We start from the raw sequence: 72089 nt of genomic DNA on the forward strand, positions 1-72089 counted from the left end.
ATATGTTGGGGGAGTGACATCCTGCATGGAGCATTATATGGGGGCCAGTTTCCTGTGTGGAGCGTTATAAGGGGATCAGTATCCTGTACGGAGCGTTATATGGGGGCCAGTATCCTGTATGGAGCGTTATAAGGGGGCCAGTATCCTCTATGGAGCGTTATAAGGGGACCAGTATCCTGTACGGAGTGTTATATGGGGGCCAGTATCCTGTACGGAGCGTTATATGGGGGACAGTATCCTGTACGGAGCGTTTTATGGGGGCCAGTATTCTGTTTGGAGCGTTATATGGGGGCCAGTATTCTATATGGAGCGTTATATGGGGGCCAGTATTCTGTATGGAGGGTTATATGGGGATCAGTATTCCGTATGGAGCATTTTATGGGGGCCAGTATACCGTGTGGAGCGATTCGCCGGTTTCTCAGCTATTGTGGAATTTACAATAGATATCGCTCATGTAATGTAAGAAGTGAAATCTTTGCATTGTACTATATATATATTTCTCTGCGGTAGCTGTGCATCATGAATCGTGGTATGTGTTAAAGGGGCCACTGAGACTCTTTCGCCCGGGGCCCAGAAAAACCTGGAGCCGGCCCTGATCAGTGAGAACGTCACTGGTGAGTATCCGTACAGTATAACCATATAGTATGTGCTGCAGATCACTAGTGTAAAACTGATATTACTGTATCTTTATGTGGTCACTGTATGGTGGTAATTTCTGTCCAAGTACAGTGGTTTTAGTTAATGATCAGTATGGCGGTATGATCACTACTGTATATGCTGGTGGTATCTGATTGATATTTGATTATGGACTGGTCTCGGCATAGTCATATTTGTTAAAAGGCTTGTACACCCCTAGGTAAAAAATTTTCAAGCACTGCAGCTTACCGAATCCGAACAGTGTGTGGTGTAGAAACCATTAGGATTTGGCTTCTGCTTGCCGGTTTCACCAGTTGTTATGTGATCACAGGTATGCAATTTGCACACTTGCAGTCAAGGGCCGCCTAGAACAGAACATAGAACAAAGCGGCTGAGACTCTAGTCGGCATGTAACTAAAGTATGCAAATCGCATGCGCCTCTGTGACAGAGTGGTGAAAGTGCACACCCGCCCCCCAAAAGAAAATTCTCTAGAAACACACAGTTGAACTACAAGCAGAGATTTCACATGTTGCATTACAAAAGTAACAAATGTGAATATCTCTGTAATGGAGCGACGTAGCGCAAAATGGAAAAAAGCGGCAGAAACAGGGGAGCTCAGAGATTTTTACAAGGTATTTAACACAATTTTTGTGAGCAAATGACAAGTCCCCTTAAGCGGTGTCCATTTAGGTAATTAGGAATGCTGTCTAAAATAAAAATGAGCTCCAATAAAGATATAGATAAATAAGTAAATAAATTCAGCAGTGGATTTTTAACCAGAAAATGGCATGGTGCTAAAATGTAGACAATCATGTGGAGGTTGCATTGGAAGTGGCTACTGGATTGGGATAATGATTAAAAAACATTAATAATGACGACATATACAAATGCTCAGCAGTGTAGAACTATAATTAATACTGCCATTAGTTTGTCATGAGGAATTGTATAGAATTTTTTTACTTATTGGGTTTCCATGTGTTAAATTTGATTTTATATAGGGATAAAGATAATGTATACCATTTTCATTCTCTGCTATGAATAGATCAAAGAGTTAAACAGAGAACGTATGCCTCCACATCTGTACATGTCTATACTGTATGAATTTTATTCCCTCTTCCCCTTTAAAATCCAGCCTCTTTTTTTTTTTCCTGCATGGGAAAATGTCACACACTTCAGTAAGCAGATCCAATGCGTCTCCTGCAAACGTCAGGCGGCTTTTGCTATAATCAGATGCATAATTTGCATTGTAAATGAGTTTAATATCTTCATACATCTTATAATAAATTCCTCGGCGTTAAAATATGTTGCAGAAATAAATATTAAATACAAACAATTTTATATTTAGATAAATGGACAAAAATGAGGAATAATTTGAAATCAATTAAAACTGTAATTTAAAAAAAAAAGAAAAAAGAAAACCGTGTCATTTAAATTCGCTTCATTTATTATAGATTAGAATTATTCTGTTTTCAGACAAACAGTGCATCAGTTATTAATGCAAAATACTCCGAAAGGGAATTATCTGTTATAAGACCAGAAAGTAAAATCATATGGGAAGAAAACAATATATTCTGAATTATACAGACAGATACAATTGTTATTTAATATAACAGACTGCAGATGATGAAATTACAAGGAGCAGGGTGTTATATGTATTAACATAGTGTTATCTTTTGCTGCCCTCTAGTGGTCTTTAAATAAAATGTAACATGCAGATCACAAATTCTCCAGTTTTTAGCAAATAAATAGGATTTTTCTAGAATAATGAAAAGGTATAACATTTTCCTACATACTTTCTGCATCAGTTCTTTACAGTTTTTAAGATCTCTGATTGTACTCGATGTATAACTTACCTTCAGAGGGTAAAATTTCATTGGATCATGTGATGATTATTACAAGAAGCTTAGTTCACCTGTGTGTCCATTTCATGACCAGGACACAACATATTTTTATTGACTGGGAACTAAAGAATTTTCCTATTGCATGACAGCAAACAGAGATATCTGTGACAAACTTGTACAGAAAGTTGTAGAACTTTTCATTATATATTTAAAAAAAAAATCATTTTTCTTTTCTGAAACCAGAATTCTGCTGAAAGTGACTCAACTAATCCTAACCCTCTAACCCTAACACACAAAGCTTTCTGGCAAGGGAGGCAGCCATCAGCTGAGGTTGGCAATCTTGATTATCCAAGAGTGCTTGAGCTTGCTGCCCACTTCCAAATGCATTCCCCGAAGATCAGATCTATGCTTTGGGTCCTTGCTTGTGCCGGACATTCAAAAGAACTATCAAATGTCTATGCAAGCAGGGAAAGGGAAAGGGGAACAGGAGTGTCAGCTCACCGGATCCGTATTGCAGAGAAGCCGTGTGTGTCCTCGCCCAGAGCCGCCTAGGACCAGATGCAGCAAGCAAAAGCGAGTAAAATAAATCTCCAGAGAAGAGTCCAGGTAAGTATACAACTTCAGTGTTTATTCAACATCTTTAAAAAGAACATGCGGTTTCTCCAGTGGGCTCAAACCAACACATTTCGGCTACGCCTTATCCATGAGTAATGTGTAGCCGAAACGCGTTGGTTTGGGGCCACTGGAGAAATCGCATGTTCTTTTTAAAGATGTTGAATAAACACTGAAGTTTTATACTTACCTGGACTCTTTGCTGGAGATTTATTTTTCTTGTGATCAAATGTCTATAGCGTCATGAGGCCAGAAATTGGGGTTAAGAAAAAACAGAAGGCAAAAGAATGGTCAGGAATCAGGCAACAGTCAGAGAACAGAAAATTAAACAAGCAAAGCAGGAGCTAAGAGGACCGGACTGAACCATAAATGTTTAACTGGCAGTGTTAATCAGAGGCTCAGGAGTTTAAATAGAAACAGTTCTGACCAAGGCTCACGGAAGTCTAAATAGCCAGGAATTAACCCACTGCTCCCCACTGTGTAGCACCAAACAGCACTAAACAGGACTGTTGTGTTACTGCTATATCTCACCCGCAACAAAGGTGCAGCGCTGTCCAGCGACCGAAGTGGGCTTTAAGACTAGTTTGCAAGGACTGAGTAGTATAAGCGTATAACAGTGCTACACTTGTCTTCAGGTTGTTTCTGGCATTGCAACTCACTTGATTGGGGTGTGGAACAGTGGCATAGCCATAATTAGAGTGTTTTCTGTTGCCCCTGTGATTTGTTGACAGTGGAGGGCCGAACTGGTAGAGCCCTGGTACCAATTATGTGAGCTACGGAGCGGCACGCAGGCACAGTGTAGTATGCGACCTGACAGGGGTTATCAGTAGATTATGGGTGGTTTTATAGGGTGTTAGAAAAATAATTAACAAAGGAAAATTGATATGAGGGTTATTCCTTTAAGCATTATGAAGGGAAAAAGATGAGAACATGTGTGTAGACTCACGTAGGTGAAAAGGGGTAGACTTGGAAGTTTATTTAAATGGGTTGTCCAATACTCGGACATCCCCTTCTCAATCACTGTATTCCGCCATGTAAAGTAATAAAAGCATATGCTCACCTCTGGTGAGGACAATGTTACCACAATGTCGGTGCCAGGTTCTCCGGGGCTCGCATGACGTTATTATGTCACATGTGTTCTGCAGCCAATCTGTGGCCGCTTCACTCTCATTGTGGACGTAACTGACACTTGGAGGACGTCAGAGGGAAGCAGCTCCCACTTCCTCCAAGTATCAGTTTTGTCCAAAAGAAGTGAGAGTGAAGCGGCCGCTGAGAGGCTGCAGGGATCACAGGACATGACAAGTCCTGGAGACCCGGCGCAAAAATTGCGGGAAGAACGTCATCGCTGGAGGTGAGTAGAGACTGGTATGATTTTACATGGTGGAAAATAGCAATTGAGAAAGGGTTGTGCGAGTAGCAGACAACCACTTTAAAGAGAGAAAGAGGAGAGAAGGGCAGCAGTTAGCAGAAGCATCAGAAAGTGCCAGTCCCACACTCTGACAGGAAAATCCCATTGATTGTTCGTTTGGGTCCTCTTTTGCAGTTTACTGTTTATTAGAATTTTCAGCCTGATTTGAGATAATACTTTTTTCTTTAATTTACAGGTCGTTGCCTAGGTAACTTACCACTGCTGCAGCATAACAGAAGTGGGTGAACCATAGAATCATAGAATCATAGAATCATAGAATGGTAGAGTTGGAAGGGACCTCCTGGGTCATCTGGTCCAACCCCCTGCTCAAAGCAGGATTCACTAAATCATCTCAGACAGATGTCTGTCCAGCCTCTGTTTGAAAACGTCCATTGAAGGGGAACTCACCACCTCTCGTGGCAGCCTGTTCCACTCATTAATCACCCTAACTGTCAAAAAGTTTTTTCTAATATCTAATCTGTGTCTCCTTCCATTTAGTTTCATCCCGTTGCTTCTAGTCTTTCCCTGTGCAAATGAGAATAAAGATGATCCTTCTACAATGTGACAGCCCTTGACATATTTGTAGACAGCTATTAAGTCTCCTCTCAGTCTTCTTTTTTGCAAGCTAAACATTCCCAAATCCTGCAACAGTTCCTCATAGGACATGGTTTGCAGACCAGTCACCATTCTGGTCGCTCTTCTCTGAACTTGTTCCAGTTTGTCTATGTCTTTTTTAAAATGTGGTGCCCAAAACTGTACACAGTATTCCAGATGAGGTCTGACCAAAGAGGAGTAAAGACCGATAATGACTTCACGTGATCTAGACTGTATGCTTCTGTTAATACATCCCAGAATTGTATTTGCCTTTTTTGCTGCTGCATCACACTGTTGACTCATGTTTAGTCTATGATCTATTAGTATACCTAAGTCTTTTTCACATGTACTGTTGCTTAGCTCTATTCCTCCCATTCTGTATATGCTTTTTTCATTTTTATTGCCCAGATGTAGTACTTTGCATTTTTCCCTGTTAAAAACCATTCTGTTGGTTGCTGCCCACTGCTCCAGTTTATTTAGGTCTTTTTGAATCCTCTCTCTCTCTTCTCTAGTATTAGCTATCCCTCCTAGCTTTGTGTCATCAGCAAATTTAATCAGTTTACCCTCAATTCCTTCATCTAAATCATTGATGAAGATGTTGAACAATACAGGTCCCAGGACAGAGCCCTGTGGTATCCCACTTGAGACATTCATCCAGCTGGATGTGAAGCCATTTACAACCACCCTTTGAGTCCGATCACTAAGCCAGTTATGAATCCACCTAACAGTTGCCTGGTCCATTGCATACTTGGTCATTTTTTCAATAAGGATGGTGTGAGATACTTTGTCAAATGCTTTGCTGAAGTCAAGATATACTATATCTACAGCATTTCCCTGATCCACCCAGTCAGTGATTCTGTCATAGAAGGAAATTAAGTTAGTCTGACATGACTTGTTAGTTACAAACCCATGCTGACTCTGGTTAATCACTTCATTCTTATCCAGGTACTTACATACATGATGTTTAATAATTTGTTCAAAGATCTTTCCTGGTATAGAAGTCAGACTCACCGGCCTATAGTTCCCTGGGTCCACCTTCTTCCCCTTTTTGAAGATAGGAACAACATTTGCTCTTCTCCAGTCTTCTGGGACTTCTCCTGTTCTCCAAGAATTTTCAAAGATTATGGAGAGTGGTTCTAAAATTTCTTCTACGATCTCCTTCAGTACTCTGGGGTGTAATTCATCTGGACCTGGAGACTTGAACTCATTTATGTTAGCTAAATATTCCCTCACAATCTTTCTGTTTACAGATAACTTGGATTCTTCTATTCCTTTAAAAGGACAGTGAAAATCAGTTGATGTTACATTTTCTTTCTGAGAGAAAACAGATGCAAAATAGGAATTAAAAAGTTCGGCCTTCTCAACATCCTCTCTTACCATTTCTCCATTTTCATCCTGTAAAAATCCTATAGCATCTTTGACTTTTCTTTTACTTTTGACATACCCCCAAAATCCTTTTCTATTGCTTTTGACATCTCTTGCAAGCCTTAATTCATTTTCAGCTTTAGCTAACCTGATACGTGCCCTGCAGGATCTGCAGACTGCATTATAATCTTCTTTAGATATGCCTCCCTCTTTCCATTTAATAAACATTTCTTTCTTTCTTTTTAGCATGTGTTTAAGTTCTGTGTTCATCCATCCTGGTTTCCTTAAATGCTTCCCATTCTTCCTACTTTTCGGGATTGTTAACGATTGTGCTTTGAGAATCTCATTTTTAAAAATTTCCCATCCTTCCTGGACATTTTTGTCCTTAAGGACATCCAGCCATTGGATCCCTCCTATTCTCTTTCTGAGTCTCTTAAAATCTGCCTTTCTAAAATCTAACCTTGAAGTTTGAGTCTTCACATGTCTTCCTCCTCTAGTTATCCAAAATTCTATAATAGCATGATCGCTGCCTCCTAGGGTCCCAGCCACCTTTACCTCCTCAACCATTTCCTCCCTGTTTATAAGGATTAGATCCAAAGTAGCAGATCCCCTTGTTTTCTCCCCTACCTTTTGGAAGATAAAGTTGTCAGCAAGAGAGGATAAGAATTTACTTGACCTGTTAGTTTTACTTGAGAGAGATTCCCAACAAATGTCTGGATAGTTGAAATCTCCCATGACCACTACGTCATATTTTTTGGAGAACTTGGTCATTTGATACATAAAGAGTTCATCCATGTCTTCAGCTTGCCCAGGTGGCCTGTAGTAAATGCCTACAATGGTGTCCTTTCCGTTGTTCTCTCCTTGTATTCTTACCCAAACAGTTTCCACAGAACTCCCAGTCTCTGAAGCTTCAATCTCTGTGCAGATATACGCTTTTCTAACATACAATGCGACACCTCTGTCACGGGTGTGTCGCCACGAAGATCGTCACGATTACACAGCCTGACTTCTCACAGCTGACTTTTTGGTGCTTTGTGTTTTTCGGCAGTGAGGGAGTTAATTCTCTCTCTCTCTGTGCTAGACGAGGTCCAGCCTCGCCCAGCTGCAATCAATGCTGCTGTAGTGAGACTCCTTCAAATGCCTGCTGGTCTGTTAGGGAAGTGTCGGTGAAAGCATTTCATGCAGACTAACAGAGCGGATCGTGGTATTTGGAGTTTCAGAGATAAGTGTATTTGGAGCATTTTTTCCCTTCCTCGCTTTATCATTTATCTCCTTTCCCGTTGGTGTTCCCTCTGTTGTAGTTGTGTAGTTTTTGTATGCAAGGTGGTTTTGGTTTTTCCCTTGTACTGTCTCGTTCGTCTAAGTACTGTGTGTGGGCATATTATTACTTGTCCCCTTTTGTTGTGATCGGGGTCCTTCTCAGGACTAGATTACTTAGGTGCAGGGATCCTCAGGAGGTAGGGGTTACGCTGGCGGCCTGGACCTCTGTACCTTTAACAGTACCTCCAGGTTGAGGGATTAGTCAGGGCCCCAGCTTAGGGTCAGCTTAGGCCCCCTACCTCCAGTATACAGAGACAGCGTGACATTTTCACCGACCACTTAGTTTTTCTCCAGCTACCATGGATCCAGTAGCCGGTCTAGCTCGGCAGTTGCAGAGTTTGTCCATGGAGCTGGCGGACGTTAGGTCCAAGGTTTTGTATCCTCAGGAGCAAGCCGGACCAGAACCTAAAGTAGCTCTCCCTGACAGGTTCACTGGGGGGCGGGACAAGTTTTTTGTTTTCCGGGAGGCATGCAAGTTGTACTTTCGGCTGCGGCCTCGCTCATCGGGGAGTGAAGAACAAAGGGTGGGAATTGTCATCTCGCTCCTACAAGGGGACCCACAATCTTGGGCGTTCTCTCTTCCCCCGGGCTCCCCGGCTCTCCAGTCAGTGGATAGGTTTTTCGCTGCTCTGGGACTCGTATATGATGACCCAGATCGGATCTCCCTTGCTGAGTCTAAGTTACGTAGGATTCAGCAGGGAGATCGTCCGGCGGAGGAATTCTGTTCGGAGTTCCGTAGGTGGGCCACGGACACCCAGTGGAATGACCGGGCTCTTAGGAGCCAGTTTTGTCAAGGTTTATCCGACAAATTACAGGATGTGTTGGCACAGTATGACTCTCCCGCGTCACTGGAAGCCGCTATGGCCCTTGCTATTCGCGTTGACAGACGGCTTCGGGAGAGGTGCGGGATAACTCTACCCCCTGTGATGACTCCACCTCCTACAAGGTCCCCTCATATGGTGGTTTCCCTGGTCAGTCCAGAGGAGCCTATGCAATTAGGAGGGACATCATTTCGGGGGAGGGGACCGGTGGTGCGCCATAAGACAGGAAGGTGTTTCTTCTGCGGGAGAAAGGGACATTTTATTGGGGGGTGTCCATCCCGTCCCTTGCAGAGTGAAGAGTCGTCGGAAAACTGTTGATCCCAGGTTGTGTGGTGGACGGCAATCTGGGAGTAGGTATTTCGTCCCTAGGTTCGTCTCAGTTTCTCGTACCGGCGGAGGTGGTGGAGAGGGGTACTGAATAATCTGAGTACTATGGGGAACCGTTACAAACGTATGGCTGACAGGAGGAGAGTGTCTGGTCCGGACCTAAGTGTGAACGATCGGGTATGGTTGTCTACCAGGAATATAAAACTTAAGGTTCCCTCCTGGAAACTGGGTCCCAGGTTCATCGGGCCGTACAGAATCAGTTCTATAATTAATCCGGTAGCATTCCGTCTTGACCTCCCCCCTACGTTTAAAATTCACAACGTGTTCCACAGATCGTTGCTTAAGAGGTATGTGGCGCCGGTGGTACCGTCACCTTTACCTCCCCCTCCAGTGGTGGTCAATGGTAACTTGGAGTTCCAGGTATCGAGGGTCATCGATTCACGCTTTAATCGCCGGTCCCTTCAGTACCTGGTTCATTGGAAAGGGTATGGTCCTGAGGAGAGGATGTGGGTTCCTGCGTCGGATATTAACGCAGACCGATTAGTTCGGGCCTTCCACACGACTCACCCGGATAAACCTGGCCCTGAGGGTCCGGAGGCCCCTCGTAGAAGGGGGGGTACTGTCACGGGTGTGTCGCCACGAAGATCGTCACGATTACACAGCCTGACTTCTCACAGCTGACTTTTTGGTGCTTTGTGTTTTTCGGCAGTGAGGGAGTTAATTCTCTCTCTCTCTGTGCTAGACGAGGTCCAGCCTCGCCCAGCTGCAATCAATGCTGCTGTAGTGAGACTCCTTCAAATGCCTGCTGGTCTGTTAGGGAAGTGTCGGTGAAAGCATTTCATGCAGACTAACAGAGCGGATCGTGGTATTTGGAGTTTCAGAGATAAGTGTATTTGGAGCGTTTTTTCCCTTCCTCGCTTTATCATTTATCTCCTTTCCCGTTGGTGTTCCCTCTGTTGTAGTTGTGTAGTTTTTGTATGCAAGGTGGTTTTGGTTTTTCCCTTGTACCCTTGTACTGTCTCGTTCGTCTAAGTACTGTGTGTGGGCATATTATTACTTGTCCCCTTTTGTTGTGATCGGGGTCCTTCTCAGGACTAGATTACTTAGGTGCAGGGATCCTCAGGAGATAGGGGTTACGCTGGCGGCCTGGACCTCTGTACCTTTAACAGTACCTCCAGGTTGAGGGATTGGTCAGGGCCCCAGCTTAGGGTCAGCTTAGGCCCCCTACCTCCAGTATACAGAGACAGCGTGACAACCTCCTCCTCGTTTATCAATTCTGTTTCTTGCAAATAAGTTGTATCCTTTTAGCCTTTTATTCCAATCATGTGTATCGTCCCACCAAGTTTCAGTGATTCCAATGACATATTTCTTTTCCTGCATTAGTAGTTCCAATTCTCCTTGTTTGTTGCCCATGCTTTGTGCATTTGTATAAAAACATTTTAGTTTGTGATTGGTTTCTCTTCCTCCCATATTTTTATTTAGATTTTTTTGTCTTTGTTCTTTCTTTCCACTTCCAGTAGCAGAGATCTCAATAGTATTGCTTCCCTTCCCACATTGTTCTAGTTTAAAGCTCTCCTGATGAGTGTAGCAAGGCGACTTCCAAATACATGGTTTCCAGTCTTCGTAAGGTGCACCCCATCTCTAGCAAGTAGTCCATCGTATAGGTAATTCATCCCGTGATCCAGAAATCCAAATCCTTGTTGACGGCACCATCGACGTAGCCAGTTGTTCACCTGTAGAATCTTATTCCACCTCATTGTTCCATGGTCATCCACTGGGAGGATGGATGAGAAGACCACCTGCGCTCCCAATTCTTTCACTTTCTTGCCTAAGTCTTCAAAGTCACTGCAGATGGTTTCCAGGTCCTTTCTTGCGGTGTCATTTGTCCCCACATGTATTAGCAGGAATGGGTAGTGATCTGTAGGTCTGAAGAGTCTTGATATCCTGTCAGACACATCTTTAATTTTTGCTCCAGGAAGACAGCACATTTCTCTTGAGGTTATGTCTGGTCTGCAGATAGCGGCCTCTGTTCCTCTTAACAGGGAATCCCCCATGACCACCACTCTTCGTTTTTTCTTCACAACATTCTTCTTTCTCCATCCAGGAGGATTCTGAGGGCTTACAAGGTTATTCATTGCTGGCAAAGTCTTATCTTGCTGTATTTCTTCATGGTTCTCCTGCGTGAGAGCCTGGTACTGGTTCCTGAGCAGTATGGGTGCTGACTGCCTCTAGATCCTCCTGCTTCTGTGGGTCACATGCTTCCATTCCTCTGTTTCGTCAGGTGCAGTTCGAATTTCTTCTCTTTCTGAATCATGAAGAGATAATTCTGCTCTGTCTAAGAACTCTTCACCTTCCTTAATGATTTTCAAGGTAGTTAACCTCTCTTCTAGATTTCGCAACTTTTCCTCCAACAGGGACACAAGCTTGCATTTCTGGCATGTGAAGTTTGGCTTTTCCACTGGCAAGTCTGTGAACATGTAGCAGGATATGCAGCTCACCAAATGGCTCCTGGACTCTTCCATGTTCTTACTGTTAATGTTCTGAAAACAGTGAAAAATGCTTCAAAATGCGCGCGCCGTTAGGGAATATGCAAATTATCTCCTCAGGACTCCTCCCCTGGTTTACCGATGTCCTCTTTTCAGCTCCAACAGCCAAAATCCAGTGTTCTTTGAGCTCACGGAGACTCTTCACTTACCCCAAAATGCAGTGGGAATATGCAAATTATCTCCTCAGGACTCCTCCCCTGGTTAGTGCTTACAAACTCTTTTCTTCTGAGCTTGTGAGCACTACACCAAAGCTGGCCAAGATCGCTGGAGTGTGCCGTTAGCTCCACAACTTGGCCAGATTTAGTGTAGTGCTTAAAAGCTAGACAGCTGCGGTGGTCGGTCTCCTAGGCAACAAGCTGTAAATAAGAGAAAAGTTACCTGTCTCTCAAGAATGGCTACAAATTTTAATAAACAGTAAATTGCAAAAGTTTTTGTTTTTTTATGAGCACTATCCCACAATATCCATCTGAATGGGATGGGAATAAGATGGGAATAACCCTTTAAAAGTGAAGAGTGCTAAATATAGCAGTTGCTGGAACTCCAGGATTTTAGGCTTCCTGCTATTGGTTATGGGTGTCAGGAATGTTTGTGAACCTGGTTCTGTATCTATGTCCTTGGATCGGGTGGTAGTTGGTGCACTACAGTGTATAAGAGAGCAATGTTAAGAAGATGGTGTGAATGCCTCCATGGACTCTTATTGAAATAATGGCAATTTCTTGTGCAATTTCTTAACATTTTAATTCAGATTGTTATTTGGAAAAAAAAACATTACCGGAAATATTTACAAAAAATACCTTTATTTTGATGGATTAATACAATGTGATTATGTTATTTCATGGACCATGAAAGTAATAATTGTGAATTATAATAAAAGTAGCCACTGTTTTTTGGTATTTTACTTGGAGCAAGCAGTGAGTATGGGACTAGAGTACACAGTTTGGATACCATAATTCAATTTACAATCCTACCAGTCACGTATAGCCGCATTCTTATGCTCAAATTGTTGTACACAATTCTAATGATTTCCATTGTATATTGTTATATTATAGGAGGTTTCCAGTCCCCTTCATACACAGTTGTGATATTCCCATCTTGGCCATTTTGACATGTCATATACTCTACACGTATGGCTTGTTCTCTGGATATGCCATAAATGCACTGTAGATGTCCCAATAATGGGAGCTGCATCTATCTTAAAAAAAAAGACCCTAACATGTGACACTGTAAATGGAGAGGTGGGAATTGTATGGGAATTCAGCCTCCTAATCTATAGACAGCAAAATGCTACAGGACCCCAGTCTTCCATTATTGGGAGCCAAATCTACTGTAAAATATGGGTTATTCTGTGAATATGCCAGAAATTTAGGAGATATGAATACCCCTTTAAATCATTTACCAATTGATACTTGTTAAAAAAATAAGTTCTAGTACCATGTACAGCACCATGTAGAGCCCCATGTAGAGCTACATGTAGAGCCCCATGTAGAGCATCATGTAGAGCCCCATGTAGAGCACCATGTAGAGCCCCATGTACAGCACCATGTAGAGTCCCATGTAGAGCCCCATCTAGAGCAACATGTACAGCCCCAAGTAGTGCATCATGTAGCCCCCCATGTACAGCACCATGTAGAGCCCAAAGTAGAGCATCATGTAGGGCTCCATGTACATCACCATGTAGAGCCCCATGCAGAGCATCATGTAGAGCCCCAAGTAGAGCACCATGTAGAGCCCCATATACAGCACCATGTACAGCCCCATGTAGAGCCCCATGTACAGCCCCATGTAGAGCCCCGTGTACATCACTATGTAGAGCCCCATGTACAGCCCCATGTACACCCCTATGTAGAGCCCCGTGTACATCACCATGTAGAGCCCCATGTACAGCACCATGTAGAGCCCCATGTAGAGCCTCATGTAGAGCCCCATGTAGAGCCTCATGTAGAGCCCTATGTACAGCACCATGTACAGCACCATGTAGAGCCCCATGTACAGAACCATTTAGAGCCCCATGTAGAGCCCCACGTACAGCACCATGTAGAGCACCATGTAGAGCCTCATGTAGAGCCCCATGTACAGCACCATGTAAAGCGCCATGTAGAGCCTCATGTAGAGCCCCATGTACAGCACCATGTACCGCACCATGTAGACCCCATGTAGAGCCCCATGTAGCGCACCATGTAGAGCCTCATGTAGAGCCCCATGTACAGCACCATGTACAGCACCATGTAGAGCCTCATGTAGAGCCCTATGTACAGCACCATGTACAGCACCATGTACAGCCCCATGTACAGCACCATGTAGAGCCCCATGTAGAGCCCCACGTACAGCACCATGTAGAGCACCATGTAGAGCCTCATGTAGAGCCCCATGTACAGCACCATGTAGAGCGCCATGTAGAGCCTCATGTAGAGCCCCATGTACAGCACCATGAAGAGCACCATGTAGAGCCTCATGTAGAGCCCATGTACAGCACCATGTAGAGCACCATGTAGAGCCTCATGTAGAGCCCCATGTACAGCACCATGTAGAGCACCATGTAGAGCCCCATGTAGAGCCCCGTGTAGAACCCCATGTACAGCACCATGTAGAGCACCATGTAGAGCCTCATGTAGAGCCCCATGTACAGCACCATGTAGAGCCCCATGTAGAGCCCCATGTACAGCACCATGTAGAGCACCATGTAGAGCCCCATGTAGAGCCCCATGTACAGCACCATGTAGAGCACCATGTAGACCCTCATGTACAGCACCATGTAGAGCCCCATGTAGAGCATCATGTAGAGCCCCAAGTAGAGCACCATGTAGAGCCCCATGTACAGCACCATGTACAGCCCCATGTAGAGCCCCATGTAGAGCACCATGTAGAGCCCCATGTACAGCCCCATGTAGAGCCCCGTGTACATCACCATGTAGAGCCCCATGTACAGCCCCATGTAGAGCCCCATGTACATCACCATGTAGAGCCCCTTGTAGAGCCCCATGTACAGCATCATGTACAGCACCATGTAGAGCCCCATGTATAGCACCATGTAGAGCCCCATGTAGAGCCCCATGTAGAGCCCCATGTAGAGCCCCATGTACAGCACCATGTAGAGCCTCATGTAGAGCCCCATGTACAGCACCATGTACAGCACCATGCAGAGCCTCATGTAGAGCCCCATGTAGAGCACCATGTACAGCACCATGTAGAGCCCCATGTATAGCACCATGTACAGCACCATGTAGAGCCCTATGTATAGCACCATGTACAGCACCATGTACAGCCTCATGTAGAGCCCCATGTACAGCACCATGTAGAGCCCCATGTAGAGCCCCATGTATAGCACCATGTACAGCACCATGTAGAGCCCCATGTAGAGCCCCACGTAGAGCACCACGTAGAGCCTCATGTAGAGCCCCATGTACAGCACCATGTAGAGCACCATGTAGAGCCTCATGTAGAGCCCCGTGTACAGCACCATGTACAGCACCATGTAGAGCCCCATATATAGCACCATGTACAGCACCATGAAGAGCCCCATGTACAGCCCCATGTAGAGCACCATGTAGAGCCTCATGTAGAGCCCCATGTACAGCACCATGTAGAGCACCATGTGGAGCTCCATGTAGAGCCCCATGTACAGCACCATGTAGAGCACCATGTAGAGCCTCATGTAGAGCCCCATGTAGAGCACAATGTAGAGCACCATGTAGAGCCCCATGTAGAGCCCCATGTAGAGCACCATGTACAGCACCATGTACAGCACCATGTAGAGCACCATGTAGAGCCCCATGTAGAGCCCCATGTAATGTACAGCACCATGTAGAGCACCATGTAGAGCCTCATGTAGAGCCCCATGTACAGCACCATGTAGAGCACCATGTAGAGCCCCATGTAGAGCCCCATGTACAGCACCATGTACAGCCCCATGTACAGCACCATGTAGAGCCTCATGTAGCGCCCCATGTACAGCACCATGTAGAGCACCATGTAGAGCCCCATGCAGAGCCCCATGTAGAACACCATGTAGAGCACCATGTAGAGCCTCATGTAGAGCCCCATGTACAGCACCATGTAGAGCACCTTGTAGAGCCCCATGTAGAGCCCCATGTAGAACACCATGTAGAACACCATGTTGCAGCCATCACGGTGGTCACTGCAGTACTTCATGTCAGAAAATGGAACCTTTTATAAAAACCAAATGAGTCTGAGTAGCCAAAAAAGTCTTCAGTTGGCCCCCTTTGTTAGCAAGAAGGGGTGAGATGGCTTATCTGCCCACATTGATATATATTCGGTATTATTTGGTTAATAGGTCCAGGAGCATGCACTTTACTGGAAGATTACAGTTTATATATGCCCTAAAATAGAGAATCCTGTCTGATGACAGATGCTCATTACCATAAATGTATCATATAATTACTTCGCCAAATGAAGTGGAACAATGAAATAACTTGTCTATGTTCTGCTAATGTGAATATATGTTCTAGAAGATTAAGGATCTTGAATTAAAGGGGTTTTCCAACCGTCTTAAAATAGGGACCAAATGTAAGATCATTATTTTCCTACAAAATGCATCTCAGGGAACTTCTTTTATAGATACTTCACTTATTGAAATTGCAGATGGTCACAGTTTTCTGTTGATAGATACATAAAGCAGCAATGTAATATTTGATTCACACCCATCTGGTTTATTGAATTGCCACAATTCTGTGTTGTTCAGGGAAAATTCTAAAAAAAATAAACTTTTCTAAACGTTCTAAGGAACAGCTGACATTAAAGAGAAAATTGCTCCCCCTTCAGGAAAAAAGTAGATATTACATGCTAGCTATTTAATACATGACTCACACTATGAAAACAAGAGATGCTCAGGGCCGGGTGCGATTGCAATCCCTGCACCTATTGTAGTTACGTCCCTGCCAGTGGCGTAACTAGAGTCCGATGGGCTCTGGTGCAAGATGTGAACAAGGCCCCCCATCCTGATATACAGTTGGGCTCAAAAGTTTATATACCCGGCAGAGTTTTTCCTTTCTTGGCATTGTTTCAGAGCATATGAATGATAACAAAAAAAAAAATTTTCTCCACTCATGGTTGTTGGTTGGGCGAAGCCATTTATTGTCAAACTACTGTGTTTTCTCTTTTTAAATCTTAATGACAACCAAAAATATCCAAATGACCCTGATCAAATGTTCACATACCCTAGTTCTTAATACCGTATATAGTCCCCCTCTAACATCAATGACAGCTTGAAGTCTTTTGTGGTAGTTGTGGCTGAGGTTCTTTATTTTCTCAGATGGTAAAGCTGCCAATTCTTCTTGGCAAAAAGCCTCCAGTTCCTGCAAATTCCTGGGCTGTCTATCATGAACTGCGCGCTTGAGATCTCCCCAGAGTGGCTCAATGATATTGAGCTCAGGAGACTGAGATGGCCACTCCAGAACCTTCACTTTGTTCTGCTGTAGCCAATGACAGGTCGACTTGGCCTTGTGTTTTGGATCATTGTCATATTGGAACGTCCAAGTACGTCCCATGCGCAGCTTCCGGGCTGATGAGTGCAAATTTGCCTCCAGTATTTGCTGATAATGTGCTGCATTCATCTTTCCTTCCACTTTTGCCAAGTTTCCTGTGCCTTTGTAGCTCACACATCCCCAAAACATCAGCGATCCACCTCCAATATGCCACAAATGTCAAAGAAGGTAATTTTTAGTGCGGCCCACGGATTGGTTCAGTATGACAATGTGGCCCTTGAACAAAAAAAGGTTGTGCACCCCTGTGATACAGCCTCCTTCATTCAAACAACCTCCGCTTCCCACTCTGTCAGGTTTGAGTCATCGTTCTATTATGTAGGCAGACGATCTCCTAAATGTTCTCTACATACTACGTTTCAGTAGCTGCTGAAGATGAAATCTGCTTTATTACACGGTGCTGAAGCCGAACCCAAGGCAACAAGTTGATTTCTCTGAGACAACATTTTGAAAGTGGTTCTGATGAGACAACCACATTAATACTAAACTCATCGAAAGTCTTATCAGTCAATTTCCTGAAATCTTTGGAGCCCAGGCAATCTCAAGAAAGGGATTCTTAGATCCCAAGAAATCCCAAGAAAGGGGCTCTTAGATCCCAAGAAAGGGGCTCCTTAGCATCCTCCTGTCACGATTCATCCACTCAGTGTGTCTGGGACTCAGTGATTGACAGCTCTATAATCCAATTCTATGCTGGGGCATGAGTTGGTGCTTTGATTGACAGCTCAGTTGACCTATCTGAGGCTGGGTGGAGCAGAGATTTCTCCAGGTGTGCCCTGCTATTTAGGTGAGCTGTCTGGCCCAGATCACTGCCAGTCAAAGCTTCTGCTTTCCGGTGTGTGTTTGCCTGTCTCCCGTGCTGTGAGTTCTGAAATACTACTGCTGGACCTTTGGACCGTGTTCTGACTACCTGTTTGTTTTTGCCCCTTTGTTTAGATCCGCTATTTCTCTGGTATTATGACCCCGGACTGTGTCCTGACTTACTCCTTCGTATTTCCTTAGTTTACTATGTGCTCTCTTGGTACAGACCCCGGAATGTCTGACTTCTCTGCCTCATGGCCTGTCCGTGAGTAGTGACTAGCGTCACACCTCCTAAATGGAGTAGAGGTGCACATTTACGGCCTCCATTCCATTCCTTGTCTATGGGGCTGATTGAAATAGTCGAGGACTGTGTTTGGCAGTCCAAAAGACAATAAATGGAGCTGAGGTCGTGCATGCTTGCGCACCTCTGCCCCATTCAGGAAAGGGCCCGTTGTTGGGGTTCCAGAGCCCCACTCTCAGGATCACAGGGTGTTCCCGTGGTCAGACCCCCAGTGATCACCAAGTTATCCCCTATTCTATGGATAGTAGATGACTTCATTTTTGGGGAATAACCCTTTAAATAAAATTTAAATGGATTTAGAAATTGCCGCTATAAAAGCTTTTTACATTCTATTCTACAAAGTACAAAAGACTCAATGATGCCAATAACAGAAGCCATTATCGTGTAAGAAGTGTTGCTAGAGTACAAAATTGATTGGCAAAAAAAAAGAAAAGTAATTTGTCTATTGAGATCGGCTACATTCATTTCCATTTTTTTCATCCCTAAATACCTGTGCATTTCTCAATTGCTTTAGTGCATTCGCCCTAATGTACCATAAGTGAGGTCTCCTGCACCCATTTGCAGAGTATGTAAAAATACAACATAGATTGGTCACCACTGGCTTCATTAAAGACCATCACCGGACCAGCTCAATGACAATTCAGCCCACATCAAAGACCGGCACATAAAGTACAGCTCTTTTATGTGTAAAGCTATAGAGCATGGGATAATCATACCATTTCTAAGCCTTATTTTAATAATGGAGGGCTTTTCAGCAGACGTCCAAACTACTTAACTGCATTCAGTGAAAGTAATGGTGGCAAGCGTATTATTTAGCTATTTCACACAATGCGGGTTTGGAAAATGTCAATATACTTTTATTTATCTGGACACATTGGGATCCATTATAATCATTGGCATTGCAACATAATAACGCGGCGCTCGCATTAATAAATAAACCCTCTTAGATGAATGTTGGTGCATTATTACTTATATTGTGTAGGCAAACCATTATATCATAATGAGCTCTATTACATCTTATTATGACGTCAGCTACATGATGGACGCACAAAGCACACACGGGGCTCCCCTTTGTCACAACAGGTATACAGTACATTAGACACAGTGTTTAGTACATGTGAACTGACATGGGTAACTGGCGACCATAGATGGGGATCAGGATATTTGTCCCTACAGGGAAGGAATGGTTTACTTTATATATATACAGTGGTGGCCAAAAGTATTGGCACCCCTGCAATTCTGTCAGATAATACTCAATTTCTTCCTGAAAATGATTGCAATCACAAATTCTTTGGTCTTATTATCTTCATTTAATTTGCTTGCAAGGAAAAAACACAAAAGAGAATGAAGCAAAAATCAAATCATTGATCATTTTTGATGGTAGTCTTCAGACTTCATAATGCCATGCACACGGTCAAGCAGTTCAGTGCCAGAGGCAGCAAAGCAACCCCAAAACATCAGGGAACCTCCGCCATGTTTGACTGTAGGGGCCGTGTTCTTTTCTTTGAATGCCTCTTTTTTTTTTCCTTTACACTCTATGTTGATGCTTTTTGCCAAAAAGCTCTACTTTTGTCTCATCTGACCAGAGAACATTCTTCCAAAACGTTTTAGCCTTTCTCAGGTAAATTTTGGCAAACTCCAGCCTGGATTTTTTATGTCTCAGGGTAAGAAGTGGGGTCTTCCTGGGTATCCTACCATACAGTCCCTTTTCATTCAGACGCCGACGGATAGTACGGGTTGACATTGTTGTACCCTCGGACTGCAGGGCAGCTTGAACTTGTTTGGATGTTAGTCGAGGTTCTTTATCCACCATCCGCACAATCTTGCGTTGAAATCTCATGTCAATTTTTCTTTTCCGTCAACATCTAGGGAGGTTAGCCACAGTGCCATGGGCTTTAAACTTCTTGATGACACTGCGCACGGAAGACACAGGAACATTCAGGTCTTTGGAGATGGACTTGTAGCCTTGACATTGCTCATGCTTCCTCAAAATTTGGTTTCTCAAGTCCTCAGACAGTTCTTTGGTCTTCTTTCTTTTCTCCATGCTCAATGTGGTACACACAAGTACACAGGACAGAGGTTGAGTCAACTTTAATCCATGTTAACTGGCTACAAGTGTGATTTAGTTATTGCCAACACCTGTTAGGTGCCACAGGTAAGCTACAGGTGCTGTTAATTACAGGAATTAGAGAAGCATCACATGATTTTTCAAACAGTGCCAATACTTTTGTCCATCCCCTTTTTTAGGTTTGGTGTGGAATTATATCCAATTTGGCTTTAGGACAATTCTTTTAGTGTTTTTTCATTGAAGAGACAAATTAAATGAAGATAATAATACCAAAGAATTTGTGATTGCAATCATTTTCAGGAAGAAACTGAGTATTATCTGACAGAATTGCAGGGGTGCCAATACTTTTGGCCATCACTGTACTTCTAGCTTTTTTGGGGGGCTTTCTCTCCTTTAGGAGTGCAGCTAAGAATAGAGTTATATTGGCAAAGTTTCATAAGAAAACATGTAAATTAGTTAGCGCCGGCTATAATGCAAAATACCCTTTAAAGGGGCTGTCTGGCTAAAACAAGTGATCTACCTATAGGATAGGTGACAACTTGTTGATCAGTGAGAATGTGGAATTTTATCCCTGTTAGGGCAGGTTCACATGAGAGTATGAGAAATCGTTGCGAGTTTCATCCAGAAAAGTGGGACAATTTATTTCCCACTTGTCATCTGTTTTTTTACAGCAGCAGCAATTGCCGTATTCATTTACAGGACCATTTACAGTTTACAGAACTTCAATGTACAGTATGTGTAAAAATGAGATGCTATACTGAGGCTTTGTATGGCATCCGATTCTTTTTTTTTATACACCCGTAGACTTGAATGGACGAGTCTCATCCGATTTACCGAGGAAATTAGTGCATGCTGCCATTTTTCCCACATTCAGATTCAGTGAGTAAGAAAAAAAAAATCACTCATCTGCACTACCCCATTGAATAACATTGGTCCGAGTGCTGTCCGGTTTTTAGAATGGAGCGGGAGTGCGTATTCTCAACTGCCGGTCCATTCATTCTCTATGGTGCTGCTGAGAGTTCTGCTCATAGAGAATGAATGAGGCGGCAGTCGGGCATTCGACCTACCGATCCATTTTGTAACAGTGATAAAAGCGGCCCATCCAGAATTTATTTAAAAAAAATCCCCGTTCTACAAATTAGTTTGGGTCCCAGACACCCACCGATCAGTAAGTCATCACCTATCATGCCATAAAATGTGCACACAAAATTGACCAGAATGAGTGTATGAGATCTCAGGGGCGGACATACTATTGGTGCAATCTGTGCAGCACAGGGCCTAAGAGGTAGGGGGGCAGCTTCTGTCACAAACATATAAAGAAGTGCATTATAATGACTCGCTATTTGACTGCAAAAGACAAATGTACTGTTCTTGCACAGGGGTGATTTCATGCAGACGTAAAAGAGAAGGATGGCTGCAATAAGAATACTATGCACACTTTTAAAGGGGTTGTCTTGTCTTAATCTACAAGTCTGCAGTCACACTATGTGACTGCAAACTTTTGAATCCTCACAGTGCACGCACTGCACGCTGTGAGGATTCTAATGTGCTGGCTCTGGGAGAGGGTGGTCATGTGACCACAAGTATGCGACTCACATCTAGTTGGCACATGACCGTATGTATGCAAATGATGTGAGTATTCACAAGTCTGCAGTGACGTAGAGTGACTGCACACTTGTAGCCTAAGGCCAAACAACCCCTTTAACACTGTTGTTTTGAGGCCAACTTTGTATCATTTCCAGGGCAGTAGAGGTGCCTAATAGGGGCCAATCTGCCATCTCTTCAGTCAAAGACACAACCACATAGATTAAAAAACTACAACTTTAATTGCCGTCATATGCCACTAGGGGGAAATCACTTCATGATCTTTTTACAGGTCCTTTTGAGTTTAATGGGAACTGTATATATCTATAACGTACATGTCTGGCCCGTGGGTTGTTTTATTTGGCCCGCAACACCAGAACCACCACCCCTATGTGGGGCCCTATACTGTATGGAGGACTATGTGGGGCCATTATTCTGTATGGAGGACTGTATGGGGCCATTATACTGTATGGAGGACTATGTGGGGCCATTATTCTGTATGGAGGACTATGGGGGGGGCATTATTCTGTATGGAGGACTATGTGGGGCGATTATTCTGTATGGAGGACTATGTGGGGCCCATTATACTGTATGGAGGACTATGTGGGGCCATTATTCTGTACGGAGGACTGTATGGGGCCATTATACTGTATGGAGGACTATGGGGGGGCATTATTCTGTATGGAGGACTATGTGGGGTGATTATTCTGTATGGAGGACTATGTGGGACCCATTATACTGTATGGAGGACTATGTGGGGCCATTATTCTGTATGGAGGACTATGTGGTGCCCATTATACTGTATGGAGGACTATGTGGGGCGATTATTCTGTATGGAGGACTATGTGGGGCCATTATACTGTATGGAGGACTATGTGGGGCCATTATACTGTATGGAGGACTATGGGGGGGCATTATTCTGTATGGAGGACTATGTGGGGCCATTATACTGTATGGAGGACTATGTGGGGCGATTATTCTGTATGGAGGACTATGTGGGGCCATTATACTGTATGGAGGACTATGTGGGCCCATTATTCTGTATGGAGGACTATGTGGGGCCATTATACTGTATGGAGGACTATGGGGGGGCATTATTCTGTATGGAGGGCTATGTGGGGCCCATTATACTGTATGGAGGACTATGTGGTGACCATAATACAGTATGGAGGACTATGTGGGGCCCATTATTCTGTATGGAGGACTATATGGGGCTCATTATACTGTATACTGGTTGGCCTGCGACTTTGTCCAAGTTTTTAATTTTGGCCCTCTGTATGTTTGAGTTTGACATCCCTGATCTATATTTAGTGAGTTCCCTCTAGTGGTGGCTTCAGGCAGAGTTTAATCATTTTAAAAGGTTGTCTATAATTTAAAGAGGTTGTGCAGTGAAAACATAATGCAGTAAACATTTTATATTGAATCATTCTAGCAACACTAAATCACAGGTCAATGGTATTGAAATTTAATAAGCCTAAAAGAGGTGGAAATCTCAAACATTTATTACTTACTAAGGAGACTTTTTGGATTATTAATATGGAAACCAAGGTGTCCAAAGAAATTAATTTAAGGAGGGATATTTTATCTCATTATTAATCTATAGCATATATTAACAAGATTATTTATTTTCTTTTGTATTTTATTTTGATACATTTATAATACCTCATTTTGTTTTTGTCCTACTAATATTATAAATGCGAAAGTTTGTGAGTATGTATGTTTGTTACTCTTTCACGAAAAAACTACTGGACGGATTTGCATGAAACTTTACAGTAATATATATTATACATCGGAATAACATATAGGCTACAATTTGTAATGATTTTATGTAATTTTGGTCGTAATATAACGATACATGTCAATTAAGTCGGAAAAAAATCTGGCCTCTGAGAGCTATCTTGGCGTACGCTGCCTAAACCGTTGGAGTTACACAAAGATGATGTACCGTAGAATTGTTTGTCTTAAATAGTTCTAAATAAAAGTCCACGACAGCATATATCTACCTTTTATGTGGAAGCCACTATGACCAAAATTGTGAACCATAAATTGAATTAAATTAGATACTATTTTACAATGCACATTTTAGTATATTTATCAAAGTTTTTAGTATATTTATCAAACTCTTATATACACACATACACAGGTGATATTTAAATGGCTGATTTACAGCAGTCAGAAGAGGTTGATAATACAATAATTTGCCCATAGTGGATCATTGAATAGTGAGGTCACAGTTGCCGCCTGTCCACAGTCAGAATACAGGGGTGATCATATACCGTGGCCAGGTACAAGTGTGGCACAGGGGGTTCACACACGACCCCCAGGGACTGACATTTCCTAGAAACTTTGGCAGCTGTCAGTCATGAGCTCACCCTGATACATTACACTCTGGAAACAGCTGAAGGGAGAAGGATAATTGATGACATTTTCTCAGACTTAAAAAAAAAAATAAAAAAAAATAGCCCAGAAAACAGCCCATATGTCAGGAACAGGTTGCTAGGGAACTACACGTCCCAGCACGGCCTGCCCGCCCCCACAGCCCGGGGGGAGTGTGAGGCTTCCTCCTGCAGGTTGCCCGGGGGCACCGGTCCGTCATTGTCCTCACACACGGGGTCCCCGCCGCCATTGTCCCTCCACATAACACCGTATAATAAAACATGCGCTCACCTGCGCCAGCTGCTGCAGCCGGGAAAGTTCCGAGCGCCTCACCTGGGCGGAGGGGAAGTGACTCACACACGGGGAGGGGCAGTAACCTGAGCGCGGCTCCATGGAGGATGCACACACTGCAGCCTGACAGCACCGGCAGCAGCGCTACACAAATGGCGTCCTCCCCTCCTGTGTGCAGCACAGCCCTGTGTGTGTGCAGCGCAGCATGTCACCCACAGCACCAGCAGGCTGCTCTCAGCTCCCACAGAGCACTGGGAATGGTTGCTATGGGTAACCGCGCCACACCAGTCATATACAACTGATATTGTCTGTACAGCGATCGTAATATAACTAATTAGATTGTTTTAGTATTTTGTTTGAACTTTACTAAGTACCTATTTTGTAATTAGTACTTATAAAAATGACGTGAAAGCGTAAGTCTAACATTTCGCAAAGCTCTAATAAAGCCCGAGCTATGAAAATAATCAGACGTGATGAGACGTCTCAACAAGCCGAGCAACGAAGGCTTGAGCAGGCGGTGCGTTGTGCGGCACATAGAGCTGCAGAGACTCCAGAACAATCCCAAGCCCGACGTGAACAGCATGCGGAGTTTTTGGCATCTCAACGGGCTGCTGAAACTCAAGAACAGTCCCAAGCCCGACGTGAACAGCATGCGGAGTATCTGGCGTCTCAACGGGCTGCTGAAACTCCAGAACAGTCCCAACCTTGACGTCAGCAGCAAGCGACTTACATGGCGTCCCAAAGAGCCACTGAAACTTATGAAATGGCCGAATCTCGCAGACGCACTGTTGCTGAAAGGGCAGCACAGCGACGTCAAACATTTACAAGAAATACATGGATATTGTTTAATAAAGCTGCATTTGAGTATGACGAGACTCTTGATTATGAAACTCACAAGCTTATAAAAATAGAAGCAATGACCATAGATTGCAAATATTGCGGAGCTCTTAAGTGGAAAGAGGAAGCAGCAGGTATGTGTTGTTTGGGCGGGAAAGTAGCTCTTCCTTATATAGACGAGCCAGTTCAACCTTTAAAAGAGCTTTTCTCTAATGAAACTGATGAATCTCGCCTTTTTCTAAATAATATAAGAAAATACAACATGTGCTTTCATATGACGTCTTTTGGAGCAGATCAAATTGTCTCAATGCCAGGGTTTTGCCCGACCTTTACAATACAAGGACAAGTATACCACCGTATCGGTTCTTTAATTCCTACGTCCATTTCGCAACCACAATTTTTACAAGTTTATTTCATAGGTGACGAAGAAGAACAAATCAACAGGCGTACTGAGTGCGTGCAAAGCGTAGATAGAAACATAGTTAAAAAATTACGAGTACTTCACGACCACAACATTTTGGTGCATGAATTTAAAATGGCTAGAGACAGAATGATCAATGACGATCATTTCAAAGTAGTGATTCACCCAGACCATGTACCACGTGGTCAACACGAGAGACGATTCAATGCCCCTACTACAAATGAAATAGCTGCTGTAATAGTTAGTAGCGAACAAACTATGTCTCGGGACATCGTTGTGCAGCCGCGCGATGGCATGCTCACTAGGGTTCCCGATACACATAGATTCTATGACGCTCTCGAGTACCCAATAATTTTTTGGAAAGGACAAGAGGGGTACAGCATTGATATTCCTCAGATAAATCCAATTACCAAACAAGCAATGCCAAGCAAAAAGGTGTCCTGCAAAGATTTTTATGCCTTTCACTTGATGGTCCGTCGCAGCGATTTTAATTTGATGCTTAAGTGTAGGCTCCTACTGACGCGCCCCCTGGGCCTGTGCTGGGAACCCGGAACCGGGCCTGTTGTAGGATGCTGGGGGGTTGTAGTCTCCGTGTGGTGGTGACCCGGTCCGTGGCTCAGGGTGGTCAAACCAGTGGCAGTCTATTGGCATTGTAATTGTCCGCCTACGCCACCCGTGGATTGCGGTCAGTGGGGACCGCCGCTGCACTGCAGACCGCTGAGGCTGATGTTATATGCGCAGCCAAGAATGGGATGACTCCCCATGGGAGAAGTATTGCCTCAGGGCAGCTAGAGTGAATGATGGTAGTGATGGTGTGAGCGTCCCAGTCCTAATGGTGCTGGTGCGGCGATGAAACACAGAGACTTGTAATTGCAGTTTCCAATGCTTTACTCACAGTTGTTATTCTGGTCACTTGTGCACATGAGGGACCGCTTGAGCCGTGCTGCGTTCACCAGGCAAGAGACTCGACCAACTCCCAGGCAATTCCAGAGCGTGGCACAGGGCTCCCTTCCTTTCCTTTCTCTGGCCGTCCCCACCAGTGACCCACCTTTGTCCAGCTCCCTCGGGCCTTCTCTTGGCGAAACCTATCTCCGGTTTCCCTGACCCTATGCGGTATGCTTTCCTGGTGGATGTAGTGAGGGGTCGCACCAAGATGTGGTAACAACCTCCGGTCTTTAGCTGAGGAATCTGTTGCCTCCACCAATTTGGGTTCCGGTACCCTGCTCTGCCAACCCTTCACCCTGTATCTCCTGGGCATATGGGGTTCCTTCTTTACTCGCGTCTCTGGGCCTTTCTCTGTGTTCCTTGCTTCCTTTCTCCTCTGTTCCAGTTCCTTTCTTACTTTCCTTTCCGCTCCTTCTCCTCTCTCTTTCTGCTGTTTCTGGCCTCCACTCCAGGCCTGCCTCTGGAGCTGGGCCCAGACTGAGCCACAGCTCCCTGTCAGCCCTCTCTGGCTGCACTCCTGACTGAACTGAACCCTGAACTAAGATGGTGCCCACCTTATATACCTCCCTCTATGTGTGAGCCCAGGTGACTAGCAACCAATGGGCTCCTACCTATGCCCAGAAACCCACCCCTATCTGCTCCTACACCACTGGGTATTCCACCCCCCGCCCCACTCCAGCCAGGGACAGATGCTGTCGTGCCTGCACTTCTGTCTAGTGGGAGCACCGTTGACCTGTCCCTCGGAAATGGGGTGTGTGTGGTGCATGCAGCTTACTGAGCCCTAGTCCACACTCCATCCTTACCCGGGAGTGGAATATCACACCTCTGGTTTGAGGTGCAATACCCCTGTAGCAGCCGAGCCCTCGGGGTGCTACACTACTTCATCAGTTTCTGGTCGACATGTATGTAAAGATGGAAAGTGAGCACTTAAGGTTCATTTCTTTAAATCAAAAAAAACTGCGCGCAGAAAATTATATTCACTTGCAAGATGCAATAAGAAATGATGCGGATTTGGATCCAAATAACTTAGGTCAGATGGTGATTCTCCCGTCATCATTTGTAAATAGCCCGAGATACCTACACGAATACACACAAGATGCGTTCACATACGTACGTAATTATGGGAGGCCTGATTTATTTATTACAATGACTTGCAACCCCGCTTGTCCAGAAATCACCAAAGAGCTTATGGCTGGTCAAAATTCAACGGACAGACATGACTTAACAGCTCGAGTATTTAGAATAAAAGTACAGAAGTTGGTAGCTCTACTTACAAAAGGTAACATATTTGGTGATATGCAATGCTTCATGTACTCGATCGAGTGGCAAAAGCGAGATTTGCCTCATGTGCACTTACTGCTGTGGTTAAAGGAAAAATTGCATCCGAACCAAATTGACGAAATCATATGTGCTGAGATACCAAACCCAGAAACCGATCAAAAGCTCTATGATACAGTGACAAAGAATATGATTCACGGGCCATGTGGTACATTAAATTCTTCATCACCATGCATGAAGGAAGGAAAATGTACCAAAAAATATCCGAGGAAGCTTTTAAAAGATACTCAAACCAATGACAAAGGTTATCCTTTGTACAGGCATAGAGCACCAGAGAATGGTGGACGCACGACGATTATAAAAACCCGTAGAGGAACACAGGAAATATTGGTGGACAATAGCTGGGTGGTCCCATATTCTCCACTCTTATCAAAAAATTTTAATTCTCATTTAAATGTAGAGTTCTGTAATACGGTACAGGCGATAAAATATATTTGTAAATATATTAATAAGGGTAGCGACCAGGCTATTTTTAACATCCGCCAGCAAGGGAATGTTAACATTGACCCAAGAGATGAGGTGCAGACCTTTAGAACCGGCCGATATGTTAGTAGTAACGAAGCAGCGCGGCGGATCTTAGGTCTGCCTCTGCACGAGAGACACCCAACCGTCACTCATCTCGCGATTCATTTACCCAATGGCGAGAGGGTTTACTTTACGGAAAATAATTTTAGAGAGAGATTAGAAGCACCACCTAAAACTACACTAACTGCATTTTTCCTGTTGTGCCAAAGTGATACGTTTGCAAAAACATTACTTTACATTGACGTGCCTCGCTACTATACTTGGAATGTGGCACGGAAGCAATGGAAAAGTCGTTTACAAGGAACACCTGTCGATGGCTGGCCAGGTGTGAAGGCAGGAGACGCTCTAGGTCGCATTTACACGGTGCACGTTAGCAATTTTGAATGTTATTGCTTGCGTATGCTGCTGAATGTAATAAGGGGTCCAACCAACTTCTCGGATTTAAAAACATTTGAAGGTCAAGAACTTGCAACTTTTCGGCAGGTGTGTGAGAAGATGGGGTTGTTGCAAGATGATAACCACTGGGATACCACCTTAGAAGAGGCCGTGCTATGTCGCTCCCCGGCGCAAATAAGAGAGCTGTTTGCCATATTGATATGCACTTGCGGTTTATACAATCCTCTACAACTCTGGCACAAGTTTAGAACTGCGTTATCAGAGGATATCATGCACAGATTTGAAAGAATGGATCACGTTAACGATGATCCCTATTTCAATGAGGCGTTGGGGCTTATCGAGGACAAAATATTAATAATTTCTGGAAAGAAATTGTCCGATTTTGGTCTACCCTCACCGCGGCGTAGAGGAGAGCTGTCGAACGAGTTGATAAAAGAGCTAAGCTATGATACCAACCACTTAGACGCTCACGTTTGCGAAACTGAGCCACGTTTGCTACCTGATCAAAGAGAGATTTATCACAAAATAGTAGGACGAGTTGAGAATGGTGAAGGCGGACTTTTTTTCCTTGATGCCCTGGGTGGTACAGGAAAAACTTTCTTGCTTAATTTACTTTTAGCAAAAATTCGTAGCGGTCATAACGTTGTATTAGCTGTGGCTTCCTCTGGAATTGCTGCAACATTGCTAAGTGGTGGACGGACGGCACATTCAGTCTTTAAATTACCTCTTAATCTGGTGAACGAAGAAACCCCATCGTGTAATATCAGCAAGAGCAGCGCCCGTGGCCTCCTGTTGCAACAGTGCAAACTAATCGTGTGGGACGAGTGCACAATGTCACACAAACGCGCCATCGAAGCTCTTGATCGTTGTCTACAAGACTTACACAGTAAACAAACAATAATGGGTGGTGTGGTTGTTTTATTGGCTGGGGACTTTAGGCAAACTTTGCCTGTCATCGAGCGAGGCACTGCAGCAGACGAAATTAACGCATGTCTGAAATCCTCATATTTATGGACCAAAGTTGAAAAGCTGCACCTCACCACCAACATGCGTGTCCAGTTATTCAGTGATCTAGAGTCGGGCGCGTACGCTGAGAAACTGCTCGAGATTGGTGAAGGTCGAATCGAAACTGACGAAGAAGGTATGGTTCTATTCACTAACCAATTTTGTCATGTTGTGGATTCGGAAGACTCACTTATTGCTCAAGTTTTTCCAAATTTGCAACAAAACATCCATGATGAAAATTGGCTATGTGAAAGAACTATACTAGCACCAAGAAATGAAACAGATGCAACAACCTACAACTCCATCGACACAGTCATGTCATCTGAAGACTGTACGAGCTACCCCGTGGAGTTTCTTAACTCTTTGGAGCTATCCGAGGTCCCATCTCATAAGCTCGAATTAAAGGTCGGTATACCCGTTTTGTTAATGTGCAACTTGGACTCCCCAAGATTATGTAATGGCACTAGATTGCGAGTCACTGAACTAGGCAGGCACATTGTAAAGGCCACAATTTTAACTGGAGAAGCTAAGGGTGAAAATATTCTTATACCACGCATCCCAATAATACCCAATAACTTACCCTTTAATTTCAAACGTTTGCAGTTCCCACTTAAAGTTGCATTTTCAATGACCATCAATAAATCGCAAGGGCAAACTTTGAAGGTAGCGGGGATACATTTAGGCACGCCCTGTTTTTCCCACGGTCAGCTATACGTAGCTTGCTCACGTGTTTCTAAATCGCAAAATCTACACATTTTCGCTGAACGAAAGAAATCAAATAACATAGTTTACAGGAGTATATTGCAGTAAAAACACATAGATAAATTACCTGCAGATGTCCATTATTCCAATTACATACTAATTGTTTACTAACACGAACAATATTAAACGCAAGTAACTTCAGTCCGTCCTGTTTATTAATCAGTGTTTAGTAATCCGTTTGTGATGAAATTTGATATGGATAATTTCAAGCCTGGGGAAAGACATAGGGCTACTTTTTATAAACACACCATACAGGCGAAGATTATATAAAACTGTAAACCTGATTGACTGACACACCTAGCGGTCAACGCACAGCCGAAACCACTGAACTTAGCATCTTGAAATTTGCAGATAGGTTCTATTATAGCTTAAATGAGCACTAAGAAAGGAATTTTGATAATTCCACCCTCAAGAGTTTCCCTCTTCATAGTATAAGGGTTCAAAGATTGTATGGAATCCGTCAGTTTTGAAGTTAAACATCTGAAATTTTGGATGTACGAGTAGCTAAATAAGATTATTTTGTTTTACTATTAAGATTATTTTTTTTTAACTATTAAAATGATCTGTCACGAAACTTAATGTGGCAGACCAAATTCCATGCGAGCGAAGCCGCGGGTAAAAGCTAGTATATATATATATTAGTTACCTTTGTTGTGTTTCATGGATTTTTAGATCGACGAGAGTGAGCCACTGACATTAGATTGTGGTCAAACCTTTTAAGATGAGTTTTCATTTGTCTCTGATTTCACGCTCCTCCTTCTACTCTCCCACCTAAGGGCTCACTCTCACTTGCGATTAAATCGGATGAATGCAATCTGATAAAAAATCGGATTGCATTTGGACCAATTTAATCCTATGAGTGTGTGCCCAGTTGCGTTTTTTTTTCATCGCCGATCGGATTGTGATCGGGCTAGAAAAAAATCGCAGCATGTTACATTCGGATCGCACGCACCCATATAATCTATGGGTGCATGTGAAACATCGCACTGCACTCGGATATCACCTGCCGATGTCAGCAGCATAGGAGATGAAGAAATTGACTTTTCTGTCCCCTCTGCAGCTGTGCTGTTGTGACGTTAACAGCCCTACCCTTGGAAAATGGGGGTACTCGGAGCCGGGTCAGATGTTTGGGGGGTTGTAGCCGTGGCCTGGACCCGTTCCGATCCCAGGGCCGTCACAATAAAAGATGTAATGGGCTTTCAGAGTTGGTGTTAATCGAGTGGTTGTTTTGACTACGCCACCTGTGGTGTCTGGTGATTCCCCCACCAGCGCTGCGTTCAGTCTTCTGAGGCGGGATGTAGTGGCAGCAGGAGATGATACTACTCCCCACAGGCGGAGCAGGGCCTCAGGGCAGAGAGAACAGGAGGATGGGAACTGTAGTGGGAGATGTGGTGCGGTGTCGTGCGGTGCCGCGTTGCAAAAAGAAACCGGAGGCCATAGGGGTAGTCTTCCAAGCTTTACTCACGGTAGAATGCACAGCTGCTCGGCTTCTCCCTGCTCCTCACGGCGCGCTGCGGCCACCAGTGGCGGGGGTCCGACAACCTCCGGGTAGTTCAGGTGCTTTGGTCAGGACCCCGCACCAGAGTGTTCCTAGACTTTCCCACTAGGTCCTCTCCTGTCCGTATGTGGTGCGTGTACTAAGGCCGGGTCTCCCTCTGGACTATGCACAGAACAAGGGTACGGGTGGCGACTCCGCTCCGTCCGTTACCCGGTGGGATCCGCTGAGCCTCGGGGCTTCTCCGACTAAGACGTGAAGTGACAGAGTCAGATATCGGGGGCGGTACCCCTTCTTACAGCAGGAATCCCTCTGACTAGGCCAGAATAGTGAGGACAGGTGGCGTATACCGCTCGGTCTGCATCCCCCTGGGATCCTTTTGCATGTGGAGCTTGTCTCCTCTGCTCCCCTCCAGGCCTTCTTGGGTAGGGACCTTGACCGGGTAGAGACAGCCGTTAACTCTTGCCCGCTGATCGACTCAAGGCCGGAGTACGAGGACCGTGTCCCCATCAACTGCAGGTTCACACAGAAAGCCACGTTCAGTGATGAAGATCACAATCAAAGACCATAAGCCCAAGATGGCTGTTTATTAAATATGAATTTTGTTGTGTAACCTCAGTGTACGTACTCCACCCTCACCCACTACTAGGTTCTCCCTTACTTTGGTTGCCCCATCTCCACTTATCCCGGCTGGGGCAGCACCCTGGTGCATATAAGCCCCCCTACAGGTGGGAGAGGTGTGGTGGTGAATGCAGAGGTGGGGTCCTGACAACTGCACCATCCTTACCTCGAAGGAGAGATACCACACCTCATTAAAGAGATGCAGTACCCCTGTGGTGACCGAACCCTCAGGGGCACCACACTGTGATCCTCTCCGTGCAAGAGGATCGGAGCATGGAGCACTTACATTCGGCTCCCGCTCGCAGCAGAGCAGGAGCCAAGTGTCATTAGGATATCGCATCGGATGCCATACACTAGTGGGACCCCGGCCGAAGGGTGGGATTGATTTTATTTCCTATTTATTCTCTTTTTGTGCGAGTTTATAATATACTACCATGACTAAGGACAGTGTCATATTTTGCAGTCTGAGTATTCACTATCGCTGAATAGGGCAAGTGTGTGAATTTCGTTTTTTTGTATGCCAGCTGAAGGCAGCCTTATAGCCTGCCAGCTAAATTCAGCTTGTTCTGCCTTTGGAGGAGAAAGGAAAAATACCAAAAACATTTAGAGAGAACCTGACAAGTTTCATAGCACTATTAACCTACAGGCATAGGGTTAATAGAATAATGGAGGTGCTCGGCTGTGGTACTGAAAGGTCGGCATCTGAAAGAAAATTGACTTTATTCCACCTGGGAGTCGCCAGCTTTCAGCCATGCTAGCGTGCCGGTCGCAGCAATAAGTCACCACTCACAGCACTGAGAGTGGTGACTGTAAGCACACCCTTGACAATGACTGACAGCCGACTCTATACTGAAGCACTCACTGCAGAGCCTGCTGTCAGTCAGTATTGGGGCGTGCTTAGAGCCGTCAATCATAGCATAGTGATCAATGAATGAAGCCGCTCCGGCCGTACCTCTATGGACTGAAAGCTGGGGGATCCCAGGAGAAATAAAGTTAATTTTTTCCCAGGTGCTGCACTTTCAGTATAGTGGCCAGGTAAATTCATAATGTTATTAACCTGCAGATTAACCCTACATCTGCAGGATAATAGAATTATTGGACATGACAGGTTCCCTTTAAAGGAGCACAGGGCATCCTGAATATTTCAGCCCTGAATGTTTTTAAAACATAACTGCATGATTTAAAACATTAAAATAACATCTATTCATCTTTCTGGCCAACACTGTCACCCACCAGTCTCCCAATGTTCATTTTCAGGTGGATGAGCATGTGACCATTGCAGCCAATCACATGCTGTAATTGTGGCTCTGTCTGTCATCACCTGGCAGCTCTAAATAGGACTACTATGGACATGCTTTACACTGACTACTCCGACAATCAGGTCACAAGGGCAACATGGCCTTCACTCTTTAACCCATGTATAGGGATGTGGACTCAAATAGGGGTCCTTTGTGGAGTCCTTGGAGTAGTCGCTGGTTGGTGGAGAAGTTGGCAGGAAGAATGGTAAAGTTGCCGGATGAAAACCAGGAATGAAAATTAGGGACGAAATCGTAAAATAAAAAGAATAATTAGTAAGTGGGCAGATGACGCGCCCCCAGGGCAGTGGGGTATTTGGTGTCCGGGCCTATGGATGCTGGGGGGGGAATATGTCACAGTGGCTGGCCCAGTCCGTGGCCCAGGGCGGTCAACAAAAAGGGGGATAGTTTATATGAGATTTGCAGTTTGATCGTGACGCCACCTGTGGTTTCTGGTAATTTGTACCAGCGCTGCTGCAGACCTCTGAGGCAGTTGGTAGGCAGCTAGGATGGAACAGCTCCCCACAGGTGGAGCGGGCCTCAGGACAGTGTAGAGTTTGATGGTGGGTGGTGATGCTGGGACTTGCGGTGCAGGAGAGATGTCGCAGCTGAAATAACTGACGGAGGCAGTGCAGTGCAGTCATCCGAGTTTTACTCACAGTTCTTGTTCAAAGTTCTCAGGTACACTGTACGGGTGTCCGCCTCCGCGTCGCACTGCGTCTACCAGACCGGGGGTTCAGCTCTTCCTCAGATATGTCAGGAGCGCTTGACGGAACCCCGCTTTCTTTATGTTCCTAACTAGACCGACTTCTCACGCTGGGTCTTCTCCCTCCTGCCCTGCGCTTCCCCACACTCAGTCCTGCTTGGGTACTCTGAAGTCCCTCTGGGCAACCTGGAGTTCCCGGACCTGCTTGACCCTCACGGTGACTAGGATGAGACTGTGGCGACTGCACCATGGAAGTGCAGAAGCCTCCGGTTTTTCCAGCCGAGACCTGGAGTAACACGGCTGGTCCAGGGGCCGGTCCCCTTCTTGCGGCCTGATCCCTCTGACACCGGGCAGATTCGGGGCGTACGGGTGCCGTCCTGCACTCATCGTACCCGCTGGGATCCCTTCTATAGAACGGAGCCTTCCTCCTCTGCTCCCCTCCTGGGCCTCTATCACTAGGCCCCACTTGTGGAGCAGAGCTCCTAACGAGACTCTGCTCCCCTCCTTACTACTCACTCACTTACTGAACTGACCTGCCACCCTAAGATGGCTTCCCTTTATATACCTCCTACAATGGTGCTCCCCTACTCTACATCCTCCACCCACACCCACTACTGGTTCCCCCTAACTTTGGTTCCTCCCACTCCAGCCAGGGACAGGGCTCAACAGAAAACACAGTGCATCTTGCCCTTCCAGCCGGCCTGGAGTAGTGTAGTGTTGAACGTGGGTGTTGGGGTTCCGGGCAGCACTCCCTTCTTACCTGAGAGTAGGAGACACCACACCTCTGGATGAGATGCAGTACCTCTGTGGCAACTGAACCCTCAGGGGCGCCACACAGAGATCAGAAAAAGGATAAAAGAGGCTGAACAGAGTTAGACTACAGAAGTGAACCAGAACTAGTATAAAATATAACTAGCAGTGGGAGTATAAGATTAAGGAGTTTGGGAGGTGTCTAAGAAACCCCTATAGTTCCTGTGTAGTATGTGTGTGTAACTGTATGTTGCTGTGGCACCCCAGGGATCTGGTTTCCACAGTAACAGCAATGTTATGTCTGAGAGCAGGTGGGAGGTCTCTTGGTCAGGAATCCTATGCATGCCACACCTCCTGCCCAGTCCTGGGAGGGGAAGAACTTCCCCTATATAAACCTAGGGCTGAGGCAGGGTTAGTGAGTAGAGAAGAAGTAGAGACAGAGAAAAGAAGCAAATATAGGAACAGAACATCAGGAGCTCTGTGGGAGCAGTGTTACAAGGAGTCAGGGGCTGGCAGCTGCAGAGCTCGCCCTGACTGAGAAGATTTCTTACCGGACCCGGAGTCCGAGGCTGTGGGGACTAACTCCTACCCAGCAGCAGAATCCGTCAGGCAGGGGATTCCAGGTCCTCTGGCCAAGAAACCCGAAGGCACGGTCACACGCATGGGACCAGCACCGCCGTCGTGGAGCGGAAGCTACTAGAAGGCCCCGAGTCACCGGCCATACGGGTGAGCACCACACGGTACACTCAGGGACGTGGGCTACTTATACCCGCCTCTAGCAAGGTAGCCAGAAGAGTACAGTTAGTTTGGGAGGCCTACAACTCCGCCTGGCCAGGGGAGATCCCATCTGCTCAAGGACTGACCAGGCCCCAATCGCTAGCCAGTACTCCGGGAGGGTCTATCTTTGTCACCAGTAAAGACCCTGAACTACACCGTACCGTCTCCGAGTGGTTCCTGCTACCCCCATCATCCACGTCGGCTGCCCTGAGGCCATACCCCTCCCGTTGGGGGTTATACTATCACGCTGCACAATCCTACCACCGGCCTCAGCGGTCTGCCCTGCAGCAGCAGCTCCTTAGCTGTACTCAACGGGTGGCGTAGTCGTCCAACATCTACCGCTGATACATCGCCGCTCAGTTTGACTCCCTGGGCACGGACCGGTCACCGCCACGAGACTACAACCCTCAACAGATCCGGCTCCGGGTAAGCTCCCGCGTGCGCAACGCAGAGCGACACAGGCCCAGGGGCGCGTCAACTTTTGGCGTAGTCGGCAGGATCTCGTGCCCGCAACCACCGGGTACTGCGTGCCTGAAAGAGACTGTTCAAACTTACCTGTGGTGAAGATTCCCGCCATCCGGCGCCATCTTCAGCCTTCTTCCCGCCATCGGTGAAGATTCCCGCCATGCGGCGCCATTTTCAGCCTTCTTCCCGCCTTCCGTGGAGTTTTCCCGCCGTTGGACGCCATCTTGAAGACGTCGCGCGGGAAGAAGAGGGGCGTGGACTCCGAAAGCGCGCGAGAACTGAAGCCCCGCCTCACGTCCGGACGTCGCGTAAGGTCCTGGAAGGAGCCCAGCAGACGCCGACGTCACAGGAGCGCGACGGAAGGTCCTCAACCCTGACGATCTACTGCGGAGCCGCGGCCTACGGAAGAGGATCATCGCAAGGTAGGCCACGGTCCACTAGGGGGGAGGAGGATGTCGGATACGGAGGAGAGCTTCACTGCCTCAACCCCTGCCAGCGCCATCGCTGCTGCAGTCATGCCTTTCACCATGCCCTATATCCCGGGAGCAGCCTGGCTACCCCAGTACTCAGGGGAGTCACATACCCTGCATGACTTTAGAGAAAAGCTGGATAGCCTCTTCCAGGTGTACCCCCTCACCGAAGAGCAAAAAGTGAGCATCCTGGTGGCCCAATTAACTGGGGCAGCCCGAAGGGAGGTAAAGTCCTGGCCACCTGGGGGGAGGACTGTCGCAGGGATACTAACCCGGCTGAGGGACACCTTTGATACCCGCACCTCAGCCGAGATCAAGCTTAGATTCTACGGGTGCAAACAGCGGGCACATGAGAGTATAAGGGACTATGCCCTGAACCTACAAGAGGCCCTGAGAGCCATTAAGCAGACCGACCCTGACGGCGTGGGAGACGAGGACAGGCTGTTGACTGAACAATTTATAGAGGGTTTATATTGCAATGCCCACCGAACCCAGTTGCGGGCAATGGCCTTACAGGACCCTCATCTGGGATTTGCACAGTTCAAGGACAGAGCCATCCGGGTGCTCCGAGAACCGGCACCAGGTGGCGTTGTGACCCACAGACGCCCCACTACTACTTACCACCAGGAGGCGGCGCCCTTGTCGGCAGGGCCTGTGGGAGCTGATGCGCAGGCTTTGAGCAATGACCCGGCTCCAGACCTGCACCATCAGGTCCAAGAGCTAGCTAAAAGCGTTGCTGCGCTAACCCGAACTGTGCAGTCTTTACAGGTTTCTACTCCAGGGAAGATCCAGCTGGCATCCGGACCGGAGGACATCCCGTGGCGTCGACCAAGGAGGACCCCACCGGCCAGAGGAAGACCCAGCGACCGATACAACGAGGACGGACGACCCATCTGCCGCCGCTGTAATCAACCCGGACATATGGCAAGGTACTGTCCTTTAAACTGGCACAACCTAGGGTAGAGGGCCAACCCCTAGGAAAAAGATCATCAGGCCCATCGAACTGGCGCGACAAATATGTGGGAGGACGTCCAGTCTTGCCTGTGGTACTGGATGGCATTCCTATGAGTGCCCTACTGGACACCGGGTCACAGGTCACCACCATCCCGTACGTGCTCTTCAAGCAGTACTGGAATGACTCGGATATTACCCGCTACCCTGACGACGACTTGAGTATCATCGCCAGCAATGGTCAGCCCGTGCCACAGATCGGATTTAAAGAGGTGACCATTAAAATTGGTAGAGTTGAACTGGCAGCACAGGGACTGATCATTGTAGACATTGACAAACACGAGAGTCACCCAAAGATAACTCTAGGAACTAATGTAATTGAAAATTGTCTTGCAGAGGTGATTTTCCTTTTACAGCAGGTTGCCAAGAACGCCAGCTCCGGCGAGCAGCGAGTGCTCCAAAAAGAGATCCGGGCACTGATGCGACGGCAACAGGTGGAACTCTCCGGCGGTGAGATTGGTAGCGTGAGAATGTGTGACCCTTTCCCTATTGCCATGCCCCCAAAAAGTGAAATGATGATTTGGTGCCGGGCAGCTATTGGTCTGAGAGGTAGAGATTACCAGGCAATGGTAGAACCAGTTTACTCAGACAGTAGGCCCACCATCTTGACAGCACGGGGGGTGGTTAATGTACGCCATGGGAGGGTGCCCGTTCGCATAATCAATATCGGGAAGAGGGAAGTGTACCTGCCCCGGTATGCCACGCTAGCCAAATTATATACCATTAACCAAAATGCTATACAATCTGTGGAACCCTTGCCTCCATCTCACCCGGAGGAAGGTAACGGCTCTAAGAAAACAATGGAGGACTGGTGTCAGCAACTACATTTGGGTACTGACTCCACTCCCTCACACCAGAAACAGGGAGTCTATCGGGTGGTTCAAGAGTACGAGAGAGTGTTTAGTAAACACCCGTTAGACTTCGGGCGAGTCAAGGGGGTAGAACACCACATCCCCACGGGAGACCATCCTCCCATAAAAGAGAGGTATCGACCCGTACCCCCTGCACACTACCAACACGCCAAGGGGATGCTTAGAGACATGAAGGAGGCTGGGGTGATCAGGGATAGCTGTAGCCCCTGGGCAGCTCCACTAGTCTTAGTCAAAAAGAAAGACAACACCATGAGGATGTGTGTAGATTACCGGAAAATCAACCGTATCACACACAAGGATGCGTACCCCTTACCAAGGATAGAGGAGTCTTTGGCTGCTTTAAGATCTGCTAACTTCTTCTCTACCTTGGATCTCACTAGTGGGTACTGGCAGGTTCCTGTAGCAGAGGCGGACCGGGAGAAGACCGCATTCACCACCCCGATGGGACTTAGCGAGTTTACCTGCATGCCGTTCGGACTCTGCAAAGCACCAGGAACCTTCCAATGATTAATGGAGTGCTGTCTGGGCCACAGAAACTTTGAGATGGTCCTGTTGTACCTGGACGATGTCATCGTATATTCTAAGACTTATGAGGACCACCTGAAACACCTGGCGGAAGTGTTCGAAGCTCTGGCAAGCTACGGCCTAAAGGTGAAACCCTCCAAGTGTCACCTCCTGAAACCAAAGGTGCAGTACCTGGGACACGTGGTGAGCGCTGACGGAGTGGCTCCCGACCCTGATAAGATCACCGCAATTAAGGAATGGCCAAGTCCCTCCAGTGTAAAGGAAGTGCGGCAGTTCCTCGGGTTGGTAGGCTACTACCGCAGGTTCATCCCCGGTTTCACCAAAAAGGCAGCTCCTATGCAGGACCTCCTGATAGGCCAGTCCCGGAAGGCCAAGAACCAGAAGCCGCCCTTCAGATGGGAGAAGTTGGAAGAAGAGTCCTTCCGCCAGCTGAAGATGGCCCTCACGGGGGATGAAATCCTGGCGTACCCGGATTACAGCCAGCCCTTTATCCTCTACACCGACGCAAGTAACATCGGGCTAGGAGCCGTGCTGTCCCAGATCCAGCAGGGGAAAGAGCGAGTAATCGCTTACGCCAGCCGAAAACTGCGACCCACCGAAAGAAACCCTGAGAATTACAGCTCATTTAAGCTAGAGTTCCTGGCAGTGGTGTGGGCAGTCACCGAACGCTTTAAGCACTACCTCGCTTCTTCCCGGTTCGTCGTGTACACGGATAACAACCCGTTGACACACCTGGACACGGCAAGACTCGGTGCCCTAGAGCAGAGATGGATGGCCCGCCTGTCCAACTACGAGTTCACCATCAAATACCGGGCAGGACGCTCCAATACCAACGCGGACACCCTGTCCAGTATGCCAAACCTACCGGACGTAGGAGAAGATCCAGAGGGACTGGAAGAAGTCGAACTCCCTGCGTTTCACCGTCATGGGACTATCCAGTATTCCCATCGGGTAAGGAGTAAGCAAGGCGCTACGCTTAACCCCTTACCTCACTACAACTGGGCGGAAACGCAAGACAGTGACCCTGCTGTCCGGCTGGTGAAGGAGATGCTGACTCAGCCAGAGGCTCGCCTTGACCCAGACGCTCCGGAGGAAGCCAAGCAACTGTGGGCAGAAAAGAGTAGACTGTTCCTTTACAAGGGGAAGTTGTGCCGCAGGATGGTTAACTCCCGGACGCATAAACTAATCTGGCAAGTAGTGGTGCCACGACGAGACGCAGCCATGGTGATGGAGGCATACCACGATGGAGCTGGGCATTTCGAATGGAAGAAGCTGGAGTTCCTGCTGCGCGGGCGGTTCCATTGGGTAGGCATGAGGGGAACCATCGAGAGGTGGTGCAGAGACTGTGGCCCGTGCAACCTGAGGAGGAAGGACCGTGCCAGCCAGAAGACTCCCCTGCAGTCCATCGTCACCCGGCAGCCGTTGGAACTGGTAGCCTTGGATCATGTAAAACTGACCCCAAGCAGAAGTGGCTACGTCTACGCGTTAACCATCGTGGATCATTACTCCCGGTTCTTGGTTGTCGTCCCCGTCAAGGACTTAACGGCTCAAACAGCAGCTAGAGCCTTCCAGCAGCACTTCTGCCGTCCACACGGGTACCCGGACCAAGTGCTGACGGACCAGGGACCTGCCTTTGAAGCGGAGGTCTTCCAGGAATTCTGCAATCTGTATGGCTGCCGGAAGATAAGGACGACACCCTATCATCCGCAAACTAATGGACTTTGTGAGAAAATGAACCAGGTGGTAATGGATCTTCTGAAAACGTTGCCCCTGGAAGAACGCAGTCTGTGGCCTGAGAAGCTGCCCGATCTAGTGGACCTATACAACCACATCCCGGTAGGTTCCACCAACTGTACCCCGGCTTACCTAATGAGGGCGAGACCTGGTAAGTTACCTGTTGACCTGGAAATGGGAGTCCTGACACCCGAGGACACTTCACCAGAAGCAGACTGGGACACAGAGAGGCAGCAGCAATACCGGAAAGTACAGGAGAGCGTGGAGCGAAGTCTCTGTCAGGCTAGGGAGAGACAAGATAAAACTTACAACCAGTATGCTCCCGCTGTTCCCCTGGTGCCCGGAGAGCAGGTCTTGAAGAGGAAAAGACGGGTCCACAAGTTGGACGACCAGTGGGAGAAGGACCCGTACACCGTACTGCCCTCAAGCCACGAGAACCCGAAGGTCTGTACCATCAGTAAAGACGGAGGGGAGACCACAGCCATTGTATCCCGGGATCACCTGAAGAAGTGTCCTGAACAGCTACGGAACCCTGAAGAGGAACAAGAAGACCATCGACCCGTAGAGGAAAGGGAAGATATGGTTAGTACTGTGCTCGGAGACTTCCCTCGGTCTTGGACTCAAGTCAATGGTGCAGTTGTGGTACCCGTACTCACCTTCCTCCAACCAGCATCCCAAGCACCTACGGAGCAACAGGTAGAGCTGGAAGAACAGCCGGTCCAGGAGGCAGAAGACCCCACACCAGCAGACCAGGAGGAACAACCCTCTGCTTGCAGTGAGCCTGCCATATCCCTAGTGAGCCAAAGGGCCCGTAGACCGCTGCCCAGTTTACCCTTAACAGCTCCTACACCCTGTAGTTCAGGGCCAGACAGTCAGCTCCGTAGGTCCACTAGGGCCACTAGAGGCCAGTTACCCGCATGTTGGAGGATTTGAAGTGTATAAATTGCTTTATTTGTGGTTACCTGTTTTTCTTGTTGCTTGTGTATAATTATGTGTTTCTAGTTGTTTATAGGAGTCTTTGGTGGATTTACCGGGAATCCTGTGTACATAGTTGGAGCGTAACCCAGGACGGACTAAAGACTGTTAAGGACTCGGGGCAGGACAGACCCCTACCTGGTTACGTCTCCCTGTTTTGGTGAAATGGACACCTTGCTTTCTTCAAAGACTGCACCCGGTTACGGACATGCCGTGACCACCTTTATGTGTTTCTTTATTGTATTGTTATTGTTATATCTTGTTATGTTTTTCTAAAATATGTTTAGTCCCGGAGTACTAAATTTCACTAGGGGGGAATGTGGCACCCCAGGGATCTGGTTTCCACAGTAACAGCAATGTTATGTCTGAGAGCAGGTGGGAGGTCTCTTGGTCAGGAATCCTATGCATGCCACACCTCCTGCCCAGTCCTGGGAGGGGAAGAACTTCCCCTATATAAACCTAGGGCTGAGGCAGGGTTAGTGAGTAGAGAAGAAGTAGAGACAGAGAAAAGAAGCAAATATAGGAACAGAACATCAGGAGCTCTGTGGGAGCAGTGTTACAAGGAGTCAGGGGCTGGCAGCTGCAGAGCTCGCCCTGACTGAGAAGATTTCTTACCGGACCCGGAGTCCGAGGCTGTGGGGACTAACTCCTACCCAGCAGCAGAATCCGTCAGGCAGGGGATTCCAGGTCCTCTGGCCAAGAAACCCGAAGGCACGGTCACACGCATGGGACCAGCACCGCCGTCGTGGAGCGGAAGCTACTAGAAGGCCCCGAGTCACCGGCCATACGGGTGAGCACCACACGGTACACTCAGGGACGTGGGCTACTTATACCCGCCTCTAGCAAGGTAGCCAGAAGAGTACAGTTAGTTTGGGAGGCCTACAACTCCGCCTGGCCAGGGGAGATCCCATCTGCTCAAGGACTGACCAGGCCCCAATCGCTAGCCAGTACTCCGGGAGGGTCTATCTTTGTCACCAGTAAAGACCCTGAACTACACCGTACCGTCTCCGAGTGGTTCCTGCTACCCCCATCATCCACGTCGGCTGCCCTGAGGCCATACCCCTCCCGTTGGGGGTTATACTATCACGCTGCACAATCCTACCACCGGCCTCAGCGGTCTGCCCTGCAGCAGCAGCTCCTTAGCTGTACTCAACGGGTGGCGTAGTCGTCCAACATCTACCGCTGATACATCGCCGCTCAGTTTGACTCCCTGGGCACGGACCGGGTCACCGCCACGAGACTACAACCCTCAACAGATCCGGCTCCGGGTAAGCTCCCGCGTGCGCAACGCAGCGCGACACAGGCCCAGGGGCGCGTCATTTCCAGGTTCCTCTTCCTGTGTAGTTGAGTTAGCCAGAGTCCTTGGTCCTTGTGTGGCCAGGTCCTGAACCTGAACCCCTGGTCTTTGTGTGGCCAGGGCTTGATCCTGAATTCCTGGTCCTTGTGTGAGCAGGACCTGAACCCCAAATCACACCGAGCAGTCCCTAAACCCTGAAAAGCCACAGCGGTGGTACTTGAACCCTGAGAAGTCGCACCGGCGGTACCTGAACCCTGAGAAGCCGTACCGACAGTACCTGAATCCTGAAACCGTTCTGTGAGTACTTCAACCTACACCTGTGTCAGACCTGGTTAGCGTTCCTGTGTCCGTACTGGCAGAGAATGTTCCAGTTTCTGAATCAAGTCCTGTCTGTGACTCCGTATCAGTATCCGCTCTGTCAGAGCACCCAGAACCTGAGTAGTCTGAGCAAAATCCAAATCCTGCCTGTCACTGACTCCAAGTCCTTATCTGTATCAGCAACCTTAGCAGCCCCAGTATCGGGAACTGCCTAGGAGTGATACCTGGCGGCTACCTGCAGCTCAAGCCTGACTCCACCATCAGGAGCTCCAGTGAAAACCAGGTAGCCGCTTAGCTACACCCCTCCTAGGTAAGTCCGGCCCCATGACACAGTGGATCCACAAACCAAGTGCGCCACCTGCAGGCGTGACATAAATAAAGAAGGTAAAGCTATGTTACATCATGTACATATACAGTATATGTGAGGCCATCATATTATGTGCCGATCTATATGTGGGGCTATCATATTATGTGCCGGTGTATACAGTGGTGGCCAAAAGTATTGGCACCCCTGCAATTCTGTCAGATAATACTCAATTTCTTCCTGAAAATGATTGCAATCACAAATTCTTTGGTATTATTATCTTCATTTAATTTTCTTGCAAGGAAAAAACACAAAAGAGAATGAAGCAAAAATCAAATCATTGATCATTTCACACAAAACTTCAAAAATGGGCCAGACAAAAGTATTGGCACCCTCAGCCTAATACTTGGTTGCACAACCTTTAGCCAAAATAACAGCGAACAACCGCTTCCGGTAACCTTCAATGAGTTTCTTACAATGCTCTGCTGGAATTGTAGACCATTCTTCTTTGGCAAACTGCTCCAGGTCCCTGATATTTGAAGGGTGCCTTCTCCAAACTGCCATTTTGAGATCTCTCCACAGGTGTTCTATGGGATTCCCGTCTGGACTCATTGCTGGCCACCTTAGAAGTCTCCAGTGTTTTCTCTCAAACCATTTTATAGTGCTTTTGGAAGTGTGTTTTGGGTCATTGTCCTGCTGGAAGACCCATGACCTCTGAGGGAGACCCAGCTTTCTCACACTGGGCACTACATTATGCTGCAAAATTTGTTGGTAGTCTTCAGACTTCATAATGCCATGCACACGGTCAAGCAGTCCAGTGCCAGAGGCAGCAAAGCAACCCCAAAACATCAGGGAACCTCCGCCATGTTTGACTGTAGGGACCGTGTTCTTTTCTTTGAATGCCTCTTTTTTTTTTCCTGTACACTCTATGTTGATGCTTTTTCCATAAAAGCTCTACTTTTGTCTCATCTGACCAGAGAACATTCTTCCAAAACGTTTTAGGCTTTCTCAGGTAAGTTTTGGCAAACTCCTGCCTGGCTTTTTTATGTCTCGGGGTAAGAAGTTGGGTCTTCCTGGGTATCCTACCATACAGTCCCTTTTCATTCAGACGCCGACGGATAGTACGGGTTGACACTGTTGTACCCTCGGACTGCAAGGCAGCTTGAACTTGTTTGGATGTTAGTCGAGGTTCTTTATCCACTATCCGCACAATCTTGTGTTGAAATCTCTCGTCAATTTTTCTTTTCCGTCCACATCTAGGGAGGTTAGCCACAGTGCCATGGGCTTTAAACTTCTTGATGACACTGCGCACGGAAGACACAGGAACATTCAGGTCTTTGGAGATGGACTTGTAGCCTTGAGATTGATCATGCTTCCTCACAATTTGGTTTCTCAAGTCCTCAGACAGTTCTTTGGTCTTCTTTCTTTTCTCCATGCTCAATGTGGTACACACATGGACACAGGACAGAGGTTGAGTCAACTTTAATCCATGTTAACTGGCTGCAAGTGTGATTTAGTTATTGCCAACACCTGTTAGGTGCCACAGGTAAGTTACAGGTATAAGTTACAGGTAATTACACGAATTAGAGAAGCATCACATGATTTTTCAAACAGTGCCAATACTTTTGTCCACCCCCTTTTTTAGGTTTGGTGTGGAATTATATCCAATTTGGCTTTCGGACAATTCTTTTTGTGTTTTTTCATTGAAGACAAATTAAATGAAGATAATAATACCAAAGAATTTGTGATTGCAATCATTTTCAGGAAGAAACTGAGTATTATCTGACAGAATTGCAGGGGTGCCAATACTTTTGGCCACCACTGTATGTGGGGCCATCATATTATGTGCAGGACTATACGTCATACCATCATATTATGTGCAGGACTATATGCGAGGCCATCATATTAAGTTCAGGACTATATGTGAGGCCATCATGTTATGTTCAGGACTATATGTGAGTCCATGATATTATGTTCAGGACTATATGTGAGGCCATCATATTATGTGCAGGACTATATGTGGGGCCATCATATTATGTGCAGGACTATATGTGGGGCCATCATATTATGTGCAGGACTATATGTGAGGCCATCATATTATGTGCAGGACTATATGTGCGACCATCATATTATGTGCAGGACTATATGTGAGGCCATCATATTATTTGCCGGACTATATGTGAGGCCATCATATTATGTGCAGGACTATATGTGAGGCCATCATATTATGTGCAGGACTATATGTGAGGCCATCATATTATGTGCAGAATTGGGGCCATCAGATGAAGTGCAGGACTATATATGGGGCCATCAGATGAAGTGCAGGACTATATGTGAGGCCATCATATGAAGTGCAGGACTATATGTGAGGCCATAATATGAAGTTCAGGACTATATGTGAGGCCATCATATGAAGTGCTGGACTATATTTGGGGACATCATATTATATGCAGGACTATATGTGGGAACATCATATTATGTGCAGAACTATATGTGGGGCCATCATATTATGTGCAGGACTATATGTGGGGCCATCATATGTACAATGTGGCCTGAATGACCACAATCATTATCCCTGAGATGTCATTTTAGCCCTAGAGTGTTATACTTTTTGGTGTGTATAGCATGTACCAGGAACATATTATCACTCTTTTGACTATTTTAAGGTGACTGACGCCCAGTGAGATGGTGGAACATGAAATGTTTCTGACGCGCCCCTGGGCCTGTGTCGCGCTGCGTTGCGCACGCGGGAGCTTACCCGGAGCCGGATCTCTTGAGGGTTGTAGTCTCGTGGCGGTGACCCGGTCCGTGCCCAGGGAGTCAAACTGAGCGGCGATGTAACAGCGGTAGATGCAGGACGACTACGCCACCCGTTGAATGCAGCTATGGAGCTGCCGCTGCAGGACAGTCCGCTGAGGCCGGTGGATGGATGGTGCAGCGTAGATGGTATAACCCCCAACGGGAGGGGTATGGCCTCAGGGCAGCAGATGTGGATGATGGGGGTAGCAGGAACCACTCAGAGACGGTGCGGTGTAATTCAGGGTCTTTACTGGTAACAACGATAGACCCTCCCGGAGTACTTGCTAGTGAACGGGGCCTGGTCAGTCCTTGAGCAGATGGGATCTCCCCTGGCCAGGCGGAGTTGTAGGCCTCCCAAACTGACTGTACTCTTCTGGCTACCTTGCTAGAAGCGGATATAAGTAGCCCACGTCCCTGAGTGTACCGTGTGGTGCTCACCCGTATGGCCGGTGACTCGGGGCCTTCTAATGGCTTCCGCTCCACGATGGCGGTGCTGGTCCCACGCGTGTGACCGTGCCTTCGGGTTTCTGGGCCTGAGGACCTGAAATCCCCTGCCGGTCGGCTTCTGCTGCTGGGTAAGAGTTAGTCCCCACAGCCTCGGACGCCGGGTCCGGTAAGAAAGCTTCTCAGTCAGGGCGAGCTCTGCAGCTGCCAGCCCCTGACTCGTAGTAGTATTGCTTCTGCTGTTTCTTGTCTCTACTCTCCTTGACTGACTAACCCTGCCTCAGCCCAGGGTTTTTACAGGGGAAGTTCTTCCCCTCCCAAGACTGGGCAGGAGGTGTGGCATGCACAGGATCCCTGACCAAAGGACCTCCCATCTGCTCTCAGACATAACATTACATTACTGTGGAAAACCAGACCCCTGGGGTGCCACATTTCCTTGTGGACTCAAAGAAGAGAATCAGAAAAATCACATAACAGGTAATTAATATTTATATTAATTACTGATAATCGTTGGTCTAGGCATAAGGTCTAGATCGACCGGGATGTGATAACACCTTCCTGATACATGAGAATATACTGTTTATGTTTTTAAATGTGTATTTTCTATACAGACCTCCAAGTATAACACAACCATATCTCAGGTACAGAGAAATTGAACATTTCTTATCCTTATCCTCTGTCTTCTAAAGTGAGGAATCCCCTCTCATGTTTTGTAATATAGACTTGTTATCAGTGGTAACAATCAATGCCGTGATTAAAATAGACTGACCACAGCATATACCTTACACAGTGGACCAGGTCTGGACTGTTATTCCGCCCTTCTGCGGTGTGGCACTGCTTGGGGGGCTGCCAGGATGTTTTTTACGGATGACAGCCCCTTTAATTTTACGGGTGCCTAGTGGTTCAGCATCACCGGGGGCGGTGCGCGCTCATGCAGCGTTCATTAACTGAAAAGCGTTCTTTGTGGGCAGAGAGTCTACGCTCTGCTCTCCCGCCCTGGAAACCCTGTAGCTGCGACCTGTGTTGTGGGGACATCAAATGTGCAGGAATATATGTGAGGCCATTAAATTATATGGGGGATTATATGTGGAGCCGTCACACTGTATGGGGGATTATATGTGGGGCCATCGTAATATGTGCAGGACTATAGGTGAGGCCATCATACTATGTGCAGGACTATATGTGGGGCCATCATATTAAGTGCAGGACAATATGTGAGGACATCATATTATGTGCAGGAATATATGTGAGGACATCATATTATGCACAGGCCTATATGTGATGCCATCATATTATGTGCAGGACTATATGTGAGGCCATCATATTAAGTTCAGTACTATATGTGGAACCATCATATTAAGTTCAGAACTACTGTATATGTGAGCCCATCATCTTATGTGCAGAACTATATGTGGGGCCGTCATATGTGCAATGTGGCCTGAATGACGACAATCATTATCTCTGAGATGTCATTTTAGCCCTAGTGTGTTATTCTTTTTGGTGTGTATAGCATGTACCAGGAACATATTGTCACTCTTTTGACTATTTTCAGGTGACTGACGCCCAGTGAGATGGTGGAACATGAAATTAAATTTTTCCCTGTCGAATCAAAGAAAAGAATCATGAAAAATCACAGGTAATTAATATTTATATTAATTACTGATAATCGTTGGTCGAGGCATAAGTTGTTGACCGGCTGGGGTGTGATAACACCTTCCTGATACATGAGAATATACAGTTCATATTTTTAAATGTGTATTTTCTATACAGACCTCCAAGTATAACACAACCATATCTCAGGTACAGAGATAAAGAACATTTCTTCTTCTTATCCTCTGTCTTCTAAAATGAGGAATCCCCTCTCATGTTTCGTAAAATAGACTTGTTATCAGTGGTAATGACTCGCCCCCAGGGTCGTGGGGTACTCGGCAGCCGGGCCTCTGGTTGCCGGGGGATATCGGGGCGGTCAGTGAAAAGGGGAACTTCTATTATATGGGGGTTTTTGGGATTATTCGTGATGCCACCTGTGGTGTCTGGTGAGGATCACCAGCACTGCAACAGTCCTCTGAGGCAGATGATAGGGCAGCTTGAGATGGAACGGCTCCCCACAGGTGGAGCAGGCCTCAGGGCAGTGTAGATGAATGGAGGTGCGCTGGGCGTTGTAGTGCAGGGAGGGAAATGGCGCCGGTGAAAGAAAGGGACAGAGGCAGTGCAGTGCAGTCATCCAAGATTTACTCACAGTTCTTAGACAGTCCACAGGTGCACAGCACTGGTGCAAGCCTCCCGCGTCACACTGCGTTCACCGGGCAGGGGTTCAGTCCTTCCTCAGGCAGCTCGGGTGTATCTGGCAGAACCCCACTTTCTTATGTACTTTTCTAGACCGACTTCATGCTGGGTCTTTCTCCCTCCTGCCCTGCGCTTCCCACTGTGAATCCTGTTCGGGTGCTGCAAGGTCCCCCCTGTCCGTCGGAGTTGCTCAGACCTGCTTGACCTTACTTTTGGATTGAAGTGAGGGTTTGGCTTGTGGCTATAGAAGCCAGAAGCCTCCGTTTTTTCCAGCTGAGGCTTGAAGCTGCACGACTGGGCCAGGGGCCGGTCCCCTTCTTTTGGCCTAGATCCTCCTGACACCTGGCAGGTTCGGGGTGTACGGGTGCCGTCTGCACTCGCCGTACTCCCCTAGGATAGGATCCCTTCTGTAGAACGGAGCTTACTCCCTGCTCCCCTCCTGGGCCTCTGTCCTAGGCCCTTGTGGTAGAGCAGAGCTCCTAAAGAGACTCTGCTCCCGGACTGTTCCTACTTAACCACACACTTGTCGTGCCCAGGGGATGGGGAGGACTCGGCGCCCGGGCCTCGTTGTTAGTTTTGGGGGGATGTCGCGGTAGTCGACTCCTGAGCCCGTACCCTGGGCCTCTCTTTAAAAGGGTGGATAATTATATGAAAGTTCGTGACGCCACCTGTGGTGTCTGGTGAGGACCACCAGCGCTGCGGCAGCCCACTGAGGTCGGTGTTAAGGCAGCTTCGGGGCTATAGCTCCTCACAGGTGGAGCTAGGCCTCAGGGCAGCGTGGATGTAGGGGTGCAGGACAGGGGGAACCCAGCCGGGTCTCAAGAAGGATAGGCAAACTCACAGTTCGCTTCAGTACCTTTTACTGATGGAAGTTCAGGCACATTCCGGAGCACTGTAGGGTGAAGGGTGCATATCGGGATTCTCCGCAGTGAGCGGGTATAGGGCCTCCTGTTTCTTGCCTTTGTGTAATAAGTTTCTGACCTGCCTGGAGCTAGGCCTAACTTTGTTCCTGTCCTGCACCGGCTGACTTTGTGGTAGGGCCTTCTCTTGGAGTACACGCTCCCAGCTTGCGGGGCCTCCGTGACTCCTGGCTCTGGTACGTATCAGCTCTTGGGTGATCCTGGGACCTGAAGTCTTCCAGGGGTCTCCGGTTGTCTCCACAGGGGGGTATACGGCCCTGTAGACGCGGACCCGGTGTCCGGTATATGTTTTCTGGGGTGAGCTTGTACAGCTCCTCTGCCCCCAATGCTACTCAATCCTCTAGCCTTCCACCTCGCTCGAGGCCCTCACTAGGTTATACACACTAGCGGCAGCTTGCCGCGCTTCACCGCTCTTATGGCGTCGGCACGCTTTGGGCTCACTAAACTGAGCTCTCTCTGGACTGACCTCGACTCTGTATTCAGACCTGTACTTGCTGAACTCTCCAGAGGAACTGACTGCCTTGCTCCACCTTCCCTATTTATATCCCTATCCGGGCTCCCTCTGGTGGTCTGAGGTGGAAGGTGGAGGTGTGTGTATGCTGTGGGGGCCTCTTGTGGAGAAATCCATCCATGCACCCCTCTAGGATCTGTGGAACTAATGCGCAGCAGGAGCGCCACACACTGTTCTCTCACTCCCATTCTAAGATGTCTACCTTTTATATATCTACTGTATAAGTGCTCCCATGAACTACTTCCTCCACCCACACCCACTACTGGTTCCCACTGCCTTTGGGTTCCCCCCACCCCAGCCAGGGTCATGGCTCAGCAGAAAACTACATTGGGTCTTGCCCCTCCTGCTGGCCTGGGGTAGTGTAGTGTTGGATGTAGGTGTTGGGGTTCCGTGCAGTACTCCCTCCTTACCTGAGAGAAAGGGAGACACCACACCTCTGGGTGAGGTGCAGTACCTCTGTGGCGACCGAACCCTCAGGGGCGCCACATTCCCCCCCTGTAAAAGACAGCACGTCCGCGGGCTGGAACAAAGCAAAAACAGGGATACTTGACATACAAAATTTTAGAATGCATTCGCATAGAAGACTGTAAAAACATTCTTCCCTTTATGGGAGGCACAGGTGTAAAAAGGAAAAATACAGGAGATCGTTTGTTCCAACAGCTATGGGGGTGGTTAACAAATGTCTGAAAAGCAATGTCTAAAGCATTCCAAATGTTATGTTATCATATGTGTCATGTTCGAGATCTGTGTTCTGCTGCTGTGATACCGCAATTTCCTCCGGGATAAAATAAAGTATATCTTATCTTATCTTATTACTTTAAACGTTACATTTGCAAAACATTATAAGAGCATTTTTCATTAAAAAAAATTATTTTTTTTTCTTCACGAGAGTTCCTACTCCAGGGTGCAACAGCAGCAGAATGAGGGATCCGTCCGCAAACCCTCAACGTAGGCCCTGGGCATGGCTGCAGGGCATAGATGATCCAGGCACTGGACCTCGTCTTCCGCCACGCCAAACAGGTTTTTGTTTTGAGGTAAAGATTGCACTTATAAAACCAAAAGGGTGCACTTTAAGAAGTGCTGAACTATTTACAATGGAGAGTTCTTAGGGAGATCACTGTCCTCTTCCCTACTGTCTCTAAACCCTTAAGGGTACCTAAGAAAACACACTATTAAATGAAACGGCAACATTCAAACTAGTCCCAATACTGCTCCTAGTACTGGGGACGCCGCCTGGGGTACTCCTCATTCTTCCCTGAACCAGCCGGGTCATGAGGGACTTTCTGCAGCGGTGTGTCCTGGTTGGCATGGTACACTTGCAGGGCATACCAGCCATGTTCACCATGGTGCCGGGTGAACGTGACACGATCTCCCGGATACAGGTTCCGGTCGGGATGGCCTTCCTCCAGCTCAGGCTCCACATCCCGCCGGTTGACGAAGAGCGGATGAAGCCGAACCCAGCCTTTAGATTAAACATGACAATGAGGCCCTCCTCATGGGGGCTGGGGTGAGCTGTCTCCGCCTGGCGTACTTGCGCCTTGGCGGCCTTGTCACGGGCCTACAGGCGTTCACTCCGCGTGTCGCTCCCTCTCCAATTGCTGGAGCTCCCGCCTGCAGAATTCCTTCCTCTGCAGGGCGGCGGACTCTGTTTCGTAGGAGAGCCATCAGGTCCCCGTCCCCCTCCCGGTTGTCCCAGCATAACTCCTCTCCCCCGGGACAGGCAACCGGGGGCGCTGGTATTGAGAGGAGCGGGCACGGCTGCTGGTCTTCAAAGCGGGCGGACCAGTCGAAGACCGGGGTGCCATAAAGCCACTCTAGTGCTGGAGGCGGAGGTGGCAGGAGGACTCCCAGCAATAGGCCCGCAGCTTCAGCGCCCGGGATCCGAGGTTCCGGGGGGGGCACTGTGTAGCTGTTCCTCTGGTGCAGCGCTCAGAGGTGGGGGCTCCGGGAAGGCTCTTGGTGGGGGGGTGTTCTGGTTCAGCACCCGGGGGTGGAGGTTCCGGGCTGTACAGCGGTTCCAGCCAGGGCGCGGCGGCATATGACGGGGGCTGGTGAAGGAGGCCCAGGAGCAGGTCGCGCTGGCAGCACCCGGGGCTGGGGATTCTCTCCTACCTGCTCCTGGACTCCACACGGCCTCCTGGTCTTCTGTGAGCTCTGCCGGGGCTGGTGTGCGGCTGCTGGCATCCGGTCTCACTCTCCGGCGTGCTGCCAATTTTTCCAGCAGCTCGCTTTTCCATCGGGCGACCGCTGCCTGCTGGGCTCGCTCCACTTGCTGGCCCAGCTCGAGGACCTCGCTCTCGAGGAACTCCACGTCCTCCGGGGACAACTTTTCTATATCCTCCTCCATGGTGAGGGGGGTGACTTGGTGCTGCAGCAGGCCAGAGGCAGAGGCTTGGCTTTTGCTCCCTTCCATCTTGGCTGCCGGGTGCGGTCTGACTATGCAGGTTGGGACCACACCCCGTCTCCATTCCTTCTCTCCGCCTCCTTTCTTCTTTTGGGGCCGGTCCCATGGCGATTTGCTGTCGGTCACTCCCTGTGACGGCCTCCCTGCCTTGACGGACACATCTATGTGGACAGTCACTGTTGCAAGGGGCAGGGTACGCTTTTGGCGCCATTCTGGGACCCGGCCCACGATGGGAGGTTCCATTTTGTTGTCCTTTAGTACGCACATAATGGCGCCCGTTCTTCTGGGGCGGGCGCCACATTCAATGTAGAAAAACAGTACTTAGGCACACAATACCCGCTGATAATGGGCTGGTCACGCATCCTGTTCGTGATGCCAGAAGATGACTCACCCCCAGGGTCGTGGGGTACTCGGCAGCCAGGCCTCTGGTTACCGGGGGATATCACGGTGACTGGCCCGGTCCGTGACCCAGGGCGGTCAGTGAAAAGGGGAACTTCTATTATATGGGGGGTTTTGGGATTATTCGTGATGCCACCTGTGGTGTCTGGTGAGGATCACCAGCCCTGCAACAGTCCTGTGAGGCAGATGATAGGGCAGCTTAAGATGGAACGGCTAGGATCCCTTCTGTAGAATGTAGCTTACTCCCTGCTCCCCTCCTGGGCCTCTGTCCTAGGCCCTTGTGGTGGAGCAGAGTTCCTAAAGAGACTCTGCTCCCGGAATGTTCCTACTCAACCACACACTGTTCTCTCACTCCCATTCTAAGATGTCTACCTTTTATATATCTACTGTATAAGTGCTCCCATGAACTACTTCCTCCACCCACACCCACTACTGGTTCCCCATGCCTTTGGGTTCCCCCCACCCCAGCCAGGGTCAGGGCTCAGCAGAAAACTACATTGGGTCTTGCCCCTCCTGCTGGCCTGGGGTAGTGTAGTGTTGGATGTAGGTGTTGGGGTTCCATGCAGCACTCCCTCCTTACCTGAGAGAAAGGGAGACACCACACCTCTGGGTGAGGTGCAGTACCTCTGTGGCGACTGAACCCTCAGGGGCGCCACAATAACATTCAATGCCGTGATTAAAATAGACTGAGCTCAGTATTTAAACTACACTGTGGACCAAATGACCACAGCATTTACATTACATTGTGGAACGAATGACCACATCATTTACATGGCATTATACTGCATATTAACCTTACTTTCAAAAAACCTATTATTTACAACACTCAATAAACATGACATATGCAGATTTGGTTGGAAAAATTTATGGCCACGACCTTTATTAAAAATTCTTATACTTAAAAAAACATAACTTTAATAAAACTCTTATAACAATGCAGCTTAGCCATAAGCTTAAGCCTGTTTACCTTACCAACCTGGTGTCCATTCAGTCTCCTGAACGACTAACCCCAAGGCCATCGTGACTAAAAAGACACGCATGGCCCCGCCCCACCAAGGGCCAACTCAACCATTGCTTGTAAATTTAGGTTGAATATGTCAAGACCTACATCAGATAGGAGAACACAATCAACCTGAAAAAGGCCTGGCAATCCTCCTTCCAAATCCACGTGTCTAAATGAAAACCCACCAATTAGTGGCATGAATTTACTCAAACACCTGTTTAATCTTTTACGTATTTTCTCACAAAACTTCAGCTCCGCTGACCTAACCCACGAAAGCCTGGAAATAACCTCAGAAAATATAATCTTTACATTATAAAATGACTTTTTTAACTCTAACAAACTCTTCTTCATCTGGAATAATAGGTCAATAATGCCCAACTTTCCAATGTCGTTTCCTCCTAGGTATACGATAATGATGTTAGGGGCCGGAGCTCGAATACCCATTAGGGTCACTTGATCCCATCTTTGTCCACTAATTCCAAACCAAAAAATTCTCACTTTATCCGAAGACAATGATAAATTTGGCCCGTAGCAGCGCTATTGCGCCCTCCATTCAGCCCATCGGATAAATAAATGGCCCAAAATCCAGACTGTGACACCTAGAAAAACTACAACAGAAAAAACAATAGTGTTAATTATCTCCACATTATTATGTGCAGGACTATATGTGAGGCCATCATATTATGTGCAGGACTATATGTGAGGCCATCACATTATGTGCAGGACTATATGTGGGGCCATCACATTATGTTCAGGACTATATGTGAGGCCATCATATTATGTGCAGAAGTATATGTGAGGCCATCATATTAAGTGCAGGTGACGCGCCCCCTGGGCCTGTGGGGAACCTGGAAGCGGGCCTTTTAGGATGAATGCTGGGGGGTTGTAGTCCTCGTGGCGATGACCCGGTCCGTGCCCAGGGTGGTCAAATCAGAGGCAGGGTTATTGGTATGATGATTGTCCGACTGCGCCACCCGTGGATTGCGGTCAGTGGGGACCGCCGCTGCAAGGCAGACCGCTGAGGCCGGTGTTATGTGAGCAGCTAAGAATGGGATGACTCCCCACGGGAGGAGTACAGCCTCAGGGCAGTTAGTGTGGATGATGGGAGTGATGGTGCACGAGCGCAGCAGGAATAACTCAGAGTCTGTGCAGTGCAGTTCAGGGTCTTTACTGGTGTTATAAGGCAGACCTTCCCGGGAGTACTGGTTAGCAGTAGGGGCCTGGTCAGTCTGTGAGCAAGCAGGATCTCCCCTGGCCAGGTGGAGTTGTAGGCCTCCCCATCTATCTGCACTCTTTCCTGGCTACCTTGCTGTATGCGGGTAGAAGTAGCCCACATCCCTGAGTATACCGTGTGGTGCTCACCCGTATGGCCGGTGACTTGGGGCCTTCTGTTAGCCTCCGCTCCACGACGGCGGTGCTGGTCCCTTGCTTGTGACCGTGCCTCCGCGCTTCTATGGCCAGAGGACCTGGAATCCCCTGCTGGTTGGATTCTGCTGCTGGACCTGGATGTCCCCACAGCCTCGGACTCCGTGTCCGGTATTAGTGTCTCCAGCCAGGGCGAGCTATCTGGCTTCCAGCCCCTGGCTCTCACTCCTGCTCCTACAGAGCTCCTGGTTCTTCCTTTCCCTGTGTCTGCTGTCCTCCAGACCAGTTTGTCTGGGACTCTCTGACCTAATCCCGCCCCAGACCCAGTTTATAAGGGCAGATTCCTCCCCTCCCAGGTCTGGGCGGGCGGTGTTGCATGCTTAGGGCTCCTGACCAGAGAAACCTCCCACCTGCTCCCAGACATAATATTTCTATTACTGTGGCAACCAGACCCCTGGGGTGCCACATTACCCCCTAGTAAATTTTAGTACTCCGGGACTAAACACATTTTTAAAGAAACATAAATGCAGGGTATAACAATAACAAGTCAACATGAAAAAGTACATTTTGTGGTCACGGCGTTTCCGTAACCGGGTGTCCATATCACCCAAGGTGAAGTTTGTGAAACAAGAGGGCGTCCATGTCACCCAAGGTGAAGCTTTAAGCGAAGTAGGGGACCTGTCCAAAGCAAACCCCTTGCGTTGGCCTTGGGCGTGGCTGCAAGGCTGAAGCTAGCTACTTTGGGCCGCAAGGAGGCCACGCCAGACAGGTTTTCTCTTCCGCGGCCATCTTCGCAAGAGGCACAATGTGCAACTATCTACAAAACTGTTCCGGTTATCCAGCGTCCATAACCTGTTAGTCCAAATAAATCTGCAGGGTAACTGAGAAACATAATTAATAACAAGCAATGACAAAAACCATAAACATTTTCAAGAAACAGGTAAATTTACAGTGAATTAGTTTATATTTTCCAGCGAGCGGGCATCTGACCTCTAGTGACTCTAGTGGACCTACGGAGCTCACTAACTGGTTTTGCACTACAAGGCATGTTGCGGGTAGGCTGGGCAGCTGTCTGCGCACTCTTTGGCATACTAGGGGCACGGCAGGCTCACTACTAGCAGAGGGTTGATTCTCCTGGTCTGGTGGTATGGATTCTTCTGCCTCCTGGGCCAGCTGCTCTTCCAGCTCTACCTGATCTTCTGTAGGCACTTGAGAGGCTGGCTGGAGAAAGGTGAGGACGGGCACCACGATAGCGTTATTTACTTGTGTCCAGGCCTGGGGAAAGTCTCCGAGTACGGTGCTGATCATTTCCTCCTTTTCCTCTACGGGTTGAAGGTCTTCCTGATCTTCATCCGTGCTTTGCAACTTCTCGGGGCACTTTTTCAGGTGGTCTCTGGAGACAGTGGCTGTGGTCTCTCCTCCATCCTTGCTGATGACGTACACCTTTGGATTATTGTGGCTTGAGGGCAGTACGGTGTACGGGTCCTTTTCCCACTGGTCGTCCAACTTATGGAGCTGCCTTTTTCTTTTCAAGACCTGCTCTCCAGGTACCAGGGGAACAGCGGGAGCATGTTGGTTATAAGTGCTCTCCTGCCTTTCTCTTGATTGACAGAGACTTCGCTCGACGCTCTCCTGTACTTTCCGGTACTGCTGCTGCCATTCTGTATGCCAGTCTGCCTCTGGCGAGGTGTCCTCAGGTGTCAGGACTCCCATATCCAGGTCAATAGGTAGCTTACCAGGTCTTGCTCTCATTAGGTAAGCCGGGGTACAGTTGGTGGAACCTACCGGGATGTGGTTGTACAAGTCCACCAGATCGGGCAGTTTCTCAGGCCACAGGCTGCGTTCTTCCAGGGGCAATGTTTTTAGCAGATCTATCACCACCTGGTTCATCTTCTCGCAGAGTCCGTTGGTTTGCGGGTGATAGGGCGTTGTTCTTATCTTCTTGCAGCCATACAGGTTGCAGAACTCCTGGAAGACCTCTGCTTCGAAGGCTGGTCCTTGGTCTGTCAACACTTGCTCTGGGTACCCGTGTGGACGGCAGAAGTGCTGCTGGAAGGCTCTAGCTGCTGTTTGAGCCGTTAAGTCCTTGACGGGAACCACCACCAGGAACCGGGAGTAGTGATCTACGATTGTGAGGGCGTAGACATACCCAGATCTGCTCGGAGCCAGTTTCACATGGTCCAGGGCTACCAGTTCCAGTGGCTGTCTGGTGATGATGGGCTGCAGGGGAGTCTTCTGGCTGGCACGGTCCTTTCTTCTTAGGTTGCACGGGCCACAGTCTCTGCACCACCTCTCGATGGCTCCTCTCATGCCTACCCAGTAGAACCGTTCACGCAACAAGTACTCCAGCTTCTTCCATCCAAAATGTCCTGCTCCGTTGTGGTATGCCTCCAGAACCATAGCCGCGTCTCGTCTTGGGACCACTACCTGCCAGGTCAACTCATGTGTTCGAGAGTTAATCATTCTTCGGCACAGCTTCTCCCTGTAGAGGAACAGCTTACTTTTCTCCTTCCACAGTTGCTTGGTCTCCTCCGGAGTGTCTGGGTCAAGACGGGCATCGGCCTGTGTCAGCATTTCCTTCACCAGACGGACTGCGGGATCACTGTCTTGCGTTTCCGCCCAGCTGTAGTGGGGTAAGGGGTTGAACGTAGCGGATCGCTGGCCCCTCACACGGTGGGAATACTGGGTAATCCCATGACGGTGGAACGCAGGGAGTTCGACCTCTTCCAGTTCTTCTGGATCTTCCCCTCCGTCCGGTAGGTTTGGCATCCTGGACAGGGCGTCCGCGTTGGTATTGGAGCGTCCTGCCCGGAATTTGATTGTGAACTCATAATTGGACAGGCGGGCCATCCATCTCTGCTCCAGGGCACCCAGTCTTGCAGTGTCCAGGTGTGTCAACGGGTTGTTGTCCGTGTACACAGTGAACCTGGAAGAGGCAAGGTAATGCTTAAAACGTTCGGTTACCGCCCACACCACTGCCAGGAACTCTAGCTTGAACGAGCTGTAATTTTCAGGGTTTCTTTCCGTTGGTCGCAGTTTTCGGCTGGCGTAAGCAATTACCCGTTCTCTCCCCTGCTGGATCTGGGACAGTACGGCTCCTAGCCCAATGTTGCTTGCGTCCGTGTGGAGGATAAAGGGCTGGCTGTAATCAGGGTACGCCAGAATTTCATCCCCCGTGAGGGCCATCTTCAGCTGGCGGAAGGACTCCTCTTCCAGCTTTTCCCATTTGAAGGGTGGCTTCTGGTTTTTGGACTTCCTGGACTGGCCTATCAGGAGGTCCTGCATAGGAGCTGCCTTCTTGGTAAAACCGGGAATGAATCTTCGGTAGTAGCCTACCAACTCGAGGAACTGCCGCACTTCCTTTATGCTGGATGGTCTTGGCCAGTCCTTAATCACGGTGATCTTGTCAGGGTCGGGAGCCACTCCATCAGCACTCACCACGTGTCCCAGGTACTGTACCTTTGGCTTCAGTAGATGACACTTTGAGGGTTTTACCTTTAGGCCATAGTTCGCCAGGGCTTCAAACACTTCTGCCAGGTGTTCCAGATGGTCCTCATAGGTCTCGGAATAGACGATGACATCGTCCAGGTATAATAGGACCGTCTCGAAGTTCCGGTGTCCCAGACAGCATTCCATCAACCGTTGGAAGGTTCCTGGTGCGTTGCAGAGCCCGAACGGCATACAGTTAAATTCGCTGAGTCCCATCGGGGTGGTGAATGCGGTCTTCTCCCGGTCCGCCGCTGCTACAGGAACCTGCCAGTACCCGCTAGTGAGATCCAAAGTAGAGAAGAAGTTAGCAGATTTTAATGCAGCTAAGGACTCTTCTATCCTTGGTAACGGGTACGCATCTTTGTGTGTGATACGGTTGACCTTCCTGTAGTCTACACACATTCTCATGGTGTTGTCTTTCTTTTTCACTAGGACTAGTGGAGCTGCCCAGGGGCTACAGCTGTCCCTAATTACCCCAGCCTCCTTCATGTCTTTTAGCATCCCCTTGGCGTGTTGATAGTGTGCAGGGGGTACGGGTCGGTATCTCTCCTTTATGGGAGGATGGTCTCCCGTGGGGATGTGATGTTCTACCCCCTTTACTCGCCCGAAGTCCAGAGGGTGTTTACTAAACACTCTCTCGTACTCTTGAACCACCCGGTAGACTCCCTGTTTTTGGTGTGCGGGAGTGGAGTCAGTACCCAAATGCAGTTGCTGACACCAGTCCTCCATTGATTTCTTAGAGCCGTTACCTTCCTCTGGTTGAGATGGAGGCAAGGGTTCCACGGCCTGTACAGAGTTCTGGTTGATGGTGAACAATTTGGCTAGCATGGCATACCGGGGCAGGTATACTTCTCTCTCCCCGATATTTATGATGCGGACGGGCACCCTCCCATGGCGTACATCGACCACCCCCCGTGCTGTCAAAATGGTGGGCCTACTCTTCTGAGTAGACGGGTTCTACCATTGCTTGGTAGTCTCTACCTCTTAGACCAATAGCTGCCCGGCACCAAATCATCATCTCACTTTTCGGGGGCATGGCAATAGGGAACGGGTCACACATTCTCACGCTACCAATCTCACCACCAGATAGTTCCACCTGTTGCCGCTTCATCAGTGCCCAGATCTCTTTTTGTAGGACACGCTGCTGGCTGGAACTGGCATTCTTGGCAACCTGTTGCAAAATAAGAATCACCTCTGCAAGACAGTTTTCGATTACGTTAGTACCTAGGGATATTTTTGGGTGACTCTCGCGACGGTCAATGTCCACAATGATCAGTCCTTGTGCCGGCAGTTCAACCTTACCGACCTTGATGGTCACCTCTTTAAATCCTATCTGTGGCACAGGCTGACCATTGCTGGCGATAATGCTCAGGTCGTCATCTGGGTAGCAGGTTATGTTCGAGTCATTCCAGGACCGCTTGAAGAGCACGTACGGGATGGTAGTCACCTGTGACCCAGTGTCTAGTAGGGCACTCATAGGAATGCCATTCAGTACCACAGGCAAGACCGGACGTCCCCCTACGTATTTGTCATGCCAGCTCGATGGGCCTGATGATCTTATGCGGGGGTTGGCCCTCTACCCCAGGTTGTGCCCGTTTAAATGACAGTACCTTGCCATATGTCCGGGTTGATTGCAGCGGCGGCAGATGGGTCGTCCGTCCTCGTTGTATCTGTCGATGGGTCTTCCTCTGGCCGGTGGGGTCCTCCTCAGTCGGCGCCACGGGACGTCCTCCGGTCCGGATGCCAGCTGGATCTTTCCTGGAGAAGAGACCTGTAAAGACTGCACAGTTCTGGTTAGCGCGGCAACTCTCTTTGTCATCTCTTGGACCTGATGGTGCAGGTCCGTAGCCGGGTTATTGTTCAAAGCCTGCGCATAAGCTCCCACAGGCCCTGCAGACAAGGGCGCCGCGTCCTGGTGATAAGTGATAGCAGGGCGCTTGTGGGTCACAGCGCCACCTGGTGCCGGTTCTCGGAGCACCCGGATGGCTCTATCCTTGAACTGTGCAAAGTCCAGGTTAGGGTCCTGTAAGGCCATTGCCCGCAACTGGGTTCGGTGGGCATTGCACAGTAGACCCTCAATAAATTGTTCGGTCAACAGCTTGTCTTCATTTCCCACGCTGTCAGGGTCTGCCTGCTTAATGGCTCTCAGGGCCTCTTGTAGGTTTAGAGCATAGTCTCTTATACTTTCATGTGCCCGTTGTTTGCACCCGTAAAATCTGAGCTTTATTTCGGCTGAGGTTCGGGTATCAAATGTGTCTTTCAGTCGGGCTAGTATTTCTCTGACAGTCCTCTTCTTCCTAGGTGGCCAGGACTTTACCTCCCTTTGGGCTTCCCCGATTAACTGGGCCACCAGGATGCTCACTTTTTGCTCTTCCGTGAGGGGGTATACCTGGAAGAGGCTATCCAGTCTTTCCCTAAAGTCACTTATGGCATGTGACTCCCCTGAGTACTGGGGTAGCCAGGTTGCCCCCGGGATATAGGGCATGGTGAATGGCATGACCGCAGCAGCGGTTGCGCTGGTGGCCGGTGTGGCGGTGGAGCTCCCCTCGGTGTCCGACATCCTCCTTCCCCCCTAGTGGACCGTGGCCTACCTTGCGATGCTCTTCTTCCGTAGGACGCGGCTCCGCAGTCGATCGTCGGGGTCGAGGACCTTGCGTCGCGCTCCTGTGACGTCAGCGTCGCTCTTCCTCCCTTCCAGGACCTTACGCAGCGTCAGTGCATGGGGCGGAGCTTCGGATCTCGGGCGCTTTCGGCGTCCACGCCCCTCTTCTTCCCGTGCGGCGTCCTGAAGATGGCGTCCGATGGCGGGAAGCAGCTGCGGATGGCGGGAAGACGGCAGAAGACGGCGGGAAACGACCCAAGATGGCGTCCGATGGCGGGAAACGGCTCCGGACGGCGGGAAACTTCTCTCAGGTAAGAGCAAAAGTCTTTTTTCAGGCACGCAATACCCGTTGGGGCGGGTTGGTTTGAATCCTGCCGACTACGCCAAAGTTGACGCAACCCCTAGGCCTGTCAGGAACCCGGAAGCGGGCCTTTTAGGATGAATGCTGGGGGGTTGTAGTCCTCGAGGCGATGACCCGGTCCATGCCCAGGGTGGTCAAATCAGAGGCAGGGTTATTGGTATGATGATTGTCCGACTACGCCACCCGTGGATTGCGGTCAGTGGGGACCGCCGCTGCAAGGCAGACCGCTGAGGCCGGTGTTATGTGAGCAGCTAAGAATGGGATGACTCCCCACGGGAGGAGTACAGCCTCAGGGCAGTTAGTGTGGATGATGGGAGTGATGGTGCACGAGCGCAGCAGGAATAACTCAGAGTCTGTGCAGTGCAGTTCAGGGTCTTTACTGGTGTTATAAGGCAGACCTTCCCGGGAGTACTGGTTAGCAGTAGGGGCCTGGTCAGTCTGTGAGCAAGCAGGATCTCCCCTGGCCAGGTGGAGTTGTAGGCCTCCCCGTCTATCTGCACTCTTTCCTGGCTACCTTGCTGTATGCGGGTAGAAGTAGCCCACGTCCCTGAGTATACCGTGTGGTGCTCACCCGTATGGCCGGTGACTTGGGGCCTTCTGTTAGCCTCCGCTCCACGACGGCGGTGCTGGTCCCTTGCTTGTGACCGTGCCTCCGCGCTTCTATGGCCAGAGGACCTGGAATCCCCTTCTGGTTGGATTCTGCTGCTGGACCTGGATGTCCCCACAGCCTCGGACTCCGTGTCCGGTATTAGTGTCTCCAGCCAGGGCGAGCTATCTGGTTTCCAGCCCCTGGCTCTCACTCCTGCTCCTACAGAGCTCCTGGTTTTTCCTTTCCCTGTATCTGCTGTCTTCCAGACCAGACTGCGTCTCTGTCTGGGACTCTCTGACCTAATCCCGCCCCAGACCCAGTTTATAAGGGCAGATTCCTCCCCTCCCAGGTTAGGGCGGGCGGTGTTGCATGCTTAGGGCTCCTGACCAGAGAAACCTCCCACCTGCTCACAGACATAATATTTCTATTACTGTGGCAACCAGACCCCTGGGGTGCCACACAGGACTATATGTGAGGCCATCATATTAAGTGTAGGACTATATGTGAGGCCATCGTATTATGTGCAGGACTATAAGTGAGGCCATCGTATTATGTGCAGGACTATATGTGAGGCCATCACATTATGTGCAGGACTATAGGTGAGGCCATCTTATTATGTGCAGGACTATATGTGAGGCCATCAAATTAAATGCAGAACTATGTGTGAGGTCATTATTTTAAGTACAGGACTATATGTGGAGCCATCATATTATATGCAGGACTATATGGGGAGCCATCATACTATGTGCAGGACTATATGGGGAGCCATCATATTATGTGCAGGACTATATGTGGGTCAATCATATTATGTGGAGGACAATATGTGAGGCCATCTTAAGTGCAAGACTATATGTGAGAACATCATATTATGTGCAGGATGTGCAGGACTATATGTGAGAACAATGTATTATATGCAGGACTATATGTGAGGCCATTATATTATGTGCAGGACTATATGTGGGGGCATCAAATTATGTGCAGGACTATATGTGAGGCCGTCATATTATGTGCAGGACTATATGTGGGGCATCATATTAAGTGCAGCACTATATGTGGGGGCATCAAATTATGTGCAGGACTATAAGTGGGGCAATCATATTAAGTGCAGGACTATATGTGGGGCATCATATTAACTGCAGTACTATATGTGGGGCCATCATATTATGTACAGGCCTATTTATGAATCCATCATATTATGTGCAGATTTATATCTGGGGCTACCATCATATTATGAGCAGGACTATATGTGGGGCCATCCTATTAATTGCATTACTCTATGTGGGGCCATCATATTATATTCAGGACTATATGTGAGGTTACCATATTAAGTGTAGGACTATATGTGAGGCTATCATATTTTGTGTAGGGCTTTATCTGGAGCCATCATATTATGTGCAGGACTATATGTGGGACCATCAAATTATGTTCAGGACTATGTTAGGCCATCATATTATGTACAGGACTATATGTGGGGCCATCATATTATGTTCAGGACTATATGTTGGGCCATCATATGTGAAGAACTATATGCGAGGCCATCATATTATGTGCAGGACTATGTGAGGTAACAGGTAATTAATATTTAAATTAATCACTGATAATCGTTGGGCTAGGCATAAATTCTAGATATAGTGGGTAATCATATTATATTCAGCACTATATGTGAGGTCACCATATTAAGTGTAGGACTATATGTGAGGCTATCATATTATATGTAGGACTATATGTAGGACCATCTTATTATTTGCAGGACTATATGTGAGGCCATCATATTATGTGCAGGACCATATGTGGGGCCATCATATTATGTGCAGGACTATATGTGGGACCATCATATTATGTGCAGGACTATATGTGGGGCCATCATATCATGTGCAGGACTGTATGTGAGGCCATCATATTATATTCAGGGCTATATGTGGGGCCATCATATCATGTGCAGGACTGTATGTGAGGCCATCATATTATGTGCAGGGCTATATGTGAGGCCATCATATTATGTGCAGAATTATATGAGGGGCCATCAGATGAAGTGCAGGACTATATTTGGGGCCATCAGATGAAGTGCAGGACTATATGTGAGGCGATCATATGAAGTGCAGGACTATATGTGAGGCCATCATATGAAGTGCAAGACTATATGTGAGGCCATCATAAGAAGTGCAGGACTATATGTGGGGCCACCATATTATGTGCAGGACTATATGTGAGGCCATCATATTATGTGCAGGACTATATGTGGGACCATCATATTATGTGTAGGACTATATGTGGGGCCATCATAGTATGTGCAGGACTATGTGAGGTAACAGGTAATTAATATTTATATTAATTACTGATAATCGTTGGGCTAGGCATAAATTCTAGATATAGCGGGCAATCATATTATATTCAGGACTATATGTGGGACTATCATATTATGTTCAGGACTATATGTGAGGCTATCATATTATGTGTAGGACTATATGTGGGACCATCTTATTATTTGCAGGACTATATGTGAGGCCATCATATTATGTGCAGGACTATATGTGGGGCCATCATATTATGTGCAGGACTATATGTGAGGCCATCATATTATGTGCAGGACTATAGGTGGAACCATCATTTTATGTGCAGCACTATATGTGGGGCAATCATATTGACTCGCCCCCTGGGCCTTGGGGCACTCGGAACCGGGCTTCAGTGTAACGATGGGGGTAGTAGTGGCAACCCGGTCCCGTGGCTCAGGGTGGTCAGACCAGTGGCAGTCTCTTATATGTTTTAGGTAATGTCCGACTACGCCACCCGTGGATTGCGGCTATTATGAACCGCCGCTGCAAGGCAGTCCCCTGAGGCTGATGGTGTGTGCCGCTGAGATGGTATAACTCCCCACGGGGAGAGTGTAGCCCCAGGGCAATGTAGTAGATGGTGGGGGTGATGGTGCAGGGAGTCCCAGTACCGTTAGTGCTGGCGAAGTAAGAAGCACAAAGACAACATGTTGCAGTCCAGGGTCTTTTACTCACAGTTCGTATACTCCAAACCACTTCTGTACAGGTAGTGACTGCCTGAGCCGAGCCGTGTCCACCAGGTGAGGGGCTCGGTCAACCCCCAGGCAATTCCGGAGTATGGCACAGGACTCCCTTCTATCCTTCCTCTGGCTCGTGCCCCACCAGTGACCAAGCTTTTGTCCAGCTGCCAAGGATCTACGCGGGTAAACGTGGGCCCCGTTTCCCGTTATCCTATATGGTGCCTTCCTAGCAAGGTTTAGTAGGGGGTCGCACCAAGTAATGATCACGACCTCCGGTTCTTGGCTGAGGGTAGTTTCTCCTCCACCAATTTGGGATCCGGTACCCTTTTCTTGCCTGACCCGTCACCCGTAATTTCCTGGGTCCTTAGGGTCCCTTCTGCCTTCTTGTTCCTGAGACCTTCTACACTTTGGGTACTTCTCTTCCTTTTCTGTTCCTTTCTGTTTCTGTTCCTTTCTGTTCCTGTTCTCCTCTCCTCTCTGGCTCTGGCCTTCACCCTAGGCCTGCCAAGTGGAGCTGGGCCCAGACTGAGCCACAGCTCCCTGTCAGCCCTCTCTGGCTGAACTCCTTCTCTCACTGAACTCAACCCTGATCTAAGATGGTTCCCACCTTTTATACCTCCCCTCTGAGTGTGAGCTCAGGTGACCAGCACCCAATGAGCTCCTACCTATGCTCAGAAACAGTCCCCTTCTGCTCCTACATCACTGGGTTTTCCTCCCCCCTCCCCACTCCAGCCAGGGACATGGTCTGTCGTGCCTGCATTACTGTATAAATGGGAGCACCGTTGAGCTGTCCACCGGAAATGGGGTGTGTGTGATGCATGCAGCTAACTGAGCCCTGGTACATACTCCATCCTTACCCGGGAGTGGAATATCACACCTCTGGACTGAGGTGCAATACCCCTGTAGCAGCCGAGCCCTCGGGGCGCTACATTATTATGTGCAGGACTATATGTAGGACCATCATTTTATGGGCAGGACTATATGTGGGGCAATCATATTATGTGCAGGACCATATGTCGGACCATCATTTTATGTGCAGGACTATATGTGAGACCATCATATTATGAGCAGGACTATATGTGGGGCCATCATATCATGTGCAGGACTGTATGTGAGGCCATCATATTATGTGCAGGGCTATATGTGGGACCATCATTTTATGTGCAGGACTATATGTGGGACAATCATATTATGTGCAGGACTATATGTGGGGCCTTCATATCATGTGCAGGACTGTATGTGAGGCCATCATATCATGTGCAGGACTATATGTGTGGCCATAATATTATGTGTAGGACTATATGTGAGGCCATCACATTATGTGCAGGACTATATGTGAGACCATCACATTATGTGCAGGACTATATGTGGGGCCATCATATCATGTGCAGGACTATATGTGGGACTATCATATTATGTTCAGGACTATATGTGAGGCCATCATATTATGTGTAGGACTATATGTGGGGCCATCATATCATGTGCAGGACGGTATGTGAGGCCATCATATCATGTGCAGGACTATATGTGTGGCCATAATATTATGTGTAGGACTATATGTGAGGCCATCACATTATGTGCAGGACTATATGTGAGACCATCACATTATGTGCAGGACTATATGTGGGGCCATCATATCATGTGCAGGACTATATGTGGGACTATCATATTATGTTCAGGACTATATGTGAGGCCATCATATTATGTGTAGGACTATATGTGAGGCCATCACATTATGTGCAGGACTATATGTGAGACCATCACATTATGTGCAGGACTATATGTGAGGCCATCATATTATGTGCAGGGCTATATGTGAGGCCATCATATTATATGCAGGACTATATGTGAGGCCATCATATTATATGCAGGACTATATGTGAGGCCATCATATTATGTGTAGGACTATATGCGGAGCCATCATATTATGTACAGGACTATATGTGAGGCCATCATATTATTTGCAGGACTATATGTGGGGCCATCATATTATGTGCAGGACTATATGTGAGGCCATCATATTATATGCAGGACTATATGTGAGGCCATCATATTATGTGTAGGACTATATGTGGGGCCATAATATTATGTGCAGGACTATATGTGAGACCATCATATTATGTGCAGGACTATATGTGGGACCATCATATTATGTGCAGGACTATATGTGGGGCCATCATATTATATGCAGGACTATATGTGAGGCCATCATATTATGTGCAGGACTATATGTGGGACTATCATATTATGTTCAGGACTATATGTGAGGCCATCATATTATGTGTAGGACTATATGTGATGCCATCATATTATGTGCAGGACAATATGTGATGCTAACATATTATGTGCAGGACAATATGTGGGGCCATCATATGTGCAGGACTATACGTGAGGCCACCATATTATGTGCAGGACAATATGTGATGCCATCATATTATGTGCAGGACAATATGTGATGCTAACATATTATGTGCAGGACTATATGTGGGACTATCATATTATGTGTAGGACTACATGTGAGGCCATCATAATATGTGCGGGACTATAAGTGAGGCCATAATATTATGTGCAGGACTATATGTGGGACTATCATATTATGTTCAGGACTATATGTGAGGCCATCATATTATGTGTAGGACTATATGTGGAGTCATCATACTATGTGCAGGGCTGTATGTGGAGCCATCATATTATGTGCAGGACTATATGTGGGGCCATCATATTATGTGCAGGACTATTTGTGAGACCATCATATTGTGTACAGGACTATATGTGGGGCCATCATATTATGTGCAGGACTATATGTGAGACCATCATATTATGTGCAGGACTATATGTGGGACTATCATATTATGTGCAGGACTATATGTGAGGCCATCATATTATGTGTAGGACTATATGTGGGGCCATAATATTATGTGCAGGACTATATGTGAGACCATCATATTATGTGCAGGACTATATGTGGGACCATCATATTATATGCAGGACTATATGTGGGGCCATCATATTATATGCAGGACTATATGTGAGGCCATCATATTATGTGCAGGACTATATGTGGGACTATCATATTATGTTCAGGACTATATGTGAGGCCATCATATTAAAAGCAGCACTATATATGGGGCCATCATATTAAATGCAGGACTATATGTGAGGCCACCATATTATGTGCAGGACAATATGTGATGCCATCATATTATGTGCAGGACAATATGTGATGCCATCATATTATGTGCAGGACTATATGTGGGACCATCATATTATGTGTAGGACTATATGTGAGGCCATCATATTATGTGTGGGACTATAAGTGAGGCCATAATATTATGTGCAGGACTATATGTGGGACTATCATATTATGTTCAGGACTTTGATGACTGCTTTGCACACTCTTGGCATTCTATTGATGAGCTTCAAGAGGTAGTCACCGGAAATGGTCTTCCAACAATCTTGAAGGAGTACCCTGTTCTGTAGGCCCTTGAGGGGCTGGCTGGAGAAAGGTAAGGACGGGTACCACTATAGCATTGTTAATTTGTGTCCAGGACCGGGGAAATTCTCTGAGTACAGTACTGACCATTTCTTCCCTTTCCTCTGCGGGTTGAGGGCTATCTTGGTCTTCATCAGTGCTTTGCAGCAGCTCGGGACACTTCTTCAGGTGGTCTCTGGAGACAGTGGCTGTGGTCTCTCCTCCATCCTTACTGATAACGCATACTTTCGGATTTTCATGACTTGAGAGCAGTACTGTGTACGGTTCTTTCTCCCACTGGTCATCTAACTTATGGAGCCGCCTCTTCCTCTTCAAGACCTGCTCTCCAGGTACCAGGGGAACAGCGGGAGCATGTTGGTTATAAGTCCTCTCCTGCCATTCTCTTGATTGACAGAGACTTCGCTCGACGCTCTCCTGTACTTTCCGGTACTGCTGCTGCCGTTCTGTATCCCAGTCTGCCTCTGGTGAGGTGTCCTCGGGTGTCAGGACTCCCATATCCAGGTCAATAGGCAGCTTACCAGGTCTTGCTCTCATTAGGTAAGCCAGGGTGCAGTTGGTGGAATTTACTGGGATATGGTTATACAAGTCCACCAGATCAGGCAGTTTTTCAGGCCACAGACTGCTTTCTTCCAGGGGCAACGTTTTCAGCAAGTCTATCACCACCTGGTTCATCTTCTCGCATAATCCGTTAGTCTGGGGGTGATAGGGCGTTGTCCTTATCTTCTTGCAGCCATACAGGTTGCAGAACTCCTGGAAGACCTCCGCTTCGAAGGCTGGACCTTGGTCAGTCAACACTTGCTCCGGATACCCGTGTGGACGGCAGAAGTGCTGCTGGAAGGCTCTAGCTGCTGTCTGAGCCGTTAAGTCCTTGACAGGGACCACCACCAGGAACAGGGAGTAGTGGTCTTTGATGGTGAGGGCGTAGACGTACCCAGACCTACTTGGAGCCAGCTTCACATGGTCCAGGGCTACCAGTTCTAGTGGCTGCTTGGTGATGATGGACTGCAGGGGAGTCTTCTGGCTGGCACGGTCCTTTCTTCTCAGGTTGCACGGGCCGCAGTCTCTGCACCATCTCTCAATGGCCCCTCTCATGCCTACCCAGAAGAACCATTCACGCAACAGGAACTCCAACTTCTTCCATCCAAAGTTCAATGCTCCATCGTGGTATGCCTCCAGGACTATAGCCGCGTCTCGTCTCTGGACCACTACCTGCCAGGTCAGCTCATGTGTCCGGGAGTTGACAATTCTCCGGCACAGCTTCCCCTTGTAGAGAAACAGTTTACTCTTCTCCTTCCACAGCTGTTTAGTTTCTTCCGGAGTGTCTGGGTCAAGGCGGGCATCAGCCTGTGTCAGCATCTCTTTTACCAGGTGGACGGCTGGGTCACTGTCTTGCGTCTCCGCCCAGCTGTGGTGGGGTAAGGGATTGAACGTGGCAGAGTGCCTGTCCCTTACATGGTGGGAACACTGGGTAATCACATGACGGTGGAACGCTGGGAGTTCAATCTCTTCCAGTTCTTCTGGATCTTCCTCTCTTTCCGTCAAGTTTGGCATCCTGGACAGGGCGTCTGCATTGGCATTTGTGCATCCCGCCCAGTGTTTGATGGTGAACTCATAGTTGGATAGGCGGGCCATCCATCTCTGCTCCAGGGCACCAAGTTTTGCAGTGTCCAGGTGTGTCAACGGGTTGTTGTCCGTGTACACAGTGAACTTGGAAGAGGCAAGGTAATGTTTAAAGCGCTCGGTCACTGCCCATACCACCGCGAGGAACTCTAGTTTGAAGGAGCTGTAATTTTCAGGATTCCTTTCTGTGGGCCGGAGCTTCCTACTGGCATAAGCAATTACCCATTCTCTGCCCTGCTGAATCTGGGATAGTACGGCTCCCAGCCCCACGTTACTGGCGTCTGTGTGGAGGATGAAAGGCTGGCCGTAATCAGGGTAAGCCAGGATCTCATCCCCCGTGAGGGCCATCTTCAGCTGGCGGAAAGACTCCTCTTCCAGCTTGTCCCACCTGAAGGGCGGCTTCTGGTTCTTGGTCTTTGACTGACCTAACAGGAGGTCTTGCATAGGGGCTGCCATTTTGGTGAACCCAGAGATGAATCTTCGGTAGTAGCCTACCAACCCGAGGAACTGCCGCACTTCCTTTATGCTGGAGGGTCTTGGCCAGTCCTTAATCACTGTGATCT

The sequence above is a fragment of the Phyllobates terribilis genome, unplaced genomic scaffold, assembly GCF_046119375.1.
Source record: "Phyllobates terribilis strain yellow unplaced genomic scaffold, ASM4611937v1 Scaffold_4__5_contigs__length_816908805, whole genome shotgun sequence".
Classification (NCBI taxonomy): Eukaryota; Metazoa; Chordata; class Amphibia; order Anura; family Dendrobatidae; genus Phyllobates; species Phyllobates terribilis.